General features: G+C 37.2%; 2 protein-coding genes and 1 long non-coding RNA gene across 3 annotated transcripts; 1 reads left to right on the top strand and 2 right to left on the bottom strand.

Annotated features, from left to right (window-relative positions):
• Positions 1-16,776: 16,776 nt before the first annotated feature.
• LOC107830256 (uncharacterized) lies at positions 16,777-20,271 on the bottom strand. The gene is made up of 2 exons (XR_001658113.2): positions 20,009-20,271; positions 16,777-17,032 (listed from the first exon to the last, which is right to left on the bottom strand). It is a non-coding gene; the product is annotated as an uncharacterized LOC107830256 (long non-coding RNA).
• Positions 20,272-29,340: 9,069 nt separating this feature from the next.
• Positions 29,341-29,934, top strand: LOC142166838 (uncharacterized). Its single transcript, XM_075226346.1, has one exon. It carries the CDS (start codon positions 29,341-29,343, stop codon positions 29,932-29,934), a length of 594 nt encoding a protein of 197 aa, XP_075082447.1.
• A 38,611-nt stretch (positions 29,935-68,545) lies between these two features.
• Positions 68,546-70,034, bottom strand: LOC107830262 (E3 ubiquitin-protein ligase PUB23-like). The gene has a single exon (XM_016657772.2). The coding sequence runs from the start codon at positions 69,860-69,862 to the stop codon at positions 68,651-68,653; it is 1,212 nt and encodes a 403-aa protein (XP_016513258.1). The 5' UTR covers positions 69,863-70,034; the 3' UTR covers positions 68,546-68,650.
• Between the last annotated feature and the right edge of the window lie 2,055 nt (positions 70,035-72,089).

The following is a 72,089-nucleotide window of genomic DNA, read 5'->3' on the forward strand; positions in this document are numbered from 1 at the left end:
ACCTGTGTGTATGAACACAACGCCCAAAAGAAAAGGGCATCAGTATGAAAAATATACTGAATATGTAAGAAAGATGATTTATATATAAACCCAAAGCATAACATAAAGGGTACGGACACACAAGTTTAACCTGAGTACCGAATACAAGCCATTGGGGCGTATTCTATAGTAATCATAAAACATGAATATATGCAAGTTTTTGTAAAAATCAAGCCACTCATTCAGGTATTTCATGTTATGTCATACCCGGCCTTGGAGAGAGCTCTGTAAAGCCTCATGTTTTTATCACATCATACTCGGCCTCATAAAGTACTCGGTAGTATCACCTAACACATCATCCCGTACCTGGCCTCGTGGAGAGCGCGGTAGTAAAATAGATTTTAAAATATATATACATATATACAATGCAAGGTCACTTGTAAGAGATATCAATGTTAGACCTAGAGTGAACTACACCTCATGACTTCACGATACCATCCGGGAACATTTCAAACTTAAAGAAAAATGCCATCGGTAAAGAATGAATAAGAACATGAACATCATTGTAAAGAGAGGCTTAGAAAAATTCAATCTTACCACATGGGGATTATTTAGAGGAAGCACTTGCATAAAGATATGCCAAGAAATAAAATGGCCTTACATACCGTTTTTGAAGGATTACCTGTGCTTCCTAAGTTCTTTGCTTTTATAGGAATTATCTTTACTTCCAAAGAAATCTTCAAAATCAGTACTACAAGAACATAGATGGTACAGTGAATAATCACGAGCTCCTTTACTTAAATTCTAATCAACTTCACTTTTGATTCTAGCCTAAATCATGTTAGAAATTCTTAGAAAGCTTGAGAGCATTTTGGTACCAAACCTAGTAATGTTGTATATATTCCCAAAAGGAAGAAAGATGTTCTGCTATTGAAATGCCTGCTCTGAAAAGCCTTTCAATGAATCTGAAGTTGTTCCTGTTATCTTTCCAATACTACATTGTAGAATCAATAATGACACAAAAGTACCCCTAGCCTCTCCCCTAATACAATACACATCTAAATCCTTAGTCGTACAATAAATTTTGTAAATCCCTAAGTATCACATCTTGGAACTTTAACCCTCCAGAACCATCCTCGAGAGTCATCCACTCTGCTCTAGTCCCTGGTGCATAGCCATCACATGCCGAACGACTTGTACTCCATTAGCATACAAATACTCTAAGAAAAAACCTCATCCTAAAGCAACCAAGTAAATCTTTTTTCCCTGCACACTACATCTACAAGGAATATCAAACTCGAGTCGCTCGACCATCCTCATATATGAATAGAATGTAGTATATCACACATCCAGCAGATTCCTTACCCAAATCATCTTGATGTCGTCCTCGTCAAGTCATAACTTATCTACAAGCATACCTTAGTCCAGGAACTATAAAATCATATGCCCATGTGATCTAATTGTCGATGGTAGACTCACCCACTTGGATTTGAGCCATAATCACATTATCTGATAGCCCACAACAATTTTCACATTATTTTTCCATGATCTCACATTTCGCGCCGCTGAATTTCTTATAAGCTCGTGTAGCACTATTCATGACACATTCCAGATTATCTCCCAAATGCATACTCATCCTCGTGCCAATCATGTCATTTTCCTCAAGCAACCCAGACTCTCTCATAGTACATACATTACACTAGGTAGAAGGAAAACTCTTCATAGGAACCTCATAAGAATTTATACAACCTCAAAACTTCTCACAGAAGATAGCCCACCTATTAGCCTCATATCAACATCTTTCTATGACCTTACTATGGTTACAACCACTATGTAATCAATTGATCCTCTGAGTCTACACTCGTCCACATGCAATAAGAATCTGTTTCATTCCACCATTGAACAACTAAAAGGTCCATCGACACATCCAAAACTCAAGACTGTATGGAACACCTAGATGATAGTCAAGCATCTATAGTGATACACTCCCACTTTCACTCCGATATAACCATCTTCTGAAGAAAACCACCCAGGCTCTGATGCTCATACTTGACCTGCTAACAATTCAAACGTCGCGACATATGTCCAACGATGTCTTTCTTTATCCTTTGCCGCCAATAATGCTTCTTCACATCATGATGCATATTCGTAGCACCCAGATGAATAGAATACCTCGAACTTTGAGCCTTTTCAAGGACCAACTCCCTCAGACCATTAATATTAGGAATATAAGTCTGACCCTAAAGTCTCAATACACTGCTATCTCCAATAACCACCTCCTTAAGACCACCTTGCAACATCGTATCTTTAAGGGAAACCAAATGGGGATCATCATACTAATGAGCCTTGTTGAGCTCAAACAAGAACGATCGTGCAACCACACAAGAAAAAACTCTACTATGCTTGGGGATATCCACAACAGCTCACCACGAAGTCTCCAAGCAAGATCCAAAATAGCTGAATGGGTACCACTAGTACCTGCCTCAGAATCTGCACAAAAATATAAAAAAAGTGTAGTATGAGTACAAAAGCACGATACTCAGTAAGTATCAAGTCTAGCCTCGAAAAAGTAATGACAAGGAGTCGACAATAACACTTACTATCAGTCCAATAAGCAAGTGAAAATACAATTAGAACATATGGTAAGGCATGACATCATCAATCAAGTCCAAAAGTAGAAGCATAATATATCTGGAATTTAGTCATGATTTTCAGACAAAGAGACAGAATACAATATCAGTTATCTCAATTCTTTTCATTATCATGATATAAGTCAATCAACGATCATATAGAGGTTATTGCATTAGTCTAGGATTCAAATGCATGCTCATTATCTACTCTCAATACGTCGTAGCATAAATCATATGTCGAACACTAGCCAAATGTCCAAACCGAACACCTATCAGGGTGCCTGAGCTCAGAGGGCCCAAAGTAACATAGAGCAATCCCTTGACTCCGGAGGGAAGGAATTTCCAAATATTGTTGCGATGTGCAACACGATCTAATTATAATACAGTTGCAACATGCAACCCGATCCAATTATAATACCGTTGTAGCGTGCAACCTGATCCAATCATAATATCATTACGGCGTGCAACCCGATTCAATAATAATATTATCAATAATCAATAATCAGTATCCGCTCACAATGTCCTTGGAGCCGAAATTCTCAACTTTACTCAATATCCAACTCCCCTTACTCATACATATGCATATGAAATAATATGATAAAGACGAACAAGGACATAATAGTAGATCGTAGATCAATATTTACATAAATAAGAGATGGCTATGGCTAATCATATATTTTAACTTTTTCGTAATAGTTCAATATGCGTTTTTTAACATTCTTAAGTCTGATCATGATATCAACAAGAGCAAAATAAGCCAATAGCTATTAAATCATTAATCAAGTAAGACATTTGTATGACTACGGTTAAATTATAAAGTTCGACACGGTGAACGAAGCCCATCATGTCTGAATCAACAAGTCATAAACTGAGCATAGTCTCCAATCATGATGAAGATTCATCACGTAGTCATAGAATTAATGAAACATGAAAAAAATTCACATAGTCCAAATAAGGCATAACATGAGCCTAACTATATCCAGCTATGGTCATAACCTTGCCATGCATATTCGCTCATTACCTCGCATATACGTAGCACCTAAATCAAGTAACTAGTAGCAAATAAACCACCTATGGGAGAATTCCCTCTAACAAGGATAGACAAGAGACTTAGCTCCACCCAGGAACACCTTCAACCTTCCAAAATTGTGTTTCCTTACAAATCTACTTCCAAAGGACTCGGATATAGTCCAATATTACTCAAATGAATCAAATAATGCTATAGAATTTGATCTCAAACAATAAAGCATCGATCTTTAATCAAATCTCAAAAAGTCAACAAAAATCAACCCGGGCAAACATGGTCAAAACCCAAGTCTTGGGGTAGATCCCAACTACACATAATATCATGAGTCCAAATATGTAATTAGATTCTAAATCTATGTCCAAATCAGCACTCAAATCCCCAAAATACACCCTCTTAATTTGTAGACAAAAACCTCAATTTTTTCTTTAAAATTCCATGTTTTAGGTGTAGAAATCCATGGAGAATCAAGATATATAATTACGTGCAAGTAAGAATTACTTACCCTCAAAGTAGTAGTGAAAATTTCCTTAACATTGCCTCTTCCCGAGCTCCAAATCTCAAAAATAGTAAAAATGAGCCAAACTCGAAGTAATATGGTTTGTCTTTCGCATTTGCACCCTAAAAGCTCGCGTCTACGAGAATCACTTCTGTGACAAAACTCTCGCTTCTGCGAGCTCTCAAACCAGGCGCTCCTCTGCATCCGCGAAAAATCCCAGCACTTCTGTGAGAATGTAAGCGCCACAACTAATTCGCAGGCGCGCTCCTCGCAGACGCGCTCAAGGCTTTGTAGCTGTGAGCATCCAATCCCAACTTGCCCAACCATCACAGGCACGTACTCGACCTTATAGGTGTGACCTGCGCATCTCCAATTGCAGGTGCACCTAAGCACCAGAACTAGCCTCTCCATAAATGCGATCCATCCATCGCAAGTGTTACCTTCACACCTGTGCACCTACCTTCGTAGGTGTGATGCACCACACACCAAAAATTCCCAAACATCTCCAAAATTGTCTGAAATCATCCCAAAACACACTCGAGCCTCTTGGGCTCCCGTCCAATCCTACCAACAAGTCTGTATACCTAATTCATACTTATCCAAAGACCCAAAACACCACAAGTAACATCAAAACTAAGAATCAAAGATCAAAATTTAGTCCTTAACTTCCAAACTCTCCAACTTGGCCGAACGTGTCCGAATCATACTTAGACATTCCGGATCACAACCAAACTTTGCACAAAAGTTCATATTAACCATTAGGACCTATCAAGGTCTCAAAACAATAATCTAAGTCTGATAACACCAAAGTTAACTATCGATCAAACTTATGAACTCTCAAATTTTTCAAATTGCCAACATTCAACAAATAGAACCAAAACCTTTTAGGAACCTCAAAATCTAAATTTGAATATATTCCCAAGTACAAAATCACCATACGAATATATTAAATAATAAAATCACCAATCTAAGGTCTTTACTCAAAATTTAGTTCTTTGGTCAACTCTTATATCTTAAGCTTCAAAAAATAGAACTAAGTATTTCAAATCACTCTCGAACCTCACAGAAATAAACAAAAACAACCATATTCGCAAGTCGTAATACATCATATGAAGCTATTCAAGGTCTTAAATCGTAGAACATAATGTTAGATCTCAAATGATCGTTCGGATCATTACAACTAGATTTGAGTTATTTGAAGGCTTGTCTTAAAGGAAAAATGGTATTGGATTGTTGAACTTGTTCCGGAAAAAGGTAAGTATCTTTATTAACCTTGATTTGAGTGAATTAGCTTGTACCTAGGTCTATTTTCTACGTGCTAAGTATTGGGGTGGCGTATATGTATGGTGACGAGTGCATATGTGGATGCCATGGTTAAAGCATGCAGGAAGAATTAGCTTTATTCATCTCTTATTTGCTTCTTGTATTGTTCTTTTATGCTTTAGTAGTTCGTGAAACTACTTGATTATTCATATACATATTAGTAACTATGTTTAAGCTTTATTGAAATATTTAGACATTATGGTTCTTGAAATGTTAGTTCGCCTATTGGTACAAAAGTTATGATTATCTCTCACGTGTGTATTATGCCTTACCACTATTCTCAATATTATTTGTGTTTCCTACCTTGCTTGGTGCTATTTTATATATTCTTGGTAAGTAAAAGTGGACTTCAAGAAGGGTGTTTTCGTGCTTGTGAAGAAGAATAATTTATGCACTCTCAACCCTCTCGAAACCCAAACCTCCCATCCCCACAAGTCATAAAATATCAAAGCAACCTACAAAAAGCATTAAATAGATGGATGGGGTTCTATAACTCAGAATGATGGATTTTCGATTGTCACAAAATTGGTGTTCAAAACCTCAAAACCCATTTTCTTAAGTCTTAGACAAAAACTCCAAAGTTTTCTCTTTGATTTCATGTTTTAGGTGCAAGAATCCATGGGGAATAAAATTTTATTAATAAATCCAAGTGAGAATTACCTACTCTCAATATTGGGGTGAAATATCTCTTCAAAATCTCTTCCTCATGTTCTCCAAAACTCAAAAATGAAGAAAATGAGCTAAATCCCAATATCTGGACAAAATATGCCCTTGAGCCAAAAATGTACATCACGATCGCGACGTATACCACACGCGATCGCGAAGACCAGCAACTAACGCCACCGCGACCACAATGCTCCCACATGTTTGCGAAGAACGCTCGCACGCACAACTATTTTATTGTGACCTACAAAATTCTTCTATGCGATCGCGAGACTTAGCTCCACAATCACGATTCACTGCAATGCACCAACAAATCACAATTTCAACTTGATCAAAAATACTTCGAAACCACCCCAAAACTCACATAGCCCCAGTACCCCATCCCATCATCCTAACAAGTTTGTGACGATACAAACTTTTACAAAGGCTCAAAATACTAAAAATAACATCAAAACCAAGAATCAAGCATCAAATAAAAATCTCAACTTTCTTAAGTTAAAATTTCCAATAATAGAAGTGTTGAATCAACCCCGACCTACCCGAGACACAAACCGAACATACGTGCAAGTCTAAAATTACCATACGAACCTATCAGAACCTTCAACTCACCAGTTTGAGCTTGTTATCCCAAAATATTGGCTTTGGTGAACTCTTCCAACTTAAGGATTTTTGTAATCAACTAAGTATTCCAAATCTCTCTCGAACCCCTTGGGAACCAGACCATCCATACCCACAAGTTACAAAATAAATAAACCTACAGAATCATCAAATGGGCAAATGGAATTCGTGAACTTAAAAAGACCGGTCGGATTGTTACATTCTCCACCTCTTAAACAAATGATCGTCCTCGAACGGGTTTAGAAAAATACCTGGACTGCTAAAAAGGTGTGGATATTTGCTCTGCATATCTGACTCAGCCTCCCAAGTAGCCTCTTCATTATGTTGCCCTTCCCAAAGCACTTTAACTAAAGTGGCCTCATTTAACCTCAACATCTGAACCTACTTGTCCGAATAGCTACCGGCTCTTCTTCTTAGGACAAATTCTCATCTATATGCATTGTGCTAAAGTCTAAAACATGTTACTTATCTTCATTATACTTCTAAAGCATAGAAACATGAAAATACCAATATATCCCAATAGTGTAGGAGGCAAAGCAAACCTATAAGTCATCTCACTAACTCTTTTCAACACCTAAAATAGGCCAACAAACCTCGGACTCAACTTTTCCTTCTTCCCAAACCTCATCACACTTTTCATGGGTAAAACCTTTAGATGTAACTTCTCACCCTCCATGAATGCCACATCACAAACCTTCCTGCCCTCATAACTCTTCTTCCTACTCTGTAATGTCCGAAGTCATCTCGAATCACCTTATTGTCTCCAAAGCACACATACCAAATTTGTACCTAACAACCTAGCCTCACCAGACTCAAACCAACCAACAAGAGAGTGAAACCTTCTACCATACAAAGCCTTATATGGAGCTATTTGAATGTTGGACAAATAACTGTAGTTGTTAGCAGAACTCCGTCAAAGTTAAGATCTGATCCCATGATCTCCAAAGTCAATCACACAAGCTCGCAACATGTCCTCAAGAATCTTGATAGTCTGCTCGGATTGACTATCCATCTGTGGGTGAAAAGTCATACTAAGCTCAATATGCGTACCCAACTCTTGCTAAACAGATATCTAAATATGAGATGTGAACGGAGTACCCCCGGTGTGAAACGACAGAAATAGGCATGCCATGCAAATGAACTATCTCTCGTATGTAAATCTTGGCCAACTTCTCCTAATTATAAGTAGTTAACATCGATATGAAGTGTGCGGACTTGGTAAACCTATCCATAATGACTCAAATAGCATCAAACATCCTCAAGGTGCATGGTAAGCCTACGACAAAGTTCATAGTGATACGCCTCCACTTCCACTTTGGCTTAACCATCTTCTGAACCAAACTACCTGGTATCTTATGTTCAAAATTAACTTGTTGGCAATTCAAACCTCGCGAAATATGTTCAACAATGTCCTTCTTCATCCTCCGCCACCAAAGTATTGCTTCAAAACACGATACATCATCGTAGCACCTGGATGAATAGAATACTGCGAACTATGAGCTTCCTCTAGTATCAACTCCCAAAACCATCAACATTAGAAACACATAGTCGACCATAGAGTCACATAACACCATCATCTCCAATAAAACCTTCTTAGCACCAGCGCTGCACCGTGTCCTTGAGTATTAGCAAATAGGGATCATCATACTAGCGAACCTTAATACGCTCAAATTAGGATGATTGCACAACAATACAAGCAAGAACTCTACTAGGCTCAGAAATATCAAATCTCACGAATCTATTGGCCAAGGCCTGCACATCCATATCCAAAGGACTCTCCTCAACTGGAATAATTCAAACTACCTATACTCTGCGCCTTTTTACTCAAATCATCTGCTACCACATTTGCCTTGCCTGGATGATACAAGATAATGATATCATAATCCTTAAGCAACTCAAGCTACCTACGCTGCCGCAAATTCAAATCATTATGCTTGAACAAGTGTTGAAGACTACAATGATCATTATAGACCTCACATGACATATCGCCCAAGTACTGCCTCCAAATCATTAGCGCATGCATAATAGTTGTCAAGTCTAATTCATGAACTGGATAATTCTTCTCATGAGGCTTCAACTATCGTGATGCATAAGCATTCATTCTATCTTCCTACATCAATACAATACCAAGACCAATGTGTAAAGCATCACAATACACTGTGTATGACCCTAAACCCGTGGGCAACACTAACATTAGGGTTGTAGTTAAAGAAATCTTGAGTTTTTGATAGCTTTCCTCACACTCATCAGACCACCTAATAGGAACAAACTTTTGTGTCAACTTAGTAAATAGAGCTGCAATGGATGAAAACCTGTCTACAAAATGATGATAGTAGCCTGCAAAGCCCAAGAGCTCCTAATCTCCATAACTGAAGTAGATCTACGCCAATTTTGAACTGCTTCAATATTCTTGGGATCAACCTCATTACTATCACCAGACACTACCTGCCGCTAAAATGCAAATGAGTCCAACCAAAATTCACATTTAGAGAACTTAGCATATAACTTCTTTTGCTTCAAGATCTGAAACACAATCCTTAAATTATGCTCATTCGCCTCCATACTACAAGAGTAAATCAAGATGTCAATAATGAGCACTATTACAAATGAGTTCAAACAGGGACTGAACTCTCGGTTCATCAAATCCATGAATGTCGTTGGAGCATTAGTCAAACCAAATGACATCTCCAAGAAATTGTAATGGCCATATCGAATCCTAAAAGCTATCTTAGGGATATCCGAAGCCCATCAAGCAAGTCTTCCGGGTTTTTCTTCAACTTCTTCAATTCAACTGGGGCCATGTGATATAGTGGAATAGATATGGGTTGAGTGCCCAACATGAGTCAATATCAAAATCAATATTCCTATCCGGTGGCATATTCGACAAATCCATAGGGAACACCTCTGGAACTGTCTTATAACAAGTACCAAATCAATGAAATGAACCTCCGCACTAGAATCCGAAATGAAGGCCAAATATGCTAAACATTCTTTTTCAACCATATGCTGAGCCATCAAGAATGAAATCACCCTACCGATAGAATGATCAAGTCACCCTCTCCACTCTAATCTTGGAAACCTCGGCATAGCTAGAGTCACAGTCTTGGTGTGACATTCCAAGATAGCATGATACGAGGATAAACAATTCATGCCAAGAATCACCTCAAATTCAATCATGTCTTAAAAAAAACAATATCAACTATCATATCATACCCATTAGTAATAACTAAACAAGACAGATTAAACTCAATCCACCACGGTAAAATCTTTAATAGGTATAGACATATAAACAAAAATATCCAAAGAATTGCGAGTCATACCTAAATGTGATGCAAGGTAAGATGACATGTACGAATATGTAGAACTCGAATCAAACAATACTAAATCATCTCTATGATAGACTAAAAGAATACATGTTGTTGACGGACAATTTTAACCTTCCCTTTAAAAATTAATTTATTCACGCTTAACAATTTTCAATAAATACTTTAAAAGTATTTTCTATTAATGAATATCTATTTTATAAATTAATTAAGTATTAGTTTCAAAATTAATCATGTAGTACTAATATTGTGTAATTACAAATGTATTTACTATAATAAAAAATAACTTTTTTATAAACATTACATAGGTATTATAATTTGACAAAATTACTCCTTAATTTCTAGTGAATTAGGTTACTATGTTAATATTTTGAAATTAGTGCTATAATTTGAAATATGTGTCATTTATAGATAATTAATTAAAATAATTAGCAACATATAGTAATTATAATTTACCATATTTTTTTATTGAAATTATTAAGTTTATTTAAATTAATTTTAAGAGGTTTAAAAAAATTAAAAGGCTACAATTGCAATTACTTAACTAAATACAAAATGGCTATTAGTTAAATTATTTGTAGCCCAAATACTAAGCCCAATTCGGATTTGACCCGGTCCAAATGCCCATCTCATTCCAAATTGTGCCACGTCACCCTCATTTATCACTCACAAAACAAATAAACACGCATGCATCTTAACCGTTGATCCATTTGGTCAACGACTCCTATTTAATCCTTGATTTTTCTTTGATTTTTAAAACAGCCGCCCAAAGACCCCATCTCCACCGTTCGAACCTCATAATCCAATGGCCATTAAAATTCTTTCTAAAAAATCCTAAATGCCCAAAATTCCAGGGTCGTTGATCACCAGATCCAACGGCCCATATCCTATCTCCTAAGCTTAACCTTAGAAACGCACCAATACCCCCAAAACCTAAATCGTTTGTCACCTACCCAGCCTCCCTTATTTCCCTTTCTTATCTGTTTTCTCTCGCCTACCCTAGCTCCATCAATCAACAGACCTTGCACAAATTAGTGCAAGGTCGTGAAATTAACCTCAAATCATCTCATTTGTCCCCCATATCCACGATTCTCACTGAATCTTTGCTTGTTTCATCATCGAACTTCAAATCTCCCAAATCTAAACCCTAACCCCAGATATGAAACTTCAACTCGCTAGATTTTCTTCCGTCCTTTCTAATCAAAGCAAGTATTGGATGTTAGCTGGATACATTATTGATATTCGACACCCAGAGGTCGAATGCAATGACCGCTAGGTATTAGGGTTCTGACCGGTGGTTTCTTGTGCTTCAACGTTCAGCCTCTCATATCTCTCCACTCAAGTAAACTCAAACGCTGATTTCCCCTCTGTTCTCTCTGATTTTAACCGACTATGCTCACATCATTAACTCATCGTCACTCTCCACTATCTTAGTTTGAAATCTGAAACTCTAAGGCCTTAAATAGCACTATAAATAGGGCCTTTAATATTTTCATCAACAACAACCTAACACTAAACACACATACAGTCACGAACACTAAGCACACAAAGACACTAAGAACATTAGGGTTTCTGGTCTTAGCTTTCTTACTGTGTCCTCTCTTTTTTGTCGAGTTCTTTTGCTGGTTCAAGATCGAATGTTCTGGGATCTTGAGCAACAAAAAGAACTCGTTTGGTCAGCTACCCTTAAGAAGGTCAGCATCTTTCTCTCCCTTTTTCTTTTGTTCATCTCTCTGAATGATTTAGATATGTCTAGTTAAGTTTTGTAGATTATAATTATGTTGTATGTGTTTGACATGTTTAATATTTATGCTTTGTTAGTGTGACAACCTTTTATGGTCAGCTTGTTCTGTTATGATTCTCTAAAATGATAATCGATTAAGTCATTGATAATTGTTGATCTTTGTTCTGAGTTTTCCTACAGTCTCCATGCCTGAATTCTTACATGTTTATGTTCAATACAAACTTCATAGTTCTCAGTGACTTGCATTAAACTCATCTCTATCTTATTGCACTTCTGTAATTTTGTGAATTTTGGAAGCTGAGTTTACTACCTGATAGTTATGACTGAAATGAAACCTGAACTAAGATGACTTATATCCCCTTGCCTTTTAACATTGAACCTAAACTTGAAGTGTCTCTGCTTGTGGTTGTCCAACTATTTTACTGAGTTACTACTATAGTCTTTTACTTTGTTTTAGCTATCATTATTATTGAACCAATCATGCTCATCTAAACTTCATGCCTTTCCCTTCACTGATGATTTTGTTGAGACTTCATCTTGTTTCCCTGCACCTTACTTGCCTTATGGTTGATTTCATTATTTGGTAACCTTAACTGATATACTCCTGAAAATTCAATATGTCCATGTCACTTAAGTTGAAAGAATTTAAGTGATTAGATACTTTCCTTCTCTACATCTATATTTACTAACTCTGAGGGTGATATATGGGCTATCACTATGACCTTTTCATGATCATACTCAGCTGTTATAGGAAACTATCTTATTTGCATCAACATGTCTCCTTCTCCTGAACCCTTTTGTTATATATATTCTGTTAAGGTTAAGTTATCTTCCCCTTAATGTAAGTCATGATTTTGTTTGGATAAAGTCAACTGATAATTATTGCATAACTATGTTCGTTTCTCCCATAATCATGTTGAGATATTCATATACATGTGCAATTCAAAACTTGTGCAGTACATCCCTGTCATTAATCTTTTGAGCCCCTGTTGATTTTGTAAAGTTTGCATGCATCTATATTTAACTTATCTTCCATGAAAAAAGGACTTAGACACTATGTTATAATCAAGTGACCCTTTTAGGAGTTGAAGCATGATCACTTCATACCTATATGTTGAACTAGATTTATGTTTGAGTTTGAACTTGTTTTGATGCAATGTTTTCCATCTCCTTTTTTTACCAATATGTTGATTTAGTTATGTAATTGGTTCTATAATGTGTAAAGTTCCTCTACCTACATGCGATCACTATTTCATTTATTTTGCCTATGAACAATTGACTGAATGTTGCTAGCCTCCTTGCTTAACTCTGTAACATCATGTTCTACCTTAAGTTATGCTCAGCCCTCCTCCTTATTGTTAACCTGAAGTTGAACTTGACTCTCAAGCCCTCCTCCTTATTGTTAACCTGAAGTTGAACTTGACTCTCAAACCTTATGAAGCCTATTTGTTGATATTATCTGAATACATTGACTTGCTAATACTGTTAGAAGCATGACCCTTTTGAGACCTTAGGGGTGCCATGTTTGAACCTGTCGTCACGATGAGAGCTTAATCCCATGATCTTGATAACCTCTCTGTAACAATGGCTGACCAGGACTTTTGGTTTGAATCTGCATTGATGATCTTTAAGGTTCCAAGTAATACTATTAATACCTGTTTGAATATGTTGTGCCTTAATGATTCATTCCTATAGCAGTATGATTATGAAACTTCTTTTTTATCTATATGTATTCTGAAGTCAGCCCACCTTTAGGTTTACTTTATATGTGTTCCTTATTAAGTATCAAAGTAATTTGTATTCCCTTGTATTATTTTCATTCAGAGGAAAGTATATATTTTGTGGTAGGTAATACCTTAGTACTTAGTTTGTATTGGAAGGACCTCATTGGAACTTAAACCCGTAAGGAAAATATGTCGTCAGTGATTAAGGGTATTTAGGAGCGGAATTCGACTTTAGGTTGGGCTACCCTCTCCGGCACAAGTATTGCCCTGGGCCTTGAGTCCCTTGGGAACTTTGAAGTGTCGGGGGATCCAAAAGGAGCATCGACCTTAAGTAGGGCTCCCTCTTTAGCTCCTAATTCATTGACGCATCAAGTTCTTTAAAGGTTTAGTTATTAATGATAACGAAAGGTTTCCAATGTGAATTATTTGCTAAGTAAAGCCACCACATTAATATATAATTTTCTCTACCATATTAATCTTATTCTTGCTTTAATTATCTGTTTGTGTATTTGTCATATGCATCAAAGTATGATCTGTAGTTAGAACACGCTAAATATATTGGATATATGTCTAATGACCTTCTTATTTTTGACATGTACATCTGTTTGGGCCCCTGCGTTCATCATGAACTCAGGCCCTATTCCAGCCTTATTGCATCTCGTCGAGGAGCCAAAGTCAGTTGTATTCGCATCTCTTTACTGTTGGGCCTACCTTCTTGAGGCCCAATCACAAAGTCCAATCCTCTTTCCCTCAACTCTTTATCACTTACTATCTCGTTAGTATAGCTTACTATTTCTGTTAGTTTAAATTAATGTTAGCTACTAGAAATAAGGCCTATGGCAACCCTTCTAAAATCGTTACAGTAGATACATTAACCGACCCTATAGGGCTACTGAGACGGTTTAGGACTCGTTCCGGGATTCAGCGTTACCATAGGTCATTGGAACGGTTATTTGTAACGGTTGCAAAATCGCTCCCATATAGGGATATTATAACGGTTATGAAACTATTGCATCAATCTGTGGAACAGTTATAAACCGTTCTAATATATTTGTGCCAATGCTATTTTAAGGCTATAGCGACGGTTTTTGTGATCTATTGCAACAGTTATTAGGGGATGTTATTATTGTTGCTAGGTCTATTACAACGGTTATATTGTCAAGTAATTTCATATATTTATAGTTTCAGAATGAGGAATATTTCCCATGCAACAAAAGTTTATACACCATAACTTATATAAACTACAAAATAACATTAAAATATCCAACTAGTTTTATCCATAGACAAAAACAAAATATGAATACATTGTTTGATCAATAATTCAAAGTTAAAATAGATGAGTTTGCATACAAAAAGTTCTAAACTAAAATGTTACATCTCGCATTTCTCGTACGTTAAAGTTTCGTCTTCAGTTAATTGACATAGACTCGGGAGATGAGATTATCTTGAGGTTAGCATATTTATGCTATTTATAACAAGCAATAAGTAAGTGCCACGAAAGATAAAGGGTACACGAATTAAAGAAAATGAATTTCATTGAAAGTTGTCGATTTTGGATAATATACGGGCCGAGCAATAATACCTGATATTTATGAACTAGTACCATACAAAGTACCATATGACCATGATAGTATGATGTATAAAGTGTATTAAAAATAAGTAGAATTTTAAGTAATTTGAGATAATTCTTAATTATGCAGGTAATTGGTTAATTATCGGGTAACAGGACATTACCTAATTACCTAATAAGTGGATAAAGATTAAACTTTCCCACCCCTTCCCCACGTGCCAACAAGCCACATCTCAAAGGAATGATTCTTAGTCATTCTTATTAGGTGGCAACCTAATATGCCAAATACAAGGCATTTCAATTCAAAGAATTTACATACAAAGATACTACAATGACAAGTGGGGACGTTAGTCATTCCGATGAATTTCAACAAATTCATTCTCAAGATACTACAATTAGATTTTAACATTTCCATACCAAAGATTCTACCGTCAGAAGTGAATTCATTTAAACTTTCAACAAATCTCATTCTCAAACACTACAATTAGAAGTGGAGGAAACGTTGGCCATTCTTAGGAATTTTCAACTTTTCATTTTCAAACACTTGAATCAGATTCCAAATATTATATTAAGCAACGTGATTCTTCAACCAACCCAACGAGAATTATTGAAACTTTAGCAACGTAAAATTTTACGATTCTAACGGAGCACGGTGCAACCTTTTTCCACGAACATCATACGGATTTTTTCCCACTCCGGGTATGTTAAGGCTAAGCCCTTCTTTCATTTTGGCATGATCTCGTAATTACACGAGTTTGATAACGGAGCATAAAGAAAAATTCATATCCCGAAATTTACGTATATTTTTCTAGTTTTGTAAGTTACAATATCTCTTTATCAGGACTTCATATTCATTTGAGTATTTCCTTTATCCAGTCATGAGAGCAAAGAGTATACATATACAGTATTATAGTAATTTCATTACCATCGAGCTATAACCGATGGGCAGGCCCCTATTGGGCAACCTCTGATCAGATGGTAAGTTATATACCGATCCTACTGTGGCCGAGCGCCTATGAGCGAGCCCAGTTGGTCGAGATACAAAGCCTAGTATGGCCGAGTGCCTATGAGCGAGCCTACTACGGCAGAGCAGTTATATATATATATATACCGAGCCTTATAGGGCCATATATGTATACACACCGAGCCTTATAAGGCCGGACAACTATTTTACTTGCTAAAATGAGAGAATAGAGTCAGTATCAGCAGGTGAGTATACCTTCAGATTATCTTTGACCCCCAGTTGCTTTCAGTTATTATATTATCAGTTCAGTTTCAACTTTCAATATATTACCTTACATACTCGGTACATTATTTCGTACTGACGTCCCTTTCTGGGGGCGCTGCATTTCATGCGTGCAGGTTTAGGCAGACAGACGGGTAGACCTCCTCAGTAGGTGTTGCCCGAGTTCAGCTTTATCCGTAAGCTCCCCGTCCTTCGGAGTTGCCGGGTCTAGAAGTTTTGTGTACATCTTGTGTATATATGTAGATAGGTTATGGGTAGGTCGGGGCCCTGTTCCGATCACAGTACATCCATCAGTAGAGGCTTGTAGACATATCCTGTCAGCTAGTGCAATATGTTGGGATTGTAGGCCCTGTACGTATATTTTGTTGGCTTGTCAGTTGTAGTAATTATGACGGCCTTGCCGGCCGAGCTTTATGTTGACATTTAGTCAGCGTTAGTCTCTATTCAATTTTATATTTTGCATCGCACATTATCTTGTAATGTGGCCCATGGCCAAAGTATGACATTACATGTTCAGAGTCTCTTAGTCGCAAGTGGTACGCAAGGATAGGTGAGGCACCGGGTGCCGGTCTCGCCCCCAGACTCGGGGCGTGACATAAAATACCCTAGAACATAATAAGAAAGTCTAGCAACGATCAACAACACTCATGTAAGGTCTTCATCACTGCTTTCACCTGCAATCCCTGTACCTACAAATGACGATCAATAAATGATTAAACAAAGAAAATTTTGAGACATTTGAATCACAAGGTAATTGATTCGTTATCGATGATTTACCTACCAAAGTTGAATTATATTTACTGTCACAATTCCTTATGTAAGAGGAACAACAAGCTAAAATACAAGCAACCCATTTGAAGAGTAAAGAGGCTAACAAGAGATGAAGACTTGCTCCAGTCTCTTACTATAACCAATTTGACAACTCAAAAAATTTTGAACTCTCCAAATTCTTAAAATTTTCGGCAGAGTCTCCTTTGTAATTACGACTATCCCAAAAAGTTTAACCTGCTCAAAATATCATTATGCCATACATAAATAATCCTAATCATTTGTTATCCCAAAGAAGAAGCTAACTATTTTCTAACTTTCAATATCTCCATAAGACAACTGACAGGTTCTATATTTTCAAATGACATTAGTACTCAAAACCTCCGACTCCATTTTAAAGCAACTCAATTCCAACATAATACCAAAATAATGAAGGAACACAGAGAGATACACAGAGATATGGTCTCAACTATAGAGCGATATAGATTAAAAAAGGGAGATGCCATAAAGATTATCCAAAAAAATTAAAAATGGAGGAGATTACACAGAGAGATATGGACTCAACTACAGAGATCTACATGTACATGAAATATGAAACTTCCTCAGCTGCAAAACAATTTACATTTACTTCTAAACTGAAATTAGGTCAGTCGACCATGCAAATCTTATATAAATTACGTGTAATAGATGACCGAAAGATAATCATATTGAAAGAGAAGGCATATTAAACTAAATCAGGAAGATGAAGAAGGATACTATTACCAAACCAGTAGCATTGTAAGATAAATTATACAGCAAAAAGGAAATCCATAAGCATTTGTTTATTTATTGACAAATATATCAATATGTTTTGTTTAGAGCACAACATGAGCTCATGCATAGCACACCATCAAAAACAAAAATTGCTTATCAACGGGAGGTCAAAATATTAAGCTACAGTTGTCAGGCCTACAACCTGAAAAAGAATATGAACATACATGTATACACAAGAAGACCAAAAAAAAGAGAGCCAGATAGCATTCGTAAGTTAAGAACAGAATATTAAGGTAAGGAAACAAATGAATATCTCTTGGTATTTTGTATATGCTTGGGGGGCAAAACAATACTAAATGGAAATGTAAAATATAGCAAGCAAAGATAAATGAGTGAAGGATAACTTCTATCAATAAGTTCATTGCTTCCTAGCAACAGTCGGAGACAACATTGTTCCTCAATTGTAGAAGCTGTTTTGGACTCAAAATAAGAAACATTAGCTTATCTATTCATGATCCCAACAATGTTTCAGCTTTACCAAAAGCCTATTACTTTTGTTTTTAATATCCTCATCATCCACTACTAAAGGCAAATGCAGTGCTTTAGTTACATATTCATATAAACCCAATAACTTAGGCTCAAACTTGTTTATATGTTAAAATATGTACAAAAAAGAGAGAATGAGTTTCACATATTTAATTTGAAGGGTTAAGTAGGCATTTTATTTGGCCAGGTATTACACATATGGGATCAAGTTCATTTTGACAGTAAGCTATTTCCCAAGAAGGTATGAGGATCGCAAAAAACAGATCACACAACAACACACATTATCAACAACTAAACATCCTTCTAAATATTTTAGGTCATATAGGCATGAGCTCTTATGTCTATCAGTTACTTAGATGACATATGATTAATAAACATATAGATTCAAAGTTCAAGTATGACAGTTTGACATGTATTGACCTAAAGATAATGTTTCCAGCATTTGAACTAACTATTACAATTTAATGCTTGAATCTAAAAGTAAGATGAACTTTCCTAACATACTTATCAAGTAAACCTCAAGTTGGTCACTTCAGTAGGAAGGTGGCTGTCTAAGAAACATAGAAGTTCCCTATGGTCGTAGCTTAGTTATTTCAATCAGATTTTAGTTAACCTGCAAGCGACATAGAGCTTCACATAAAAAATAATTGAGGTCGTAGAAATCACAATTTCAAGCACAATCAGAAGACATGCACCAGTGTGTTGAATCTCCATTCAATCACACTACATCGCTCAAATAATCTCAAAAATAAAAATAAAATCAATTGAATCAGGTAACAAGGAATAGTAAAACTGAAATTTTTATAATTTGATTATCCTAAATTTATATTAGAAAGAGTTTAAGAAAACTTACGATGAGGTAACATAGAAACTATATCTCAACAAAGTTCACTCCCTCTGGCCTCTCAATGACAGACTATGACAAATAAGGGAAAAAGATAAGATTTACGACTGTCTCAATGCTAAATTAATTGGTCAGACCATCTTCGATAGTCATTAGAAGTGTCAGCAGGTCAGCAAATCGTAAACATATGCTTATACATTAATTAGATAGACTATTGGCTCCTTCATACAAAGTCTTCAATTGAGTCACATTGAACGTTTTAGCTGAGCCTCCAGAGCCATTAGCTCGCTATAACTTTTATAACTGAAAACTACTAAAATAGAAAGATCCAAGAAATGTGAGCTTAGCTAAAACCTCTTTTCTACTTTTGACCACCGACAACCTAATCGATGAACCATCGTTTTAGTTTCTAAAACGGAAGAAGGGATTTTCACTCCACCGAACAAAATGACAGATAGACACCCCATAAATCAAGAAAACTCCAAAATGTAATCTTTAACAAAAATGCAATTAACTCAAGAAACCTAAACCAAGGAAAAGAAAAATGGGGCTATGAAGAAATGGAAACTAATTCAAAGGGAACTCACAATCTTTCATAAACGAGTGACAGACATCAACATTGTTTGTCATATTTAGCAGACATCAACATCTTAATGACAGCAAGAGCAAAGAGAAAGACTAAGTAAAAACTTGAACAAGAAAGACGGTAATAGATCTCTAACGTAGATTCGAAGCTTCAGTAGAAAATACTCACCACTTTAAGGAAGGAAGAAATTCATAAGTTTAACAAGAAAGAATGAGAGCTCTTCGATTTCCAACTTGTCTTTCGATTCTCTGACCATAAACTCTAACAAGATTTGGAGAAACCCTAAAGGATTAGCACGCCGACGCCGCTGCCGCCAGTGATGGATGGTTGTTTAATCTCCTAGTAATTTCTGGAAGAACCAACAGAGGTGTAGGTTTGGAAGAGAATATCGAAGGGTCGGTCTTAATTTTGTGAGTGGGGCTTGTACTAAAATTTGGGGTTTAGAGTATTTTATTAGATATAAAAACTAAAAACTAAAATATAAAATCAGATTTTGGGCCCCTGTAGTTTTAGCGGATGTAGAAAAATTGGGTGAAAAATTCCTTTGGGAATTAATGACCGTTGAGATGGCAAAAATTTTTTATCCAACCGTTACCGTAGATAGAATTATTGTCACGGTTATGAAAATTGTTGCCATATAAACATCTATTGTAACGGTTTTTATATTATTGCAACGGTTAGGGTGCTAAAGTTTATATTATTGTAACGGTTAGGGTGTTAAAGTCGTTGCAATACACCGTCTATAGCAACAGTTACTGATCCGTTGCAATAAAAAGCATTGCCATAACCCAATTTCTAGTAGTATATGTCTTTGTTGTTGTTTATATATCATGTATATAACACTCATATATTAGATCTCATGCTTTTCTTTTATACTTTAATATCATATAAACTTAGGCAAGCCTTAAATAATATAGGATTTAAAAGAAAAATTAGTTAGAAGTAGATCCGTAATCACTAATTATAATCTGCTCACAAATTATTATATTTTTCACTCACCCATCTTTCCACTTAGCAAAACAACAGCTCTATTTCAAAAATGAAAATCAGATCTCTACTTCATTTTCAAAAGGAAAATCAGAACTTCAAGAACTGTCGCCTTTAAGAAATTTTCGGCAAATAACCTCTTCTTTGAAAACTCTCAAAATCTAAGGTAATTATAGGCTCACTTTCTTACAAACCGTCCCTTTAGAGTTATGTAAATAACTATCCCCCAAATCAAAGTATTTTCATAACTCAATCTCTTTTATAAACTTATAAAATCTAGACCACTTATATGTCAATTTCAAGACTCTTTTAATATCTCTTATGAACCTCTTCATAAAATTATATCCCTTTAGGACCCCGCATTCTTTCTATTAATATCATACTTAGGTATACAGTAAGCAGCATTCCCTATCGCTAGTCAAAGCATTTTACAAATAATTGATCCCAAACTTAGTCTAAATCCTATGGAGCTACCTTAGGTAGATTTTAAGGGGTCCCTAACACCTTCCCCTTAGAAGAATAAGAACTCTTACCCATAATCTCACCGGATAGCAGACTAATAATAAGAGCATGACTTAGTAATCAAATAGGTACCCTAGTATACCTTTAAATATTAGGTGGCGACTCTCTTTCATCAATAACAGAGAAACCACAGGTTGAATCTTGTCTTGACTAGTGCAAATTAGGGTGCAACAACATGGCGACTCTACTGGGGATACACACTTAGGTTCTTACCTTAGCAGATTTAGACTAATTTGGCTTCTAGATTTCTTTTTACATTGCTTTGATTATGATCGAAATTGGAATTAAATTCTTACATGCCTTATCTGCTCTTTACAATTGTCTGCTCACTTTGCTATATTGCTGCTACATCCTTGTTTGTTACTGCTTTATATACAATGTCATCACATCTCTTCCAATCGAATCTTGGACGTACACTATCACACACAATGGCACGCGAGGGTTGTCTTTTACACCCCTCCGAACCTTCTTTTCAAAACTCTCTAGTTTCTGAGAATGGCTTTGCTAGGTTAACTGACATAACTTTTCGCAGTTCTCAGTCCAATTCAAAAGTTGGAAGCACTCTACTCTAGTAAAATACGTCATACTACATAAACCCTAGGTGAGTTGGTCCCAGGCACCAATACACAATTAGGAAAGCCACCCTGATGTCAACGGGGTCATGTACCCAACAACATAATTTTTGTGGAAAGACAAACAAACCTGACAAGACATTTACGGATCCGAAGCAAACATTTATCCAAATATTTTTCTTCTACCCACCTCAGAAAAATGAAAATCAACCACAACATCCTTGAAATTAGCATGATAATGGGAGCACCACATAAGCTAAAACGGTGGTGGAAGAATATTCCTCGGGAACACGGAGATGAAGTTCGGATGCCTTTAGGGATATTAACTGCATTGATGAACATCAGAGCAGACAGAGTACTCACTCTCTTGTTGATAGAATTTTGGGATCTAGTTAAAGTGGTATTCAAATTTGCCGACTGTGAGTTGGTACCGATATTGGAGGAAATCACAAGTTTTATGGAGCTTCCATTCAATGGAAGAAAGCCAATGCTGCCAGTTATAATGCCCGATTATCGGTTCTTGGATGCTTTAGGTCTTACTATTAGCAGAAGCCTCAGAAGTATTGAGGACGGAGGTGTGAGCCTCGACCAGATGTTAGACGGATTTGGGCACCGTGAAAGCTGCGAGTGGTATTCAGGGGAGTTCCAATGTGACCTGGAAACGTGGGAGAGTCTCAGGCCTATCACTTTCACAATGGCACTGTTGGGATTATTGGTCTTCCCATAGCGAAGGGGATGTATCAACATCAACCTGTAACTAGTGGCCCTGGAAATCTTCCGCAGCAATCTTCAAGCTACTTTGGTGCTGATAGTGTTGGCCGAGATGTTGAAAGCCTTATCTTCATGTGAACGGGGATACAATTTTTTCAAAGGATGCAACTTGCTGCTTCAGATTTGGGATACTGAACACTTCTTCCAGTGGGATGCCACTGTCGACTACTCCGTGGGTGTCAATAATATGATCTGCATCCATAATGAAAGAATATGACACTCGATCTCCCCACATGGGCAAGAAGAATGGAGGGAAACACTGACCAATCTGACAGGAGAATGGATCAACTGGAAACTCTCTTGGTTAGGTGGAAGATCAATCTTGAGAACTCCCCAAAAGTACTTCATCGGGTTGATCGGATTAGAAGGCATTTAACCATACTCACCTCTGCGGGTCCTCGGACAATTTGGCATGATCCAAGATATGCCTCTGTGGACAAGGACGACGCTGTAAGAGGATGACTACAATTGCCAGATTCCAATTCCCAGGACAAGGAAACTGCAAGAAGAGTGGAATGACCTGGTAACAACTAGATTAACGAAGAAGAAGAACTGGCCCGCCCGAGCAGAGAGGGTAATGCTTGGTTAGAGAATATGGTGGTTACTTTGCAGATTTACCATAAAATCCTACCACATTATCTTGTGACCACATCAATGCATCGTCAGGTGGTCTCGGGATGCATTGACCATATGTTGCCACCGGCTGAAGAGGATGATCGGGTAGTAGAATGCATCCAAATAGAGTCAAGCACAGAACTAGAAGAAGATCTAGAAGAGGAGTCTTAATTCAATGATGATGAGGAAGAGTTTGAGGAAGAACCGGAGGAAGAACCAGAAGAAGAGAAGGGTACAGGAAGAAACTCAGGGGATGGTTATTAGAATTGGTTGATTTCCCCTCCTTTCCTTACTTTGTACCTTTATCCCCAGTTCTCTCTTTTACTTTCCAAAAGGGAAAATTGTCTAAGCCCATACAACTCTATGATGTAATCTTTGTTCCCGTTGTATCACTCCAAATTATCAATGAAAACAAATTTCTTTGGATCTAAATGTGTCAAGTCAAAATGTCTGTCAAACATCCGTGAATTAGGCCTACCTCCAGCAATGAGAGGTCCCTGCGAATTTTAGGAACATGCTAGTTTGTAATGCACAAATTGCCTGCTCTATGTGATTTTCTGCCCATATAAAATGAAGAGACTGACTCTTGCTCTTTTTCCTTTCTTTCTTCTTATTTTCTTTTGCTTTATTATTACCCCCCCAAAAAAGAAAGTTGGTTTGCGTCGACTAAATTGGCGGAGCCACCATACAATCTAAGGTCTAAAGGAATGATGCCAGCTGCAGAAGACCCAACTAAACATGCTCTGGTCGTAGCTGACAACCCGGGGCAATCGGAGGAAAAGGACAACACTAGGAATGATGAACAGGTGGCCAGGATGGCCCAAGAAATGGAATCTTTAAGCAAGGAGGTACAACATATCAGAGATTTGGTGCACCTGGGCGTGACAACACTTCCTCAACCACCCAAATTCCCTTCTTTGGATTCACTTTCGGATCATTTTCCTTCAACATCATGTCAAAAGAACGACACTCCAACCTCAACCCCCACCACTCAAGTCATACCTCCAGGAACTCTCGCTAACCCACCAAATCCCCTATTCACACTCCCTAATACCAAAATATCCTCATACATCACAAAACCCGCCTATTACCACTAATGCAAATACCTATCCTCGTGACAGAGTCACTTTCACTACCAACCAGCACATGCCACTACTCACGAGCGGTACGTGCCCCATGTATATGCCGTTATCGAACCTACCTTTACAGCACCCATCATAATCATGGTGCCTTATGAGATCGATCAGTACGCCGAGATGGAGAGAGAGGCCAGGCGTAGGAAGAAGAGTCGGTATCTGAGCAGTTGCAAATATTGAGAAGGCAAATGAAGAGTCTCCAAGTTGCCTGAGGAAGTGAAAGCCTAGACTATGAGGACCTGTGTATTCACCCAGATGTGGATATGCCAGTAGGATACAAACCCCCAAAGTTTAAATACCTTTGATGGGACAGGGGGACCCTCACGAACATTTAAGAGCTTATTGCGACAAGTTGGTCAGAGTGGGGAGGAATGAGAAACTAAGGATTAAATTGTTTATAAGGAGTCTGACGGGAGAAGCACTCACCTGGAATACCCGACAGGACCCGCAAAATTGGAGAACTTGGCAAGATATGGCAAAGGACTTCATATACCATTTCGATTCAATACATAGATCACTCCTTATCGGTTCGTGCTGGTGAACGTGCAGAAAAAAACCATTTGAGTCATTTCAAGAATATGCACAATGGTGGAGGACGGAGGCTTCTAGGGCACAACCGCCACTGGACGACAGTGAACTAACCAAGTACTTCATCCGAGCCCAAGAGGGAATATACTTTGAAACGATGATGGGAATGATAGGTCAAAAGTTCCTAGAGCTGGTTAAGATGAGAGATTTCTTAGAAGAGGACATAAAATCTGGTAAGGTACACTCTATGGCAGTACTGCAAGTGGCCAGCAAGGCCATCTAGTCAGGATCAACCAATAGTGGGAAGAAAAAGAAATAGGAAGTCTCAGCAGTCGTGCCCTACTATCAAACTAAACTATCTTGTGGAAGCACCTCGTACTCCACAAACAACCACTCACCACCACCCACTTATGCTCCAGTCTATAATACCCAACCATACTACCACCCTCAACCACAATACAACACTCCTCGAGCCAACAACAACCAAAACCCACAATGGCTATTTGCTCCTATCTAAACCACTACTCACCAAAACCGACTTGTGTATGCACCACGTCCTCATCCCAATTTTGAAGAAAGGGGTCCCAGAATCTACACCCCGATTGCGGAGCCTCTGTCCCAATTGTTTGAAAGGTTGAGAAGAGCATGATTGATACACCCCAATCGAGGGAAGGGTTCCTCAACATTTTTTCAAATATTTTAATGCCACTAAGAGATGCGTGTATCATTCCAATGTACCAGGGCACGATACTGAAGATTGTTTCGAGTTGAAAAATGAAATTGAAACCCTAATTCAGAGCGGAGCCATCCAGTGCACTCCAGTACCGCCTAATATTAACTGTAACCCATTACTAAATCATCGAAACCAAGGAGCCAACATGATCACATTAGACGAAGAATATGACCTGAAGGGAACTATTATCACTATAGGGAATGCAGAAGCCGCAAGGATCCCTCCTCAAAAGGCTCCCATTATTACAGTACAACGAAAGCCTACAATGATAGTTCAAACTTATCCGTAGCAACCTGCCGATGCTACTCAGGGTAAAGAAGATCGGGAATATAAAACCATACCATGGACCTATCAGCAAAAGGGAAAATCCAAAATGGCAGACTCTGGCGCAGCCCATGGTATGACTAGGTCTGGGAGATGCTACGCCCTTGAAGAGGTCAATCGAGGAAATCCGGGGAGAGAACAAATTCCATGGAGGAACATAACAGACCTAGAAACCGCGGAGTTTTGGAAAAGGATGTCGAGTAAAGAGTATTCTGTGGAAGAACAGTTAAAGAAAAATCCAGCGCAGATATCCATCATGGATCTACTGATGAGATCTGACAGCCATAAGGATGCTTTGTTGAAAGTACTAAGCGAGGTAAGTGTACTAAGTAACACCACCAGCGAGGCATTGGCCGTGACAATTGAGAAAATGGTAGAAGCAAATATGATCACTTTTACAAGAGACGGACTTTCTGTCGAAGGCGCAAGTCACAACAAGGCTCTTCACATCACTGTCAAATACGGGGACAAAGTGGTATCTTGAGTGCTGGCCGATAGAGGGTCGGGAGTCAATATTTGACCGCTCTCCACCCTGCGGGAGTTGGGAATTCATTTGAGGGAGGTCAAGGAAAGCCACGTAAGGGTGAGGTCCTTTGATGGTTCGCAAAAGGATGTTATTGGGGGAATTTATCTAGCCTTGCAAATCGGGCCGGTCGACTTTCTAGTGCTATTTTAAGTGATGGACATCTCCTCTTCTTACAATTTGCTTCTAGGCAGGCCCTGGATACATATGACAGGGGTCGTGCCGTCTACCTTGCACCAATGTATAAAATTCGATTGAGGATGCTAGGATATCATGGTCCACGGCGAGTGGGGTCACTCCGCCTATTTGGAGTATGCTCTCCCATTAATTGAGGGGCTAGACGGAGTCGCCTTCCACGCTATAGAAATCATGCAGACTACTGAGGAAGATAAGACTGAATAGAATCTGGGAATGCAATCGCCATACAGATCCCAAAAGGCCATGAAAGCCAAGTCAGATGGCATCATAGAGCCAATTAAACACAATGGGCAGAAAGGAAGGGTTGGCATAGGATATCAGCCTCCGGAAGGTAAAACTCACATTGTTATCTCCGGGAAAAAGGTTTTTGTGCCAGAGCATGTTGCAAGTTCGGGACAGAGTTCAACACCTGAAGATGATATCATCGACGGGATGAGGAAGCTGTTCATGAATATGATTGAAGAATGATGTGAAGGAACTGACATCAAGACACAGACTATCAGTCTATCTTTGGTTCGTCGGGAGTCTTGGTAGTATGAAACTGTAAAAGTTTTCTTTTGAAAGAGCACGGTCAATTGAGGCTTGTACCATGTCGGTACCTTTTTGTCATTTGCCTCTTGTGAACACTTAAAATGTTCCCCTTTTAATGAAATAAAAAGAATATTTTCCTAAATATTGCAATTTTATTTTTACTGCTCTATTTATACCTAGTTTTTCTTTTCAGTAAACAAACCAATAAAAAACTACATTCCGCGATTATGACATGTAACGAAACCGCTGAGCGCAACGATCCGGATTATGAGGAATATGTTAAGAGTATGATGCGAGATAATCTCCCGTAGGAGATTAAACAGCTGGTGAGTCCAAAGAATCCCTACCTTAAAGAAACGAAAGTAGTCAATCTTGGAAGCGAAGAAGACGTGAAAGAATCCAGAATCAACATTCACCTAGAAACCGAGCACAAGGAAACAATGATTGAGCTCCTCCGGCAGTACATCGACGTGTATGGTCCTATGATGGCATCCCAAGATTAAGCACCGACATTGTCTCGCATCGACTACCTACTGACCCTACCATACCGTCGGTCAAGCAGAAGCCCCGGAAGTTCAAACCTGATTTATGTCTAAGGATAAAGGAAGAGGTGACAAAACAAATAGAAGCAAATGTATTAAGGGTCACCAAATATCCAAGCTGGTTGGCAAACATCGTCCCGGTGCCCAAAAAGGGCGGAAAGATCAGAATATGTGTAGATTACCAGGATATTAACAAAACTAGTTCAAAGGATGATTTCCCCTTGCCAAGTATCCACATTCTCATCGACAATTGTGCCAAGCATGAACTACAGTCGTTTGTGGATTGTTTCGCCGGATACCACCAAATCTTAATGCACAAGGAAGAAGAAGAGAAGACAGCTTTCACCAAGTTAGGGAGTTTACTGTTATAGGGTTATGTCGTTCGGTCTCAAGAACGCCAGTGCAACCTACGTGAGGGCCATGATGACCCTCTTTCACGACATGATTCATAAAGAGATCGAAGTATATGTGGATGATGTCATCATAAAATCTCGAAAGAATTTAGATCACTTGGACGACTTGAGGAAATTTTTCGAACGCTTGTGAAGGTACAGTTTGAAGTTGAATCCAGAAAAGTGCGTGTTCGGAGTCCCCACTGAAAAATTATTGGGTCTTATTGTAACCAGAAAAAGGAATAGAACTGGACCCATCGAAAATCAAGGCCATCCAGGAATTACCACCACCAAAGAGCAAGAAAGATGTCATGAGATTATTGGGAAGATTGAATACATCAGTCGTTTCATAGTCCAGTCCACGGTAATCTACGAACCCATTTTTAAGCAGCTAAAGAAGAATGCTGCCACGAAATAGACGGAGGAGTGCCAGAAATCCTTCGACATAATCACAGAGTATCTTTCAAACCCGCCAATGCTGGTTTCCCCTGAACCAGGGAAACCATTATTGCTCTATTTGTCAGTCTTGGACAATGCCTTCAGCTGTGTGTAGGGGCAACACGATGAAACTGTGAGAAAGGAGCAGGCCATCTACTACTTAAGCAAGAAGTTCACACCATGCGAGGCCAAGTATACCTTGATAAAACACACTTGTTGTGCTCTGACTTGGATTTCTCAGAATCTAAGGCATTACATTTCGGAATACACCACGCATTTGATATCTCGGCTCGACCCGCTCAAGTACATTTTTCAGAAGCCAATGCCTATCGGAAAGCTAGCTAAATGGCGAATTCTCCTCAATGAATTTGACATTATGTACATAACTTAGAAGGCTATCAAAGGACTAACCTTAGCCGACCACCTCGCCGATAATCTAGTAGATGGGGATTACAAACCACTTACCACGTATTTCCCCAATAAAGAAGTACTATTTGACGGGGAAGATATTGCAGAATTATACCCTGTGCGGAGGATGTTTTTCGATGGAGCAGCAAACTTCAAAGGAGTCGGGATTGGGCCAGTCATGATTTCAGAATCTGGACAACACTATCCAGCATCAGCAAAGATAAAATTCCCTTAAACCAATAATATGGCTAAATACGAGGCATACATCCTTTTAATCAGAATGGCAGTCGACATGAACATCAAAGAACTTTTGGTCATAGGAGATTCCGATTTGCTGATCCACAAAGTCCAAGGAGAATGGTCAACTAAGAATGTCAAGATATTGTCGTATCTGCACTACGTGAAGAAGGTGTGCAAGAAGTTCACAAAGATTAAGTTCAAGCACGTCCCTAGAATTCAGAATGAGTTCGTTGATGCCCTTGCGAACTTATCATCTATGATTCAGCATCCAGACAAGAACTACATTGACCCCGTCGAGATAAAAATCAAGGATCAACATGCTTATTTCTTCCATGTGAATAAAGAACCAGATGGTCAACCTTGGTATCATGACATCAAGAAGTTCCTTGCAACCCATGAGTGCCCAGAAAATGCTATTAATGGTCAAAAGCGAACCCACAGGAGGTTGGCAAACCACTTTTTCCTCGACGGGGAAGTCTTGTACAAGAGGACCCCAGACTTAGGTTTGCTGAGATGTGTAGACGCCGCCGAAGCAACCAGACTGTTGGAAGATATACATGCAGGGACGTGCGTACCCCACATGAGCGGGTTCATGTTAGCCAAGAAGATTTTGAGAGCTGGATACTTTGGATGACTATGAAAAGCGACAACATCCGTTATGTGCAGAAGTGTCACCAGTGCCAGATTCATAGAGATTTTATCCAGGTTCCACCAAATGAGTTAAATTAATTGGTTCACCCTAGCCTTTCACCACCTGGGGCATGGATGTGATAGGACCCATAGAGCCCGCAGCGTCAAACGGACATCATTTCATTTTTGTAGCCATCGACTATTTCACAAAATGGGTCAGGCATCTACTTACAAGGTCGTCACAAAGAAGGTAGTGGCAGATTTTTTCAGGAACAACATCATTTGTAGATTTGGGATACCAAAGTCTATCATCACTGACAATGCCGCCAACCTCAATAGTGACCTCATGAGGGAAATCTACGAGAAGTTCAAAATCGTCCACCGCAATTCCACATCTTACAGACCACAAATGAATGGGGCAGTCGAGGCACATAACAAGAATATCAAGAGGATTCTGCGAAAGATAGTGGACAATCACAGACAATGGCACTAGAAGTTACATTTCGCTTTATTAGGTTACCGGACTACCATGAGAACATCTAATGGGGCAGCGCCATACATGTTGGTATACGGCACCGAAGCAGTGATACCCGCAGAAGTCAAACTATCATCCTTAAGAGTCATTCAAGAAGCAAAATTAGACGATTCAGAGTGGATACCTATCAGGCAAGAACAACTCATGCTCATTGATGAGAAGAGAATGGATGAAGTATGTAATGGATAGTTATACCAGAACATGATGGCTAGTGCATTTAACAAAGGAGTGAAGCCGCGCCAATTCACGCTGGGGTAGTTGGTTCTGAAGAAAATCTTTCCCCATCAATAAGAAGCTAAAGGGAAGTTTGCACCGAATTGGCAAGGTCCTTACGTGGTCCACAAAGCACTGTCTGGTGGAGCTCTAATCTTAGTAGAAATGGATGGGAGAGTCAACACGAAGCCTATCAACTCAGACGCAATCAAGAGATATTACGCCTGAAGATAGATAGAGTTAGGATTTTTGATGTGACAGAACTACGTTCAACCTGACTTCCCACGGAGGGATACGTAGGAAACCCACGTAGGGTTTGGTTTCTCTCCCCCTTTCTCTTCTAATAGAAAAACCAAATGTCATTTTTATATGTTATTCAGGAACTACGCTGACTTGATTTCCACAAAAAGGAATAGGCAGGCAATCCTCATCGGATTCAGACATCTTTTGTAATTGAACTACGTTCTGGCCTGATTCCACTAGGATACGTAGGTTGTCTAAGTCAGACTCAACCATTTTCATTACTTAATTTCACCATTTTGCATATATTGTAATTGAACTAAATTCTGACCTAATTCCGTTTTGGATATATTGGTTGCCTGAGTCAGGCTCGGTTATTTCATCATATTTCATCATTATCCCACGAACTACGTTCAGACCTGATTCCATTTTGGATACGTAGGCAACCTGAAAGGGTTCAGTCATAACCTTAGGAAACCTCTGTAATGCATTAGCCTTAATTAGGACGCAGTCATAACAACAAGTAGCCGCATTGTTAGAGATACCATGGAAGATCGACATCAACGGGACGAATTTCTCTAAGAGATACATTCGCGTGTAGAGAACTTTTCGTAACATGTCATAATCCGGGACGACGGAGTTTGCCTTAAAAGAAACAAGTATTTTCAAAATATTTTCAAAAATTATATAAAGTAATATGTTCCATCTATCGAACTTCGTGGCACAATCATGTCAAAGGCGGGGGCAAATCAATATCACAGTCAACGCAAACCAACTCCCCCCTACTAAGAAGTTTTCTTTGAGTGTAGGGACACTATGGAGTAAAGAATTGTTGGGACCACACTGGGGCAAATGACAGACCCGCCACTTGCCTAAGATTATCTCTCCTCCTTTTACTTTAAATTTTTTAGTGCAGCTAAGGCTAACTCTTGAATCCTTTACAGGTGCTTCAAAATCAGACATCTGACATAGAAATCTGTAAATAGCAAACTGTTTGCTCAATCAATCGGAGAACCCTGTACAAATCGCACTACAGATTCGCTCATTGAAGTGCTGTAAATAGCAAACCGGCTCAACCAACCGGAGCACCCTGTACAAATCGCACGTCGGCTTCACCAATCAAAGTCCTGTATATAGCAAACTGTCAGCTCATTAATCGGAGTGCCTTGTACAAATCGAATATCGACTTCGCCAACTGGAGCCTTGTATATAGCAAACTGCAAACTTCACCAACGAAAAGCAATCCGCATTACCACTCCATCAATCACGGATGCCGGAATAGACAATGGCAAACCTCGTCACCAATGTTCTGCCAATTAATGGCTGCTACCTAGCTTTGCAGTCAAGAGTATCTCTTGAGCATGCTTATATTTCATTTCGCTATTACTTTGAATGTTTTAACGTTTTGTTCATGTAGCTTTAGGCATGATTTCGATCACTCCCGAGCGGAGAATACTTTACATTTTAGTGCAAAGCTCTCCCAACAAGCGGAGACACACTCTACAAATCAAGCTCTCCCAACAAGCGAACACATTTCTCAGTGCAAAGCTCTCCCAGCAAGCGGGGATGTGCTTTACCAATCAAGCTCTCCCAACAAGCGGAGACAATTTTCAAATGCTCCGACACCTGCGGAACGGTACCCACCCCGGCTAACAAATCAATTCAGGATCAAGTATCCCATCATCCCAATCCCAAATAACGGCTCGCCTGCAGCCATGCATTATCATTCCCACATCATTTACATCGCATCTTAATATATTCTGCATTACAATATATTAGTATGCGTGTATTTCATTTTATTTTGTAGGGACAAACACCGCAGCGTGGAACTATTTCTTAGCAGCATACCGAACTACAACTCTATGGGGACAGCCAACCCAGTAGCGGGCCCAAGGTCCCAGCTCAAGATGACCAGTTGTTGATATCTAATTTTGCCCTCATAATTTTTTCAAATAGTATATATACCTTCAAAATATCATTTTACATCATTACTTAATTTACAAGAGTTATACAAGTATTCTCTATAAGTTTCCATAATTTTTAGAGCTTTAAATTAATTTCTTTGCATTTTTAATTACTTGATTATTTATTAATTATCCTTTTAAATTATTTTATGATGACTTAATCATCCAAATTTATTATTTGTATTCATATATATGCTTCATAATATTTTACTTTGTCTTATATAATTATATTTGTATTGCTTAAGATATTTTACATAATTTTACAATAATAGCCTATATTCTATACATAATTGTATTTATTATATTATTTATACTAAAATAGTATTTTTTATATTTAATAATGTTAAGCTAGTATTCTAAATCATTTTAATGCATAAGTTATATTTTTATTATTTATTAATTTCTTTTATAAATTATTTTTAAAACAATTTTTCATATTTAATTTATAGCCCCAACATAGGGCTAATTTCGGACCAAATTTGGCCCAAATCATTAGCCCAATCCAAACGACCCCTGTGACCAACCCGGTCACGACCCGTCAAAACGACCTGCCCCGCTCCCTTTCTATCTTGGCCGTTGATCTGAAATGATCAATGGCCCCTAATAAACTAACCCCTTTCCATGTATCCCTGCCCTCTAACTCTAAAGACCCATCTTTACTTATGCCGCCTCTACTCCCTCTATTCCTCTTTTCCTCTTCTCAAACCTAATAGCCGCCACCTCAATCCTCTCCAATTCCGGCTTAGATATGGAATCTCTCTATGATTTTCATTCCATATATGCTCGGTTCCTCTGTTATTTACATGGTTTTGGTATCACATGATACTTGCCTATCTTTGGCAAATATACGGTCCTAAATCAAGCAACCATCTCCAGACCTTCGAGATTTAGATGATATTTCGTCTATATACACCCACTATCAGGCCCTACGGGTCCGATTCAGTGAGACTTTACTATTTTTTTGTTCTTCGTTTTAAACTGGGGTTTGCCGGATTTCCCCTAAATTGATTCAAATTGATTTTCCATGCTATGTTTTCCTTATTTTGTGTTTAGTTGACTGTCTTTCCTTGTTTGGATACTTAATTTTGATGCTATATAAACCCCTCCCCAATTTACTCTTGGGAAAGGCTCCAATCGCTAAAAAAAACTACTCTTGTCTTCCTGATTCTATATTGTCTTACACTATTCTGAGGCTCATTATTTGACCGGCAGAATGCCAAGGCCACGGAACTCGATTCTTGAACCTTTCTTAGTGGGAGCACTGCCCGGGGTTCATTTGAGACCCTTGGGAACTCTGACACACTGAGATTCCTGGGTTCTACTATTCGTTTGCAATTAACACTGAAGTGTTGCTGAAATCACTCTTCTTGTTTATTTGTTCTTCTGTAACTGGTAATGTATCTATGACTCTTGCAATTTCATTTTCTTTCTGTTTGAGTTCCCGTTCTGCATATCTATATCTCTGAGATTTTTATGAACCAACATGCTATTGTATGCTCTGAAGCTCTTCTTGAGGCTCTATACCTTCTAGCCATTGAATTTGCCTATTTGTTGCCTCGATTCTATTTTCTTAAGCCTGTTTGCTCTAATGTGTATATTCGAATGCTTATTACTGTTGCTTATTCTGAGTTTAGCTTCTTGCCTTATTCTGTACTCTTGTGAAGAGTCGAATCATGCCCAGAACCTGTTCTAATTCTTGTTGAGTCATTCATGTGCAACTTAATGCTTCCCCAAAGTTAATTCTTGATCATGTCATTAGCTAAACATACTTCCTCCTATTTGATGTGTGCTCACTGATTTGTTAACTCTTGTGCTCGTTAATATTGCCTAACACTTCTAGGATGATATTCAATATCTACCTCTTCCCCTATATGTGGTTAAGACCTAGTGCTTGCATGTCCTGTTAATCTGGAGTTGAAACATCTTCACTTATCATGAGTTCTTGTATTGTTTTTGAACCTTTATACTACGATTGATATTCAATATGTTAAATCTCATGTTCAACTAAGTGATATGCTTCCAACTGTTGTAAACTATTCCCACTAGCCTATTGCTATGCTATTTGTGACCACATTCTCCTTAGGTTCTCGCATTAAAAAAGCCTTCATGTGAAAACTGTCATCCACTTGTCCTTGTCTATAACTTTGCTAGATTCTCATGTTAATTGTCTGAAGTCCTAGAGGCTCATTCTGGACTATGTTTTGCTTTTAAATTCTATCTGACGTAGTTTGCTAGCTTATGATGTTCAAACTTGTCATTGGGAACTTGTTTTTGTTTATACCATATGTGCCTATAAGGGATTTTGTGTAACCTTTATTTGTGTATCTTTGTCTGAAAATCCCTGATCTCTCTGTTAGCTATAGCATTAAGGGATGAAACTCCTAAGTCTTAAAGTGTTTGGTTGGCCTTGTACCAAGCTTGTCACTTATGTTGTTATGGCTATTTAGTATTCCATGGGTAAGTAAGGCAGCCGTCTTAATGTTTGGGCCTAGTTGTTGGGCCAGTTTGGTACTCAAAACTGAAGCGTATTAATAGCCGCCTGGAGTCTAGGCATGTTCATCCCCTAAGGTTCCAGGCTCAGTTGAAGACCCAGAAGCAGCCTTGGGTATCCTGTATTTGCTGTATTTGGGCCTGTAGCCGCCCTATTAAGTCTGTAACTATTTTATTATCCTATTTGGCCCTGTAATAATTTGTAATAACGAATAATGGGGTGATTAATGAAAAGAGGTTGGGGTATTCTAATAGTATTTGCATGAAAGGGTAGAAAACATGCCTATAGGGTATATGTGTTATATATGCTATTTCGTTCAGCATGCCTTGTTTGTTATTTCGTTTGGTATATTGCACTAATAGAAATTACGCCTATAGGAATTATGCACACTTCGCTTGTACACTGTTCAAGCATATTAGTCTAAGTATTTATCATATCATTTCAATGTAACTACTGTACATTTAGACACCATGCCTATAGCATGTATAACGTATGCTTTGTTGACCTAGATACCATGCATATAGGACTTCAAATAATCAATTGGTCAATTATTTCTATTACTCTTATTGTACTGCCCATCTAGATATCATGACTATAGGATTCTAATCTTTTAATCGACTATTTTCGTTGTTTTCATTACACTACCCCGCCTAGATGACATGTCTATAGGAATAAAGTGTTATAAAATCAAGCCAATTGTCAATCACTAGAAAACCTGCCCATAAGATGTTATTGACGACTTCACTGCCTATATACGTAAACAATTAGAAATCATGCCTATAGGACTTATAACGCTCTAATATGCCCATACGATAGTCCATTAGTCTGCAACACTATCTATATAATATTGGGATCCAGAATCATATAGAAATCATGCCTTTAGGACTTAACAATTCCTACACGTCTTAATATCGTCTACTGCCTAACCAAAAATCAGTCTGCGTCCTTTCCTGTTTATGTGTGTGGAGGTTACTTGAGCCTTTTATTGCAATTATATGCAGTCCTATCTGTCTTTGATTGTCGCCTAGTTTTATCATTTTGAGCACCTGAGTTGAGTCTAAAACTACCAAGTAGTAGGTCCAAAGCCTCCTGGACCATAGGCATGGGATGGGTAGTGCACATATAGGGCACGACTTAGAATTGAATTAGAACAATTTTAAGTAAACCACTTCAACATAGTAATTGGGTTGCAGGAGATGATAATCTGTGCCCGCTGAATAATATGAGCAACTCCTACCTAAAAGGAGTTGCGAAGTATTATTTATGTTGCACGGGGTGATCCTTTAGGCTAAAAAACTTTGGACCCCCCATTTCCCTTATATGCTTGCTAAAAGGATTTAGTCATTAAATATAGACCCACACAGTTGCAATCCTTGTGATCTTTAAAACTTGTGTCGATTATTCATATAGTTTAATAATTTTTACACTGGTTTACGTTATAATAGGACTTTCAACTTTCATTTTTTTATTTACTTATATGCTCGCCTAGTTTAATCATATAATCCACATAGTATAAAATTCGGCCGGGAACCACAGTTGTGGACCTCGAAGAGTGCCTAACACCTTCTCTTTGAGGTAATTTGAGCCCTTACCCGATCTTTGGTGGCGTTGACTATTCAAACAGAGTTATTTGCAAATAGGTACCCTAACACACCTTAAAAATCATTAGGTGGCGACTCTTCTCTTTTAACACCCATTTAAAAGGGTTGTCACATGTCGAAACTCAGTTTCGCGAGAAAACGGGTAGCGACAGCTTGGCGACTCTGCTGGGGATTTACACTTAGGCTTTTACGATAACGAACTTGACTTATGTGGATTACTTCCTTTTTTACATGCATATCCCTTCCCTTATTCACCTTTATTTGTTTAAATTTCCTATGACATGCACATCCCTTTCCTTATTCTCCTTTGTTTGTTTAAATTTGCTATGACATGCATATCCATTTCCTTATTCTCCTTTGTTTGCTATAAAATGTATGACCGCTCTCCATTTCTTTTCATCTTGACTGCTACATTATCCCTATTTTCTTACCTGCTTCATTATGTTCTCGCACATTTTTCATGAGCGAAACTGACTTCTTTCTTTTGTCTTTCATTTCTTTTCTCTTCTTTTCATGTTCACTTTTGCTATTTTGTTTATTGCTTTTTTTACACGCAAATGCTTGGAATATTATTTCTGCATGAATCATGCTCCACATCATACTTCACTCATACTAATTATCAACATAGTGGCGCTTGATAAGTGTCTGCGCTTTCCTGAAAATCGCCCTTTTTAAATCAGAAAGGCTTATTTGCGATAGACTAGTCGATCAGCGGTGCAATCAACGGTCATGTGCCTTTCGATCTCAAGTTGTCCACTTGGGAGTACCGGTCTAGACCATTCTAGAAACCCTACTCCAACTTGAAATGTACATGCATCATGCTAAACCTAGTACGGGTTGGAGCGTTATTAATGTAACAACCCGCTAAGATGAACCTTGTCCAAAGTCTGACGGGATTTCCACAATCCCAATGGACACTATCATATTATGTGCATTACTTCAAAAACATATGTCAACATATTGATCATTATTGCGTAAGTAGTCAAATCTGGAGGGGGAAAAGGGCTAACCTTTGTTTGCTTGCAGAAAATGAAGCATGAAATCCACAGGTTCGGTATGGTCCAAAACATCCCACCTATGCTACTTGACTAGTGGAACGACCTTGCACCTTGCGACAAAAATCATGTGAGGAGAGTACTTGATGACCTGCCATCCTTGATGAACGTTCGACCAAATAGGGAGTTGATCGAGGCTGCCACCACGTTTTGGGATGAGAAAAGAGCTATTTTTCGATTTGGAAATATAGAAATGACTCCTCTCCTAGAAGAAATAGGAGGCTTTGCCAAGTTGCCATGGAATAGTTCGGGATTACTGGTACCAAAGAATCGCACTCCCCGCGGTATTCTGAAAATGTTGGGTTTTAAGAAGAATGATGAGCTGCTCTATCTAAAGAAATCATACATCCCTTTTGAATTTCTTTACAAGCGTTATGGTCACGGCAAGTCGTATCGTCGTCACCATGACGAACTAGCCATTACTTCATTGGGATGGGTGCACCGCCGGGTTTATGTATTCGTTATCTACTTCTTGGGGCTGTTGATATTTCCAATGAAAGGGGGAAGGATTCATACTCGCTTAGCCATGGTCGCCAGGACCTTGATGGATGGTATCGAGGGACAAACTTATACCATCATCCCTATGATCTTAGCTAAGATGTACCGTGCTCTAGATCGGTGCAAGCAGGGATTTGGACACTTTGAGGGTTGTAATCTATTGCTACAAGTCTGGCTGCTGGAACACTTTCATAGGGGAGAGTATCGTCAAGAGCTTTTGCGAAGGCCATTGAATGACTACATAGCCAACCATCACCTAAAGAAAATGATTTTTATTCCGGACAGGTTTGCACAGCCTGGAAATGCTGTAAGTTGGGTGCGTTTCTTCAGCCATCTGACAGACGAGCATAGTTTCCTAGTAGTGAGTTCATTATCAGGTCAAGGGGGAATACCCATTTGGTACTGATCGGGTTGCGAGGCATCTATCCTTATGCTCTCATAAGGGTAATAAGGCAAGCGGGATGAAAACAGGTCATACCTCGGATTTCTAACATGGTCCAGTACAAGGTAGATTTCAAAGGAGATGTCATTCCATTTAAGTTTGAGGTGCAACATATGTGAAACCAAAATATCATTGTGGAAAGAGAAACCATTGAGCCAGATAGGTATCACGCTGGTCATATGTACTACTATCTATCATGTTTGGAGGACGACGTAGCAGAGGGACGTCAAGCCAGGAATCAATCTAAAGGATAGGATCATAGATAAGGTGGCTGAGGCACTGGTTACGTATAAGAGGCTACGCAAAAGGGTGTTCGAGACTGAAGCTAAATATCTGGAACAACACAAAGTGAACATGGAGGTGATAAAGGAATGGAAGGAGATTGCCACTAAGTCAACAGAAAGATTGGAATACTTAGAACAAGGATTGATGGAGATTGAGGGGAAGATGAGAAAGAGACTCTCAGATTGCCAAGGAATGTATGGAAGTGAAGGAGGACATCTATCAAAAGCTTACTTATTGTTGGATAAGCGCGATCTGTGGAACCTGATTGATGGGGTCAAAAGAGCCAAGAATGGAGAATGTCCTTCAGGGACCAAGTAGACTAGGAAATGATATTTTTTACTGCTTTCTAGCTTAGTTTTAGATTTCGATTCTAATAAGGCTAAATGCCATTAGTAACTTTATTATTATTGTCGATTTAATAAACGTTTGACTCATTTTTCGCATTAATGAAATGACGCAAATGTTGGCATCAATTTTCTCTAAGTCTGTGTGTCGCTTAGGCCTACCTCAAGCACAATGAGGTCCCCAAATTAGGACGCAAATTATTGCGTTACTTTGTGAAACATGTTTAAATATTGCAAACACTCTTTTATTTCACCTTACTAACTTGGTTACCTTTTCCTTTTCTTTTCTTTTTGATTATTCCCATTCCCAAATGTTGGTTCGTGCATACTGACATCATCAGCATACCACACCAGATCCACATGTCCTCTACCTCCTCCTCCACCCAACAACTTGAAAAGGAAAAACAAGGGAAAATAGAGAATACCCAAAGAGTGCTACCCATACTCAGAAGCGCACGCTTCGCAGATTAGCCAACCACTTCTTTCAAAGTGGAGGAATTTTGTATAGAAGGACTCCTGCCTTGGGATTATTGTGATGTGTCGATGCCAAGGAGGCATCCATATTGCTCGAGGAAATACATGTTGGAACCTACGGACCCCACATGAATGGTTTCGTTTTGGCAAAGAAGATACTGAGAGCAGGGTATTTCTAAATGACTATGGAAATAGACTGCATCAAATATGTTCGAAAGTGTCACCAATGCCAGATACATGCTGACATTATACGGGTACCACCTAACGAACTTAATGCAACAAGTTTTCCCTGGCCCTTCTCCGCTTGGGGTATGGACGTCATCGGACCAATCGAACCCGCTGCTTCAAACGGATATAGGTTCATTATGGTGGCTATAGACTACTTCACAAAATGGGTTGAAGCCACATCTTATAAAGCTGTAACTAAGAAGGTTGTAGCGGATTTTGTTCGGGATCGCATCGTTTGTCGATTTGGAGTGCTAGAGTCGATCATTACTGAAAACTACAGCCAATATCAATAGCAACTTGATGAAAGCCATGTGTGAAACATTCAAGATCAAGCATCAAAACTTTACAGCATACAGGCCGCAAATGAACTGAGTCGTAGAAGCCGCCAACAAGAACATCAAGAAGATATTGAGGAAAATGGTAGACAATTACAAACAATGGCACGGGAAGCTATCGTTTTCTTTGCTAGGGTATCTCACTACAGTCCGTACATCAACTGGGGCAACTCCCTATCTATTGGTTTATGGTACTGAAGCAGTTATTCCCGCCGAAGTGGAAATCCCTTCTTTAAGAATCATACAAGAAGCTGAGCTTAGCGATGCAGAATGGGTACGAAGCCGATATGAACAAATAGCTCTCATTGATGGAAAAATAATGAACGCGGTATGTCACGTTCAACTCTACCAGAATAGAATGGCAAGAGCTTTTAACAAAAAGATCAGGTCAAGGCAATTCACACCGGGGTAATTGGTACTAATACGAATCTTCCCACATCAGGATGAAGCAAAGGGAAAATTCTCACCCAACTGGCAAGGCCCTTACATGGTTCACCGGGTATTGACAGGAGGAGCACTTATACTTGCAGAGATGGATGGAGAGATCTGGCCAAAACCCATCAATTCGGACGCAGTCAAGAGATACTATGTTTGAGATTATGTTTGCACTTTCTATTTGATGTAACTGAACTACGTTTGACCTGATTTCCATTTAAGAGGGGATACATAGGCAGCCCTGTGGGTTTGGTCACATCATAATAAAATCTTCATTTGGTCGGAAACTGGGGCAAGGTCACAAGTTTTCCCGATCTTGTCATGTTCGGAATCGCCAAAGAATGTATTGTGAGAAGTATGCATTTAAACTAGGGCAGAATTTTGAGGAGGATCCTCAAAATTCCGAATCAAGAAGGTTGCAACGTCTCAAAATCCGTCACAGTCATCAGTTCATCAAAATTATTTGATCTCGTGCATTATCACATATTTCAAACAACTACATTTCTACAAATAATTTGTCAAATGCATGCACGTTTTTTTGGAAAAAATTTGTTTCCATGCAGCCAGACGTTACCCAGGGTGACTCAAGCAGGACCTCAAGACAAGAGTAAAGGAGAAGCAAGAAATTGAGAGCACGAGCCAACCCTTCCCCCCGCAAAACTCAGGATTTTTCTTTGGATGTAGGCATAATGAACATAACAGGAATGTCCGCAAATACATACACACAACAAGATCACTATCTTCATAACGACAAAAGTCGCCAAACGCAAGCACATCAAGATAAAAAATGCTTTATCCACTTACATTTAGTCATTGCTTTATCTTGCATAGGGCTAAGCTCTGCCCTCATCATTACATAAGACTAAGAATTGCCTTCCTCTGTGTAGGGCTAATCATTGTCCTCAACATTTGCATCGGGCTAAGCACTGCCCTCATTACTTGCATAAGGCTAAGCTCTGCCTCCATTCTTGCATAAGGCTAAGCAGTGCCTTCCCCTATTTGCATGAGGATAAACTCTGCCTCCATAATTGCATAAGGCTAAACACTGCCTTTCTCTGCATAGGGCTAAGCACTGCCCTCATTCATTGCATAAGGCTAAGTACTGCCTTTCTTTGCATGAGACTAATCATTGTCTCCATATTGCATAAGGCTAAGCATCGCCTTTCTTTGCATGAGACTAAACACTGTCTCCATTCCTTGCATGAGACTAAGCATTGTCTCAATTCTTTGCATGAGACTAAGCACTGTCTCCACATTGCATAAGGCTAAGCATTGCCTTTCTTTGCATGAGACTAAACGTTGTCTCCATTCTTTGCATGAGACTAAGCACTGTCTCCACATTGCATAAGGCTAAGCATTTCCTTTCTTTGCATAAGACTAAACACTGTCTCCATTCTTTGCATGAGACTAAGCACTGTTTCCATTCTTTGCATGAGACTAAGCACTGTCTCCGCATTACATAAGGCTAAGAATTGCCTTTCTTTGCATGAGACTAAGCACTGTCTCCATTCTTTGTATGAGACTAAGCATTGTCTCCACATTGCATAAGACTAAGCATTGCCTTTCTTTGCATGAGACTAAAACACTGTCTCCATTCCTTGCATGAGGCTAAACATTGCCTCCATTATTGCGTGAGGCTAAACACTGCCTCCATTATTGCATGAGGCTAAGCAGTGTCTTCCCTTGCATGAGCCTAAACACTCTCTCCGCTACACTGCATAAGACTAAGCACTGTCTCCTTTTTTTGCATAGGGCTAAACATTGCCTTCATCTCATACAAGACTAAGCCTTATCTTGTCTCGTCTTCGCACATGACTAAGCATCACATGTTTCCTCTATAAAACGATTGATATTAACACAAACTTGTACTTCATGGGCTGACACATCGCCACATTGTCTGAAGGGGCCATAGTCCGAAGGCACCATCCTCATGGCCTGAAGACACCATTCCATGGCCGGAGGATCTCTCGAAACTGCATATCATTATTCAAAGGCATCATAATAGAGAGGCACCATCCTCATGGACCGAGGACACCATTCTATGGCCTGTGAATCCCTTACCATGCACTTCATAGCCCAGGATGTCATGGTCTAACTGTATCATCCTCATCGTCCGAAGACAACCTTCATGGTTCGAAGGGAATTTGCATCATGTTTAAATTTTTGAAATAACCTATATATGTTCGCGCGCACCGTGTTTTAAGTTTTGCAGGTAACTCGGGAGGTAACCGTTCTACAAATAGGATCAATTTTTGCTCCGATTTCCATTCACAACGTTCACATCCTTAGTTATCTCAAACGTAACCGACAACCAGTAATTGATTACCTTTTGCCCCATAACCGCTCAAACACTTGCCTTATATATCCGTAACGTTCAAAATCGCATCCATAGCTCCACCTGAAATCATCCATTCTTCAACATCGCATCCAAAAGATCCTTTTCGAAACATACAACCACTCATAAAATAACTCTATCGGTTTCGTTCGTCGTTGAATATAGAACTACACACGGCTTGATTCCTATAACACCAAGGATATGTAGGCAACTCAAGAACCAAAGTTCGGGCCCTATTTTTCAAAAATACATCGTTCCTCACTCACTTCGGATAAAATTGGTCATCATATTTTTTACCCAACAACTCTTTCATCCTTCCCGGGTAAAGATGGGCAGTTGTTGATACCCAATTTTGCCCTCATATTTTTTTAAATAGTATATATACCTTCAGAATATCATTTCTAATCATTACTTAATTTACAAGAGTTATACAAGTATTCTCTATAATTTTTCATAATATTTACAGCTTTAAATTAATTTCTTTGCATTTTTAATTACTTGATTATTTATTAATTATCCTTTTAAATTATTTTATGATGACTTAATCATCCAAATTTATTATTTGTAATCATATATATGCTTCATAATATTTTACTTTGTCTTATATAATTATATTTGTATTTTTAAAGATATTTTACATAATTTTACAATAATAGCCTGTATTTTATAAATAATTATATTTATTATATTATTTATACTAAAATAGCATTTTTATATTTTAAAATATCAAGATAGTATTCTAAATAATTTTATTGCATAAGTGATATTTTTTATTATTTATTAATTTCTTTTATAAATTATTTTTAAAACAATTTTACATATTTAATTTATAGCCCCAACACATGGCTAATTTCAGACCAAATTTGGCCCAAATCATTAGCCCAACACTCCAGCCCAATCCAAATGACCCCTGTAACCAACTCGATTGCGACCCATCTAAATGACCCACCCCGCTCCCCTTTCTATCTTGGCCGTTGATCTCAAATGATCAACGGCCCCTAATAAACTAACCCCTTTTCCATATATCCCTCTCCTCTAACCCTAAAGACTCATTCCTCACTTTCGCCACCTCTACTCTCTCTATTCCTCTCTTCCTCTTCTCAAACCCTAACAGCTGTCTCCTCAATCCTCTCCAATTCCGGCTCAGATATGGAATCTCTCCATGATTTTCCTTCCACATATGCTCGGTTCCTCCGTTATTTACATGGTTTTGGTATCACATGATACTTGCCTATTTTTGGCAAGTATACGGTCCTAAATCAAGCAACCATCTCCAGATCTTCAAGATTTAGATGATATTTCGTCTATATACACCCACTATCAGGCCCTACGGGTCCGATTCAGTGAGAATTTACTATTTTTTTGTTCTTCGTTTTAAAACTGGGGTTTGTCGGATTTCACCTAAATTGATTCTAATTGAATTTTCATGCTATGTTTTTCTTATTTTGTGTTTAATCGACTGTCTTTCCTTGTTTGGGTACTTAATTTTGATGCTATATAAACCCCTCCCCAATTTCCTCTTGGAAAAGACTCGAATCACTAAAAAATAACTACTCTTGTCTTCCTTATTCTTTCTTGTCTTACACTATTCTGAGGCTAAAATTTTGGCCGGCTGAAAGCCAAGGCCACCGAAACACGATTCTCAAACTTTTCTCAGTGTGAGCACGGCCCGGGGTTCATTTCAAACCCTTGGGAACTTTGACACACTGAGATTCATGGGTTCTACTATTCATTTGCTATTAACACTGAAGTGTTGCTAAAATCACTCTTCTTTTTTATATGTTCTTCTGTAACTGGTAATGTATCTATGACTCTTGCAATTTCATTTTCTTTCTGTTTGAGTTCCCATTCTGCATATCTATGTCTCTGAGATTTTTATGAACCAACATGCTATTGTATGCTCTGAAGCTCTTCTTGAGGCTCTATAACTTCTAGCTATCAAATTTGCCTATTTGTTGCCTTGATTCTGTTTTCCTAAGCCTGTTTGCTCTAGTGTGTGTATACGAATGCTTATTATTGTAGCTTATTCTTAGTTTAGATTCTTGCCTTATTCTTTACTCTTGTAAAGAGTCGAATCATGCCCATAACCTGTTCTAATTCTTGTTGAGTCATTCGTGTGCAACTTAATGCTTTCCTAGAGTTCATTCTTGATCATGTTATTAGCTAAACATACTTCCTCCTATTTGATGTGTGCTCGCTGATTTGTTCACTCTTGTGCTCATTAATATTGCCTAACACTTCTAGGATAAGATTCAATATCTACCTCTTCCCCTATATGTGGTTAAGACCTAGTGCTTGCATGTTCTGTTAATCTAGAGTTGAAACATCTTCACTTATCATGAGTTCCGGTATTGTTTTTGAACCTTTATACTACGATTGATACTCAATATGTTAAGTCTCATGTTCAACTAAGTGATATGCTTCCAACTGTTGTAAACTATGCCCACTAGCCTGTTGCTATGCTATTTATGACCACATTCTCCTTAGGCTCTCACGTTAAAAAAACCTTCATGTGAAAACTGTCATCCACTTGTCCTTGTCTATGACTTTGCTAGATTCTCATGTTAATTGTCTGAAGTCCTAGAGGCTTATTCTGGACTATGTTTTGCTTTGAAATTCTATCTGACATAGTTTGTTAGCTTATGATGTTCAAACATGTCATTGGGAACTTATTTTTGTTTATACCATATGTGTCTATAAGGGATTTTGTGTAACCTTTATTTGTGTATCTTTGTCTGAAAATCCCTGATCTCTCTGTTAGCTATAGCATTAAGGGATGAAACTCCTAAGTCTTAAAGTGTTTGGTTGGCCTTGTACCAAGCTTGTCACTTATGTTGTTATGGCTATTTAGTATTCCATGGGTAAGTAAGGCAGCCGTCTTAAGGTTTGGGCCTAGTTGTTGGGCCAGTTTGGTACTCAAAACTGAAGCGTATTAATAGCCGCCTAGAGTCTAGGCATGTTCATCCCCTAAGGTTCCAGGCTCAGTTGAAGACCCAGAAGCAGCCTTGGGTATCCTGTATTTGCTGTATTTGGGCATGTAGCTGCCTTATTAAGTCTGTAACTATTTTATTATCCTATTTGGACCTGTAATAATCTGTAATAATGAATAATGGGGAGATTAATGAAAAGAGGTTGGGGTATTCTAATATTTTCATGAAAGGGTAGAAAACATGCCTATAGGGTATGTGTGTTATATTTGCTATTTCGTTCAACATGCCTTGTTTGTTATTTCGTTTGGTATGTTGCACTAATAGAAATCATGCCTATAGGAATTATGCACACTTCGCTTGTACACTGTTCAAACATATTAGTCTAAGTATTTATCATATCATTTCAATGTAACTACTGTACATTTAGACACCATGCCTATAGCATGTATAACGTATGCTTTGTTGACCTAGATACCATGCATATAGGACTTCAAATAATCAATTGGTCAATTATTTCTATTACTCTTATTGTACTGCCCATCTAGATATCATGACTATAGGATTCTAATCTTTTAATCGACTATTTTCGTTGTTTTCATTACACTACCCTGCCTAGATGACATGTCTATAGGAATAAAGTGTTATAAAATCAAGCCAATTGTCAATCACTAGAAAACCTGCCCATAAGATGTTATTGACGACTTCACTGCCTATATACGTAAACAATTAGAAATCATGCCTATAGGACTTATAACGCTCTAATATGCCCATACGATAGTCCAGAAACTGCAGCACTACCTGTATAATACTGGGATCGAGAATCACAAAGAAATCATGCCTATAGGACTTAACAATTCGTACACGTCTTAATATCGTCTACTGCCTAACCAGAAATCAGTCTGCGTGCTTTCCTGTTTATGTGTGTGGAGGTTACTTGAGCCTTTTATTGCAATTATATGCAGTCCTATCTATCTTTGATTGTTGCCTAGTTTTATTATTTTGAGCACGTGAGTTGAGTCTAGAACTACCAAGTAGTAGGTCCAAAGCCTCCTGGACCATAGGCATGGGACGAATAGTGCACGCATAAGGCACGACTTAGAATTAAATTAGAATAATTTTAAGTAAACCACTTCAACATAGTAATTGGCTAGCAGGAGATGATAGTCTGTGCCCGCTGAATAATATGAGCAACTCCTACCTAAAGGGAGTTGCGAAGTATTATTTATGTTGTATGGGGTGATCCTTTAGGTTAAAAAACTTAGGATCCCCCCTTCCCTTATATGCTTGATAAAAGGATTTAGTCATTAAATATAGACCGACGCAGTTGCAATCCATGTGATCTTTAAAACTTGTGTCAATTATTCATATAGTTTAATAATTTTTACACTGGTTTACGTTATAATAGGACTTTCAACTTTCATATTTTTCTTTACTTATATGCTCGCCTAGTTTAATCATATAATCCACATAGTGTAAAATTCGATTGGGAACCACAGTTGTGGACCTCGAAGAGTGCCTAACACCTTCTCTTTGAGGTAATTTGAGCCCTTACCCGATATTTGGTGGCGTTGACTAGTCAAAAAGAGTTATTTGCAAATAGGTGCCCTAACGCACCTTAAAAATCGTTAGGTAGTGACTCTTCTCTTTTAATACCCATTTAAAAGAGTTGTCACACGTCGAAACCCACTCTCGCGAGAAAACGGGGCGCGACACCAGCGAGCTCAAAATTTTGAATCATTCAAATCATGCCACAGAATTCAAGCTATCATGAGTGACCAATTTTCCATCTCGCCGTATCGTCACAATACGATACTGGGGCAATTCCTGTGAGTGTCGCTTCCTCAAAATCCATACTCCAAAACTATATGAGGCCTTATCCTCGTTAAGCCCTAGGTATGTAAGTAATTCAAAGCAAGAATTCGGCCCAATATTCCCAAGCATTCCTAGATTCTTCCTCAACTCATAATTCTCATGCCATTCTTGCAAATCATGCCTAAAGTCAGGACAAAATTGGCTTCGGTTCAATTTCTTTGCCAGAAAACTCTTTCATCGTCTCCGGTCAAAGAGAGGCAGCTGTTGACGGCCAATTTTGACCCTCCCTTTAAAAATTAATTTATTCACGCTTAACAATTTATAATAAATACTTTAAAAATATTTTCTATTAATGCATATCTATTTTTTAAATTAATTAAGTATTAGTTTCAAAATTAATCATGTAGTACTAATATTGTGTAATTACAAATGTATTACTATAACAAAAAAATAACTTTTGTATATATATTACATAGGTTTTATAATTTAAAATTACTACTTAATTTCTAGTGAATTAGGTTACTATGTTAATTTTTTGAAATTAGTGCTATAATTCGAAATATGTGTCATTTATAGATAATTAATTAAAATAATTAACAACATATAGTAATTATAATTTTACCACATTTTTTTATTGAAATTGTTAAGTTTATTTAAATTGATTTTAAAATGGTTGAAAAACTAAAAGGCTACAAATGCAATTCCTTAATTAAATACAAAATGGCTATTAGTTAAACTTTTTGCCCAAATACCAAGCCCAATTCGAATTTGACCCTGTCCAAATATCCCATCTCATTCCAAGTTGTCAATCCATGCCACTCTTTGCGAACCAATGAGATTGTGCCACGTCACCCTCCTTTATCACTCACAAAACAAACACACATGCATCTGAACCGTTGATCCATCTGATCAACGGCTCCTATTTAATCCCTGATTTTCCTTTGATTTTTAAAACAGTCGCCCAATGAACCCATCTCCACCGTTCAAACCTCGTAATCCAATGGCCATTAAAATTCTTCCTAAAAAATCCTAAATGCCCAAAATTCCAAGGCCGTTGATCACCAGATCCAACGACCCGTATCTTGTATCCTAAGCTTAACCTTAGAGACGCCCCAATACCCCCAAAATTCTAAATCATTTGTCACCTTCCCAGTCGCCCATATTTCCTCTTCTTATCTCTTTTTTCTCGTCTGCCCTAGCTCCATCAATCAACAACCCTTGCACAAATTAGTGCAAGGTCATGAAATTAACCTCAAATCATCTCATTTGTCCCCCATATCCATGATTCTCGTTGTATCTTTGCTTGTTTCATCATCAAAATTCAAATCTCCCAAATCCAAACACTAACCCCAGAGATGAAACTTCAACTCGCCAGATTTTCTTTCGTCCTTACCAATCGAAGCAAGCATGAGATGTTAGCTGGCTTCATCATTGATATTCGACACCAAAGGTCAAATTCAATGACCTCTGGGTATTAGGGTTCTGACCAGTGGTTGCTTGTTCTTCAACGTTCAGCCTCTCATATTTCTCCACTCAGGTAAACTCAAACACTGATTTCCCCTTTGATCTCTCATATTTTACCCGACTATGCTCACATCATCAACTCATCATCACTCTACACTATCTTAGTTTAAAATCTTAAACTCTAAGGCCTTAAATGGCACTATAAATAGGGCCTTTAATATTTTCATCTACAACAACCTAACACTGAACACACATACAGTCACGAACACTAAGCACACACGACACTTAGTACATTAGGATTTCTGGTCATAGCTTTCTTACTGTGTCCCCTCTCTTTAATCGAGTTCTTTTGTTGGTTCAAGATCGAAGGTTCTGGGATCTTGAACAACAAAAAGAATTCGTTTGGTCTGCTGCCCTTAAGAAGGTCATCATCTTTCTCTCCCTTTTTCTTTTATTCACCTTTCTGAATGATTTAGATATGTCGAGTTAAGTTCTGTAGATTATAATTATGTTGTATGTGTTTGACATGTTTGCTATTTATGCTTTGTTAGTTTGACAACCTTTTATGGTTAGCTTGTTCTGTTATGATTCTCTAAAATGATAATCGATTAAGTCATTGATAATTGTTGATCTTTGTTCTGAGTTTTCCTACAATCTCCATGCATGAATTCTTACATGTTTATGTTCAATACAAACTTCATAGTTCTCAGTGACTTGCAATAAACTCATCTCTATCTTATTGCACTTCTGTAATTTTGTGAGTTTTGGAAGCTGAGTTTACTACCTGATAGTTATGACTTAAATGAAACCTGAACTAAGATGACTTATATCCCCTTGCCTTTTAACCATGAGCCTAAACTTGAAGTGTCTCTGCTTGTGTTTGTCCAACTATTTTGCTGAGTTACTACTATAGTCTTTTACTTTATTTTAGCTATCATTATTATTGAACCAATCATGCTCATCTAAACTTCATGCCTTTCCCTTCATTGATGATTTTGTTGAGACTTCATCTTATTTTCCTGCACCTTATTTTCCTTATGGTTGATTTCATTATTTGGTAACCTTAACTGATATACTCCTAAAAATTCAATATGTCCATGTCACTTAAGTTGAAAGAATTTAAGTGATTAGATACTTTCCTTCTCTACATCTATATTTACTAACTCTGAGGGTGATATATGGGCTATCACTATGGCCTTTTCATAATCATACTCAGCTGTTATAGGAAACTATCTTATTTGCATCAACATGTCTCCTTCTCCTGAACCCTTTTGTTATATATATTCTGTTAAGGTTAAGTTATCTTCCCCTTAATGTAAGTCATGATTTTGTTTGGATAAAGTCAACTGATAATTATTGCATAACTATGTTCGTTTCTCCCATAATCATATTAAGATATTCATATACATGTGCAATTCAAAACTTGTGCAGTACATCCCTGTCATTAATCTTTTGAGCCCCTGTTGATTTTGTAAAGTTTGCATGCATCTATATTTAACTGATCTTCCATGAAAAAAGGACTTAGACACTATGTTATAATCAAGTGACCCTTTTAGGAGTTGAAGCATGATCACTTCATATCTATATGTTGAACTAGATTTATGTTTGAGTTTGAACTTGTTTTGATGCAATATTTTCCATCTCCTTTTTTTACCAATATGTTGATTTAGTTATGTAATTGGTTCTATAATATGTAAAGTTCCTCTACCTACATGCGATCACTATTTTATTTATTTTGCCTATGAACAATTGACTGAATGTTGCTAGCCTCCTTGCTTAACTCTTTAACATCATGTTCTACCTTAAGTTATACTCAGCCCTCCTCCTTATTGTTAACCTGAAGTTGAACTTGACTCTCAAACCTTATGAAGCCCATTTGTTGATATTGTCTAAACACATTGACTTGCTAATACTGTTAAAAGCATGCCCCTTTTGAGATCTTAGGTTGAAATTGGCATATAAGTGGTCTAGATTTTATAAGTTTATAAAAGAGATTGAGTTATGAAAATACTTTAATTTGGGGGATGGTTATTTATATAACTCTAAAGGGATATTTTATAAGAAAGTAAGCCTATAATTACCTTAGATTCAGAGGGTTTTCAAAGAAGAGGTTATTTGCCGAAATTTCCTTAAAGGCGACAGTTCTTGAAGTTCTGATTTTCCTTTTGAAAATGAAGTTGAGATTCGATTTCCCTTTTTGAAATAGAGCTGTTGTTTTGCTAAGTTCTGAATTTTGAAATCTTTAAAGGAAAGAAGGGTGAGTGAAAAACATAATAATTTGCGAGCAGATTATAATTAGTGAGTTAAGGATCTACTTCTAACTAATTTTCCTTTTAAATCCTATATTATTTAAGGCTTGCCTAAGTTTATATGATATTAAAGCATAAAAGAAAAAGCATGGGATCTAATATATAAGTATTATATACATGAGATATAAACAACAACAAAGACATAACTAACATTAATTTATAACTAACATTAATTTAAACTAACAGAAACAACAAACTATACTCACTTCCTTAGCATCCCATATTTGACTGCTCTTTCTCGTGGTCCAACTCCACGATTAGAAGTAATTACTATTTTCCATTTTATAACTCTTTCTCCTTCTTTTTTTTGCAGTAGAGGAAAATAATTTATTATATTTTAAGAGTTCATTACTCAAATATTCACTCAACTATCCCAAATTACCTATTAAAGTCATCTTTCTTTTCTTTGTAACATCAAAGTCACTCAACTATGCATTAACACTCAGAATGTCATTGAACTAGATTTCTCAAATTTTTAATTGCTAAATACCTATTCTATCCTCTAAATTATCAACGTTTATCTTCTTTTTATTTTTTTAAACTTTTTAATATTATGATATTTTTATCTTTTTAATTTATATTATGGACTTACCTACAGAATAAATAAGTTTTATTTATAAATTAAAAATAAAATAGTGTTTAAGAATATATAATGTTGGAATAATAAAATATTGAGCATAGTAAAAATATTAATTAGAACAATTTGTTCTTAATAATAATTTTGATATTTACAGCAAAAACTCAAAAAAATATTTACATAATTGAGAACGAAAGAAAATAAAGGTTTCATAATATATATTCCATGCATGTAATAGAAAAATAAATAATAAAGGTATTTTTATAATATAAATTATATATTCTTGAAAATTATGCTCAATTATATTATTATTCTGACATTAAATATGCTAGAAAATTAATTTTTTATTTTTTATTTTTTATTTTTTATTTTATAGATAAAATTTATTTGTTCTATAGGTAAGTCCATAATATCAAATACCTATTTTAGAGGGTAAAATAGGTATTTGACAATCAAAAGTTTGAGAAATCTGGTTGAATGACCTTCTGAGCTATAGACATAGTTAAGTGACTTTTATGTTACGAACGAAAAAATAATGACTTTACTTGATAATTTCAGATAGTTGAGTGATTATTTAAGTAACGAACTCTATATTTTAAACTAATGACATGTGTAACTTTAAGTACTCCATAAATTGAATATTCCATTCGTCACACCTCATCTGTTGAGATGTTTAAATTAATAAATGGAGCCAAATTTGAAGAACTATATGTGCATTTTGACCTATTGGTTGTTACGTTCACAGATAGGACATAGCTGGATGTTCTGATCAGGAACAATAGATGATTCGGTACACTAAATGTAAAATGGACCTGCTCATCTCTCAACGCTTACAAATTAATGACAAAGTTTCCCCATTGCTTTACAAGATAGCCGATTTTGTGGATTGGAATTCAGAAGTCATCTCTTAAAATGAAAATCATGGAAAAGGAAAAAAAAATAAAAAGAAGAAATCTTCGTAAATGTTGTTTTACTTTATTTTTACAATTTTAATAAGTGTTGAGTTATCATAGGAAGGAAGTAATATTACGAGGATCTTCTCTTATGCTTCTTTCGCAATGTTCAACTGATAAAGATGTGTTCTTTGGTAATGTGAGATAATTTTATTTTGGGTTTGGGTTGAAATTCTTATCTTTTTCTAAATAGTTTCAGAATTGTTTAATTATACCACATTGTAGCATCAGTCTCATATCAAACTCTATGTGGAATAATAATTACGAGGTTTATTATGGTATAATTTTTATTCCGAACACTATGTGGGATAATAATTTTGCAATTACTGAAACAACAAAATGACACGTTTGCTATTCTTCAAGGCTCTTCAGTTCTTCTCCCATAATCTTTTAAGGACGCTAATGTTAAAAGTGAAAAATAAATGATAGTTGGGTACGTAGGCCAATTAGCCTTAAATGTAGGAAGAATCCAGTCGATACAAAAAATAGATTTCCTCTAAAAAATTATCTCTATAGCTGAACCAAAGAAAACATTATCCGTTTTCCTTTTTCAGCTGGCTATACACATTGGCGAAGCTAAGAATTTACTCAAAGGTATTCAAATTTGAAAGAAGTGAAAAAAAATTCCGACAAAGAGTGTTCAATACGTGTTATATACCTCTAAAACGTAATATTTTATCTATATACACAGTGCAATTTTTCGATGAATGGTGGTCAACTAGCCACCCTTGTAATTACGTGGCTTCGCCACTGGCTATGCATAGAGGTGACAAACGGGCAGGTTGAGTCGTATATACGAATAAAATATTAGGCAAAAACAGATAAAATATCCGAATTGTTCATATTTAATACGAATAAAAAATAAGTTAACTGACGAATAATATGAGTATTCATGTTATACATGGCTTCTTAAATAAAAAGTGAGCTACTTTTCTTCGATGTGCCTCTTGTGTTTCTTTGTTTTTTTTAATGCCCTTTCATTTCTTCTTATCAATTGAGGTTCTTCGCTTTTGTTTCTATTTAATTTTAGGTGCCTGCTGCTGAGATTCTCCATGGGAAATATTATTTTCTAAAATCATCCAAAGAGTGAGCTGCTACGAATAGGAGGAAGGATTATTTTATAAAGCATGTACTCAGTGCTATGCCAATGCATCTTCTATTAATATGTTAGCCTGCTAAATAAGACAATATTACAACAAATTGAAAGAGTTTTTGCAAACTTTTTCTGGGGAAATCATGGAAGAAACTATGTTACCCAACCGAAGAAGAGGAATAGGAGTGAGACCAGTCCAAGATAAACTAGCTCAATTTGGAGGAGCTACAAATTCTATTAAATATAAAGTGGCAGCTTACACTGAAGATGGAATAGTCCTAAACTTGCAGGAACTGCCTATGAAATGTGGTGCAACAGATAATTAGAGTTAAAATTAACTCTCCACATCTAAGTTATTAGCCTATATGGACTGCCTCCACTGATGGGAGATTTAACTATAACTCTTGCTTGGACCAAGTTAAGAGACCGATAGAAACTTAGTATCCACCGAGCAGTAGAGAGAATTATGTTCTTGTTTACCCTCAAAATTGGATAACAATTGAATTTATACGTGATTTTAAGAATACACGATCTAACTTGATACAAAATGAGAAGTCAGATTAAGATTGAAATTAATGATAAGAAAAGTAAACGCAAACCATACAAGTTGAACAATCTTGGCCTTTAAAGTTGATCACCCTTGAGTCAAAAATGCTACAATCGATGCTGGAACAGAATAATGAGATAATAATAAATAGAAATGATAGTTTATTGCTTTGAGATGCGAATTACAATGTGTTTTACAAATAATTAGACCTCCTTTATATAGTAGGGGAATCCTACTTTAAGTACAACTCAATATAAGGTAAAAAATCTCATGATTTGCTAATTAATCGGTTTCATTGATACGTACCGAGATTCCCGCCATGATGTGCGACCGGTTACGGATATTTTGGTCTTCCGTTATTTTGGTTCGATGATGTTCTCTCGAGCTAATTCGGACTCAGAGTCAGTTCCGGGGTCACAGACTCGATAATCTTTGAAGGCGCATGTTCTACCCTCGTGCCTAGGTTCTATGGAATCCAGGGTCGATCTTCAATCCATTATGTTTTATCCCCGGTACGTCATGCAATAGGCGAGCTCGGTTTCTACCGTATACAATTCTCTATCAGTTCTCACAGTAATCAAATAGTAAAGAAAGAACACACGATATTTACGTGAAAAACTCCCTGCTCAAGGGATTAAAAATCACGACCTACCCTAGTAGGATTTCAATTCCACTAAACTGAGCAAACTTTAGATTATAACCTATTGCAGTCTAGGAATTAAACTATTAATCCTTTCCTGGCCCTTACAATAATTCTATTGTAAGCCCTTTGCAATAACTCTATTACAAAGCAATACACTTGACTAACTCTAGTCAAACAACCAAAATAATAATGGTTAAATGATGTCCTACAAAATATTTATAGAAAGCCGTGTATGAATAGTAGTAAAGAACTAAAGACAAAAACACAACAAACTTAAAGACTTAAGACATCTTTAGTGTTGGGAGCTCGTCCTTGGTTTGTAGCAGCTTTGTTCTTGAGTGCACCTAGAAAAAATAGTGGCGACTCTCACTTGAGATGATAAGTTTTTCAGATTATCAAGTGTTAGAGATCAACCCTTGTGTAATACGTTTATATATGAGAGAGCATATATGAAGAGATAGAGACATTACACCTTTTGGTTTGGCCTCTAGCAGCAGCGGCTGTGCCGCTACATTGCTGCCAGTTGGTACAGTAAGACAACTTTTATAACTGTAGAATTGACTGTACGACATCTGAGGAACTGATCCTTGTTCCTTATCTGTTTCCTTATTTGGTTTCTCGAGTATTTGGCCAGACGACTGAGCATGTCTGAAAAGGCACAAGGAACTGATTTATCAGGTTCTCATTTGGTTCCTCAGTACAGTTTGACAAGTCATCAAAACCATTATCGCATAACTTTTCAGAGATTGTCACATTACCACTTTTATTAACAGAATAATTTGACACAAGAAGAATCCTTTTACAATTTTCTTCTCCCTATGGAGATTACTTAAGCACGAGGTAGCAGTAGATGACAACTTGAGGAGATTTAGATATCAACTACCGTCAAAGTGTCCTTGCCGTTTGAAACCTGAACAGAAAGAGGAGGAACATCTATTCCTAAAAGGAGATATTGGAAAGACCGTATGGAGACGCCTCAACCAACTGCTTTGAATTAGAATGGCTCAATGTAAGAGACAGATGATTCTTAAATGGTGGTTGGAGAAGGAACAAAATTCTATTCAAAAGATCACCCTTCAAATACTTCCTAGTATCATCTTTTCGCAGATTTGGAAGTCTAGGTGCAAATGCAGATTCGAGAATATTAGAACATCAGCAAATAGAAATATTTTACATATTCCCCTGTTTCAATTTAGACGATGTAATTTGAATTGGCACATAGTGTAAGAAACAAAAGAAGACTTTTGAAACAAGTAGTCCTAAAAGCTTAAGGGGTAAAAGTTTTGTGAGACCATGACATTTGTGTGACTATAAAACTTGAAGTAGTTTGAAGTAGAAATATTCTCATTAAGGATAAAGTTGGTAAAATAAAGTAGTTTAAAGTTGAATTATTTCCGAATATAGAAATATACCTCTCTTTTTTTAACAGACTAATAAGGAAAGTGTATCATTTAAATTGAAACAAGGGGAATATTAACCAGAGACTCAACATGGTGGATGACAAACAATATCCCAGGATACCACTTATCATGAGATGGTATCATTTCTATGAACTTGTAGATTCTGCAAAGCCTGAGATCACTATTAGAATTATGAAATGGACACCTCCTAGGAGTGGTGGGCTAAAACTTAATTCCTATGGATGCTGCAAAGGCAATCCTGAAAGCTGTGGTGGTGGTGCCATAATTAGGGACTATCACGAAAAATGATGGCAGCTTTTGCTAAGAATCTCGACAGTGTTTTAAAAGGCATTTTTGGGACTCGTTCGGGGCTCGCCCCAGGGCGGGGCACTTGTAAAACGCCCTGGAACTCATGTATGGGGCTTAGTTCTGTGAGGCTTACGCCCTAAGCACCCGACCGTGTGCCCTAAATACGCCTAACGCCCAACGTTCGGGGCTCGCCTAACAGTTCTAACGTAAATCACGTGTCGAATTTCCTAATTAATATCTTTGACCTTCAAAATTCTTTAACAAATTAATGATAAAAGTTCAATTTATCGATAGAAATATGAAGATTGAGCATAACTCTAATCATGAGACATAGTATTGCGAATTTATATCTTCACTTGTTATTGGTCGTGTATTAGTTCATTTGTCCATCCTTGCTATACACTTTTATTAATTTTATATCTTAAACTAATTTGTATTTATTCATGAAGGAGTAATATTTTAATTATCGTACTAATAAGATTTTATTAATTATTTACTTTTAGGAAGGTAAAATGTGGAGTTTGATCATTTTTTTAAAAGAAATTGTAAGTTTTTAATTATTTGAAAGTTAAAGACGTTATACGTGATTTGTATGCATTAGTTATACTTAAGAATCATGCTAGATATTTTTTTTCTATGAGTTCCTTTAATTTTTAACTTTTAATTTATATTTTATATTTTTTGTGTTATTATGTTATTTTATTAATAACATTGCTTGTAAGTAGCGTATAATAGATTCTTTCAAATTTATCTGTTTATAAATATTTACTGTCATTATATTATTTTATAAAATATTAAAAATTAAATAGCTGTGGGGCTTACGCCTCGTTGAGGCATATGTAAAACGTTTCGCCTTACGCCCACGCCTTTTAAAACACTGAATCTGGGACATGATTCTAATAATTTTATTGAAGCACTAGCAATGGAGATTGGAATTTAATGGTGCGTGGATAATGGGATTAAAAAACTAGAAGTTGAGAGTTTACTTCTCAAATGCTGGTAAATTGGATCCTGGACAGGGCCTTAATACCATGGAACTTACACACTATAGTGATCAAAATTGAATACTGTAATTTCTAAGAGATCACAATTTTAAGGAAGAAAATACGGTAGCTGACTGCTTGGCCAATTATGGACTTAACTGTAATAACACTAACTGGTATATTGGTTTTCAGCAACTGCCAAGGAATACTGGAGGAGATTTCAACATTGATAAGACGCAATTCCCAATTTTTCCAATGAAACATAACAACTCTTTCACTTTGGACGGACAACTTCTTAGAATGTATCATTTTCTTATATCTTAACTTCTACACTCATGTACAGAGGAGGATCTTGTATAGGATTGATCACTCCCTACCTTAAAGAATTTTGTTAGCTTACTGAGTAGTCCTACATTCCCGTAAAGGTGGAGCCTGTCCCAACCTAGTAGGCACTTGATTCTGGGAAACTAGACATCCCATTACTGTACTTTTGCATATATGTGAAAGGCCCGGTGGCGGACACATGATTTTCTGCTAAGGGGTTCGAAAAAGAAAAAAGTTAAAAAGTTTGAAGAGATTGTAACTAGTGGAATTAAACCAATGACCTAACAAAGGTTTTGAACCCGACCATTGAGCTATGCTTTTGGGCTATGATTAAGTAGATTCAAAACATAATATATAAAGGTAAAAAAAAAAGATTTTACCTTTTATATACAATGTAATTTTTCGACGAAGAGGGTTAGAGGAACTCCCGCCCCCTAAATCCGCCCCCGGTGAAAGCTTATCCAGGCTCTAGAAGTAGAGATGGATAATTCGAAATAATATATATATTAATGCAGATAAGATTATTTTAAAAAAATGCATTATCGAAATCCAAAATCAGCAAACTAATATATTAGAAAGCAAAGAGAAATATAATTCTAACATTCACTTTCAGAATTCAAAGAATCAAAAGCTTGTGTTGTAGAAGAGTATTTCACTTTGAAAGGATGGGCATCATTAGGTGAAACCCATTTTGACCCAGAGGCTATTTATTTTTTTGAGTGGATACTATAGATTGATTTACATTTTATCTGGATTAAATGGATAAGTTATCCAACCCATTCTTAAATAAATAAATTGGGTGGACACTTGGATATTTTATCCATTTGCATTAGATAATAGATATACATAGTCAAAAACTAATATTCTCTGTACACACGATTGGATTTGAAATCATAATTATTGAGAAAACTCTTGGTAAGAGCCTGGTGGACTTTTTTGCGAGCTAGAAGATTCAAGGTATTAAGGTAAATCGGCCCTTTATAGGAGTATTATCACTTTTAACTCGCGCTAGAAATTATTTGTATTTGGTAATCGAAAAAGTGTATAAAATTTATATAATTTTTTGTATATAACATATAAAATATATATATATATATATACAAAAAATATAAAAAAAAATTATATATTTTTTTGACTATTATTTTTCAATCGGCTATACAATTTCATTTTTCTAACAAGGGACATGACTGCCACACACAAGTCACACTAAAAGAAATAATTAAGCATCAAGTGGTTGAGCTTTGAATATCATTGGACTTTAATCTGAGCCACTAATCTGACGATTCTTGAATTCTCCATACGACTCTCATAGAATAATATATATTTCTGTGTGAACTTATTTGACATTTCTAATTAATATATTGGAGCCATCATTTTTGGCTAATTTGCACTTGGGTGTTGCTTGTTCGAACTTGGACCATATTATTGTAATTTGAAGTTGGACTTTTTCGAATTAAATAAATACCATCTTGAAATTGAGCAACAAAAATTTTGTCAGGTAATGATATACGCACACCGCCACGTGTATATTTAATTAAAAAGCTTTATTTCTAAAAGTACACATGCAATCGCCACAGGAGTGGAATCGATATATATGAGTAATCGTAATGCACGCAATCAAATGAACCGTAAATTCTTTTTTGTAATTTTTTTCCCTTTGTTTTTCTTTCTTTTTCTTTTGTATGTTGAAGCGTACGGCAAATGTTAACCCACGAAAAAAGATGATATAGAACAAGCTCCTTGTTGAATGATGATGGGTGATTATACTTTTAAAAATCTAATATTTTCATTAAATTGTGAGGAAATATAAATACACAGATCTCGAAAAAATATACTCCCTCCGTTTCAATTTATGTGAACACATTTGACTGGGTACAGAATTTAAGAAAAGAGATAAGACTTTTAAACTTGTGGTGTAAAATGAGGCACATATATTTTGTGTGGCTATAAATCATTGCATAAAGGTAAATTGTAGTGGTCATTCTTTTTGGCACAGACTAAAAAGAAAATAGGTTCACATAAATTGAAATGGAGGAGTATCTATTTCCTCTGATTAGGATTTTCTGGAAATGGGATTCAGAGTGTGGATGTGACTGGGATATGAGGGAGTAAGGGTGACAAAATGGTTAAAAGAAAACAGTTAACCACCCATATTATCCACTAAAAAATTGGTTGGATAATAAACTTTTTAAAAACGGATCAAATATGGATAAGAACCATATTATCCATTTAGAAAATGGATAACCAATGGGTAACCAATGGACAACCAATGGGTCTAATTTTTACATTTGTAAAGCCTCAAAATGGGGGTTCCTCAAGTTAGGGAGACTAAAAATTCTCCCAAAAGTGATCATATGCAAGAAGTCATGGATAATATGGTTACCCATATTATCCGCCGATTAACCCGTTTTATATCCGTATTAAATATGTGTCGGATCGAATAATTTATCCATTTTTTCATTATTCATTTTTGACCCGAACCATATCCGACCCGCCCCGCCCGTTTGCCACTCCTACTAGGGAGCGTCAAAATAGGAAAGAAGGAAAATAGATGATGAATGCACTTAAATGCAGAATATTTGAGTTCTTATGAAATTTACTCTTTCTTATTGGGTTTTGCATTCCTACTTATTCAGTATTCAATAGAATCTACAACTTGATTTTTTTAATTATAGTTGCAAGAGCCACCTCCTTAAAATTTGATTTAATGTTACTTATTTTATCTTGAAATTTTGGGAGAGAGGAATATGTAACAGTCCAGTCCGATCGATCATTTTGAATTTTACAACTCTATTTCCCTATTTTATGATTCCACTAGGTTGCTTTGGTATTTTATAAGTTGCGGGTATGGATGGTTTGATTCCTGAAGGATTCGCGAGTGATTTGGAATACGTAGTTCCAAACTAGAAGCTTTAAGTTGGAAGAATTAACCAAATTTTATATTTTAGGTTAACGAGCTCGGATTGGTGATTTGAAAATTCAGATAAGTTCGTATGGTGATTTTGAACTTCTACGTATGTTCGGTTCGGGTCTCAGGTAGCCCAGGGTTAATTCGGCACTTCTAATCGAAAGTTGAATTTTTGAACTTGAGAAAGTTGAGATTTTTTGTTTGTTGCTTGATTCTTAATTTGATGTTGTTCTTAGTATTTTGATCCTTTAGACAAGATTGTATAGGGTATATGAACTTGTTAGGGTGATGGGATGGGTTTTCGAGGGGCTCGGGTGTGTCTCGGGGTGGTTTCAGAGCATTTTGAAAAAATTACAATTGCAAATTTGATGCATTTCATTGAATCGCATTCGGGGAGCTGAGTCTCACGATCGCGTAAAAGGATTATGGGAGCCAAGGACTTGTTCTTTGCGAACGCATTCTAGAGGTCGCGATCGCGTAGGTGTGTGTGTAGTTGTTCTTCACAAACATGTGGGGAGCATCTCGGTCGGGTTGGCCTCAGTCACTTGTCTTCGCGATTGCGTGAGGTACATGTCGCGATCGCGATGTACATTTTCGGCCTAAGAGTGTATTTTGTCCAGATTTTAAGATTTAGCTTACTTACACTATTTTTAGATTTAGAGTGCGGGGAGGAGAATTTGAAGAGGGATTTTACCCCAATCTTGAGGATAAGTAATTTTTACTTTAATTTTTTCATAAACCTTGATTCCCCATGTAGTTTTGTACATAAAATATGAAATCTAAGAGATAAATTTGGTATTCTTGTCTAAGACTTAAGAAAATAGATTTTGAGGTTTTGAATACCGAATTGGACTCGAATTTGGAAACTAATCATACATTTAGACTCCTGGGATTATGGGTCAATGAGATTTGACCTTGGACTCGGGTTGACCATATGGGCCTAGGTTGGCTTTTTATTGACTTTTGAGATTTGATTAAACATTCAGCCTTTATTATTTGGACTTGGTTTTTATGAATTTATTTGACCTTGTTAAGTATTATTTGAATAAATTTGGAGCGTTTGGAGGGCAATGATAGAGGAAAAAGCATATTGGAAAGTTGAAACCTAGTCCGAATAAAGTATATAGCTTGGCTAACCTTGATTTGAGAGAATTTTCCATAAAATAGACTTATATGCAAAGTAGTACATATTTGGGAGCGACGTATATGCGAGGTGACTAGCGTATATGCGGGCGCCAAGGTTATGTCATATTTAGGGTGAAATTTAGACCTTTTTGTGCCTAGTTTGAGATATATTTCTTCTTATTTTATGCCTTATTTGTTGTATGACTGTGAGCAAATTTATTCATGCCAAAGATTAGGTTTAGGCTTTTTGATGCTTTAATTAGAAGTAACAGGCTATATGGTATGTTGGATAACGTGTTGTAGTCGTGGTCATACTTGTACATATGCATATATCGCTGCATGTTGATTTCTCTATCCATATGCATCGTACATGCTTATTTCTTATTCATATAAGGCTGGCACGTACTCTGTTATGGACTAAGGTTGGTACGATTGGATATTCCATGTGATTATTACGATTTGGCATGATGATACATTTTATGCAGTTTGATGATTAATTTTCTGAGATATTAATGATTTATTATGGAGTTATATTGCTAGGCACATAAATCCGGATTCATCCCTTCGGAGTTACGTGATTATCCATTTTACCCTTGGGTCGGGTATGCATAGTGATATTGGACACCTAGAGGTGTCGGGCACTTGAGAGGTGTCAGTTGAGGTAAAGGTGGAGGCTTAGACATGCATAGACATTTTAGACATAGAGACATGCATACACATACTAATTGATGCATATCATCCACATATGTTGATTCTGTGCCTTACTTGCCTTCTTGATGAACTTATCTAAAAGGTATGCTTAATAGCCGATTCTTAATTGAGTATCTTACTATTTACATTCGTGGTTTCTTGGTTGTTTCTCCATTTGTCGTATATTGTTGTGATTTAAATAGGTTATGAAAATTTGTATCATTTTGTCTTAACCTCGCCACTATTTTATCAGGATCAGACTTGATATGTAAGTATGCATTGACTTTGTACTTATACTATACTTCTATTTATTTTTATGCATATCCTGGTGTTGGTCCCGATGGTGTCCAGGAGGGTTGTTAGTAGATTGTCTTGTTAAAGACTTCGCAGTAAGTTATTATGTTGGATTCGCAGCGTGTGGAGTCCCCTTCTTATCTATTCTACTGTTTATCTTCTTCTAGATAATACTTTTATCTTTTAGACTCATTTGTATTCTCTTTAGTAGCTCATGACTTTGTACTGCTGAATTTTGGGAGATTGATATAGTATATTATGTACCTGGTTGATGAGGTTATACTTATGTATGCATTACTTATATTATAGCAGCTGATTACACTTTATTTTGTATTGGCTTGGCTGTTTAAATGTGTGGGCTTACACTACTAGAAGTTCGAAAAAAATTGACCACGATCAACCGACCAATTTCGGTCGGTCAAACAACTGACCAAAAAACCAACCAAAGTTGGTCGGTTTTTTAATTTTTTTTTTTTTTTACCGAAACCGACCAACTTTGGTCAGTTTTCTTTGGCGCAAAAATGTGGAAAACTATTTTTGAGTCCCGCGAAATTTATTTTTCAAGAAACCGACCAACTTTGATTGATTTTTCATTTAAAATACATTAAAATTAACATTAAAAAAAGGACCAAAATCGGTCGGTTAATTCGGCTGGTCATTTTAAAAAATCGACCGGATTCGGTCGGTAATTTTATTTTTTTAATAAAACCGACCAACTTTGGTCGGTTATTTTCGTGCAAAAATACAATTAAAGAGTATAAATAAAATAAAAGACAGTCTTAAAATAAAATGCACCAATGGTCTAGTGGTAGAATAGTATCGTGCCACAGTACAGACCCCGGTTCGATTCTCAGATGGTGCATCTTTTAATTATATAATTAAAATACCGACCAGCTTTGGTCGGAAAAAACCGACCAACTTTGGTCGATTTTTTCAGCAATTTTTTTTTTGAATTTAATTGACCGACCAAAGTTGATCGGTAATTTCCAACCAACCTTGGTCGGTATGCCCTTCCGACATTCAAAATACCTTTCACACATAAATGATCGCGTTTTGGACGGTTATTGGCCATTACTGACCCACTTTGGTCGGGTTTTTTAGACGGTTTTGCTCGAATTCTTAGTAGTGTTACCTAGCAAGTTAGGTTTGGTGTCATCACGACCTATTTTGGGTCGTGAAAAAATTGGTATCGGCTCTCTAGGTTCATGAGTTATATGAGCCAATGTCTAGTAGAATCCTACGGATCGGTATGGAGACGACTATACTTATCTTCGAGAGGCTACAAGGCATTTAGGAAGCTTCTCTTCTTTCTTTCCTTATCGTGCATTCTTTGTTTCATCTTGAAGTTTGAATTTTTATTTTTTATTCTCTCAAAGATGGTGAAGACACATGCATCAGTAGTGACTGAGCAGGATCCAGTACCTCAGGCAGGAGCCAGAAGAGGCAGGGGTCGGGGCAGGGCTGGAGCTCAAACCAGGGCATGTATGACAGCACTCGCGAGAGCTAGAGTAGCCACAACTACTTGTGCTCGTGATAGAGATGCTTCTGACGAGCCACCTGCAGCTCCAGTGGTGGATCAGGTTGTCCTACCAATACCAACGTAGGTTCTCAAGGGTATTATTGCTACTCTAGTGCTTCAGAAAACCATGTTCTGGATTTTGAGCTATTTTGAGGGTTTATCACATGTAGGGATGATTCCCGCATTCCCCGCTACTTCTCAGGCTAGTGGGCGCGCCCAAAGCCCAACTACTCACATTCCAGAGCAGGTAAATGCTATGTTTCAGACTTCGGGAGTTCCAACTATTCCAGCAGTTGGGGTAGTTCAGCCTATTACCGTATTTAGGCCGGAGGTTAGGCCTGCTACGTCTGTGGATGAGCATAAGAGGATAGATTGGCTTCAAAAGTTAGATCCTCCACATTTTGATGGTGATCTCATAACTGATGCTCAAGACTTCTTGGATATGTGTCATGGGATTTTGCGCAATTTGGGCCTTGTAGAGTTCAATAGAGTTGATTTCACTACTTTTTAATTAAGAGGGCCAGCTAAGAAGTGGTGGAAGACTTATAACTATGGTAGGTCAGCAGGGTCACTTCCTCTCATTTGGACTAATTTTCGACTCTCTTCTAGGATAAGTTTATCCTACTTACTATGAGGGATGAGTTACGCATCCATTTTGAGTATTTGCCTCAGGGGGGCATGTTTGCTACTGAGTATGAGATGAGGTTTACCGGTTTGTCTCGTTATGTATTTCTTGATTCCCTCTAATGCAGAGAAGGTAATGAGATTCATTGAGGGGATTAATTTTAGAATTAAGCTCAGTATGGCTAGAGAGATCGAGACATCGAATACTTTCCATCAGGTAGTAGAGATAGCATAGAGGATTAAGCGTATTCGTAGTCAGGGGAGAGATACAATGAAGTATAAGAGGCTTTGTCATTCAGGAGGATTTGGTGGTGCCTTGTCTGGAGGCAAGAGTCATTTTGGTAGAGGTAATTCTAGTAGACCGATTCACACAACACTTTAGACTTCTCACGGTGCTCCAGTTAGTAATGGTTCTCATTGTTCCCTGTTCGGGGCAGGGATTCTACAGTGTGCCTCCGGCTCATGGTTACTTCGGCGGTTATTCTGGTCATCAGGGACAGACTCAGTCCCAACAACCATGCCAGTAGAGAGAATGCTTTGAGTGTGAGAATCGAGGCATATTAGGATGGATTATCCCAAAGTTCGGAGTGGTATATCTCATAAGTATACTCAGACTATAATTCTAGTCCAGTTGCCACACCACATGCCAGCCAACTAGAGATGAAGTTCATCCAATTAGTGATTGTCCTAGAGGAGAAGCACAGATCGGTAAAGGTCAGGATCATTTTTATGCTTTTCACGGTAGATCTAAGGTGGTGGCGTCAGATGTGGTCATTATATGTGTTGCACCCTATTTTGCACTAGTCAAGACATGATTCAACTTGTGATTTCTCTGTTATTGATGAAAGAGAGTTGCCACATAATATTTAAAGGTATACTAGGGTACCTATTTTATTACTAAGTCATGTTCTTATTATTAGTTTTCTAACCGGTGAAATTATGGGTAAGGGTTCTTGTTCTTCTAAGGAGAAAGTGTTAGGCACTGCTTAAAATCTACCTAAGGTAGCTCCATAGGATTTAGAGTAAGTTTGGGATCAATTATTTGTAAAATTCTTTGACTAGCGATAAGGAATGCTGCTTACTGTATACCTAACTGGACTCTGTGATTAGGCACCAAGAAGGTAGGCCCAACAGTGAAGAGACATGAATATAACTGGCTTTGGACTCCTCGACGAGATGCAATAAGGCTGGAATTGGGTCTGAGCTCATCAAGAATTCAGAGGCCCAAACAGATGTACATGTCAAAAATAAGAAGGTCATTAGACATATATCAAATATATTCAGCGTGTTCTAACTACATATCATACTTTGATGCATATGACAAATACACAAACAGATAATTGAAGCACGAATAAGATTAATATGGTAGAGAAAAATATATATTAATGTGGTGGCTTTACTTAGAAAATAATTCGCACTGAAAACCTTTTGTTGTCATTAAACACTAAACCCTTAAAGAACTGGATGTGTCAATAAATTAGGAGCTAAGGAGGGAGTCCCACTTAAGGTCGATGCTCGCTTTGGATCCCCCGCCACTTCAAAGTTCCCAAGGGACTCAAGGCCCAGGTCAATGCTTGTGCCGGGGACGGCAACCCAACCTAAAGTCGAATTTCGCTCCCAAATACCCTTAATCACTGACGACATGTTTTCCTTACGGGTTTAAGTGCCAATGAGGCCCTTCCAATGCAAACTAAGTACTAAGGTATTACCTACCACAATATATATATATATATATATATATATATATATATATATATATATATATATATATATATATATATACACACACACACACACTTTCCTATTAATGAAAATAATACAAGAGAATACAGATTACTTTGCTACTTAATACGGAACACATATAAAGTAAACCTAAAGGGGTTGACTTCGAATACATATATAGATAAAAATTATTTCATAATCATACTGTTGCAGGAATGAATCATTAAGGCACAACATATTCAAACAAGTATCAATAGCATTACTTGGCACCTTAAAGATGATCAATGCAGATTCAAACCAATAGTCATCATGGTCAGCTATTGTTACAGAGAGGTTATCAAGGTCATGGGATTAAGCTCTCATCATGACTACGAATTCACAGGTTCAAACATGGCAATATGATAAAGTAATTAAAGACAACTTTCCATGTAAATAAAATATGCGTATAGGTGGTTGGTTAGGAATTTAAAATTAATTAGTAGAATCGTTGGTTTATTTCCTAGATAACATCACCTTCCACCTCTAACTAACACGTCGTGAGTTCGAGTCACCCCAAGAGCAAGGTGAGGAGTTCTTGGAGGGAGGGGGGCCGATGATCTATCGGAAACATACTCTCTACCCCAGGGTAGGGGTAAGGTCTGCGTACACACCACCCTTCCCAGATCCCCATTAGTAGGATTATATTTGGTTATTGTTGTTGTTTTCTTTGGTATTCCTACGTTTCTTATATTCCCTCTTATTCCTTTTTCGTAAGAGTGATAAAGAATTAAAATTTATGAGCAGGGATACGAATAAATTAAAAGAAAGAAACTTTTTTTTCTTTTTTCTTTTTTGAGTGCTGTGTTCCTGCATCTACCCTTACCCAGCTTTTCTTCTCGAGCTGAATATGAATGAATCAAAAGAAGATATGGATGTGAACAATTAAATTTCATGGACTATTTTGTCCATTTTTTCTATTTTCTGAAAAGAATAATTTATGTACACAAAAATTAGTCCACTACTATTTTTTCTCCTAAGTCCTAAAATGGATATGTTGATAATAAATTGACGGGTACACAAGGAGAACTTCTCCATGCCTTAGCATGCAATTTGAGAATTTCTCTGGCTCTATCTTTTGTCTTACTTCCACAATCAACTTGAAGCACCAAACAAAGCTTTGCCACCACGCCTAAATTCAACATCTCTTGAACAACAGTTGGTGTAGCCGAAAACTTGGAGATTGAATGCAAAATCTTGATAGCCCTTTCACTTGCCAATTTAGATACCCTAAGGATTTTCTTGGAAACAATGGCTAATCCTGCAGCATGCTTCAAAAGCTCAGCTCTTCCTTCTGCACTTTGACAAAGCTGATCCAACAACATTAGCATCAATTCACAAGCCCTTTTGTCCGTCGAATCGAGGAGAAGATTCACCAAAACTCTAACCGCATCTGCCTCCGCTGCTTTCACTCTGTTCCTCCCCCATTGACACACATTCACTAGAATCTGCAATGATGCTTTGGACGCCTTCTGAGAGATCTCATCACTCAAGACTTGAACCACTTGGGTGAAGAACTCTTGCTTTAAACTCAGAATTTCAAATGAATTAAATGCTTTTTTCAGTAGCATCACTGCGTATGCCCTAGACTCATAGCTTCCAGGTTGCATGATTCGTGTCAACGACTCGATGAATTCTCCATTTCCACCCATAATAAGTGATCTCAATCCATGTTCAGATAATTTGAGATGGTAAAGGATGCTTAGCGCTTCATCTTTAGTTCCCGTCAACGACCCAAAACCCTCGTCATTCGGATTACTACTTATAATAGAAGCTAAGAACTCAGCTGCCCCTGCGGATTCCATGCAGCGTTTGTTAGCATCGTTCTCGGAAGCAATGGATCTTAAGCTCTTGAGACATTTCATTTGCATTTCAGGAGATTTTGCCTCTTTCAGGAGTTTCATGATCTGGGGCTTACTGATTGGAGGCTTCGGCGTAGGAAACCTTTCGATGCCATGGGAAGCGTTGAGAGTACACCATGATTGGATTAATCGTCGGAGAGTGACATTTGGAGTCAACTCTGTTCCTTTGAGGGATTGTTTTGTAACCGGACAAGTGTTATTCTTGGCAGAGAATATCCATTTCTCAATGTTTTCTCGATCATATGTTATTCCTGTTGAGACTGTAATGGGGTCTCTCATCATCTCTAGAGAAATTGGACAGATAAAATAAGGAGGTACTTGAATTTCATCCATTTATATTTTTAAAGATTTTAAGACTTGAGATCTTTTGAAGATAGGAATAAACCAGAAGCTTATAGATTTAATAATGAGATATATATGAGCAAAATCAAGAGGATTCTTTTGATGTAGATGAAGAAGGTGAAGTTGTTGAGAAGAGATGAGTCGTGAATTGGTTTGAAGAATGAGAGGGTTTGGTTCTGCTTTTATATATGAGTGAGAGAATAGAACGACATTTTCAAAGTCAAAACACGGGAAATAAGAGAAGACTTTTCAATGGATGTATTTTATTATTTTAAAAGATTGTTTACAGCTCGAGGAAGCGTATAAATTATGTGTATTTGCGTGGACCAAGTGTGTGTACGTAGGAAAAATAGCACACTTTTGACTTTCTCTCACTAAAAGTAATAAAAACACGTGTTTCCCTTTCTTCTCTATCTAACTCGTGTTTTATTTATTATATTAGTGTGAGAAAGAGACAGTTGCCGACAAGACAACTACTCTACGTAGAGGAGAGTTTTCCTTATCGGCTGCGCTTCCCGTGGTTTTTACTTGGCCATTTTGGCTGTTTCTAGTTGATTTCTTCTCTATTTTGACCTAACCAATTCTCTTGCTCGTTTTATTTTAGCAATGAAAATTTGCATGTTGCTGTTAAGGGCACACGCAACTATACGTGATCGATAAATAATATAAGATTGTAAATTCAGATATTATACTTATAAGAATTTGTGATTAACTATTTACTAAACTAAATTAAGACATTTAATCTATTTAAGCGCTTTTCTAAAGTATGAATATTTTATAAAACTAATCTAGAGTAATAAACTAAGAAATTAGAGAAAATAAACCGGCAATCTTAGAGTTGAATTCAATGGGAGAGAATATTCTAGAGCTATGGGTTAGCCAACAATCCCGTTGAGTTTTTCACTTAAATTGTCTAATTATTTTATCTAGTTTATTGATTAACAGGGTTAATATTACTCGTAGCCTTCTCCCGAAGTACTACTCGTCTATTCAAGCTAACCTAACGCCTATATTCCCATGGAATTAGAATTAACAAGAACACATTAATAATTCATGTATAATAACTAAGCAAGACGATTACGTATATTCCTATCCTAACCGCAAATCCGTTCCCAATACTCGAGTTCAAGATCTCGCTCTACTCAATCTTATATGCAATCTAGAATTCTCTCTCCCGAGTTCAACCCTAGATTCGTAGATAATATTTAATTGGTGATCAAGCAATCAAATAATTAAGCGCAATATTGAATAAATAAACCAATATGATAAAATAATAAGAACAATTCAAGCTTCAAACTACAACGTTCATGTAGCACCCAAAACTCTAGAACTAATAAATTATAAAATTAAAGGAAAAGACGAGAAGAAAAACTAGTTAGAAGCCTCCTCCAAGCGTGGTGTGTGTTCCTCCACGTGAATTCTCCTTCAAAGTATGTTCCATCCCCTCCAAATTAGGTTTAGGGCCCCTTTTATATGAGTTAGGACCGTGTAAGGTCGAAATAACCTTATCCCGGGCAAAAAATAAAAAAAGTCTCTGCCTCTAGCGTCCAGACCAACGCCTAGCGCTGGCCCTGACGCTGCATGCAGAATGTTTCACGCCAATTCCTTTAAATTTTGCTTTGCTTTGCTTTGCATCTCTTCTTTTCTCTTGTCTTCCACTTGGGGGGACAAAACCCAAAGGGTGTCCCCCATTATTTTTATTCTTTTAATTTTCTTTCTTTTTTTTTTCGCGTTTTATTTAATTTTGCTCCAAATCTCTTAATCTTCACACTGCTTTATTCCTATACAGTTAAAATATAATATTAAGTACAAAGTAATATTATTAATACTCAAAAGACGATTAAAAGTACTAGAATGTGAGGCAATAATAGTTAAATATATGCATTTTTGGCCGAACATCAACACCCCACACTTAGACTCTTGCTCGTTCTCGAGTAAACATTAAAACCACTCTCAATAAATCAAGCCTGGAAATACTACCACTTCGGTTGATACTAACAATTAGGCCCTATAGCAACTCAAATCATTAGCCATACGCTTCAAAGAGGGACTCTAACTTATCAAATTTAAGCTAGCTCACCTACTCTGTCAAAGAAGCTAATAAAATCATCTATCTATCATGAAACAAGTGCCCTCACAAGAATAAATAGTCCATACACTCAAATCAAAGAATGAATATAATATAAGGACTTAGTGTCAAAGAACAACTCTCGCACTC

This window comes from Nicotiana tabacum, chromosome 2 (genome assembly GCF_000715075.1).
Source record: "Nicotiana tabacum cultivar K326 chromosome 2, ASM71507v2, whole genome shotgun sequence".
Taxonomy (NCBI): domain Eukaryota; kingdom Viridiplantae; phylum Streptophyta; class Magnoliopsida; order Solanales; family Solanaceae; genus Nicotiana; species Nicotiana tabacum.

Excerpts from the sequence above, each read along its gene's own strand:
- LOC142166838 (XM_075226346.1), top strand. The coding sequence starts at position 29,341 with ATGGCAGTCGACATGAACATCAAAGAACTTTTGGTCATAGGAGATTCC.
- LOC107830262 (XM_016657772.2), bottom strand. The coding sequence starts at position 69,862 with ATGGATGAAATTCAAGTACCTCCTTATTTTATCTGTCCAATTTCTCTA.